This window comes from Aquarana catesbeiana, linkage group LG10 (genome assembly GCF_042186555.1).
Source record: "Aquarana catesbeiana isolate 2022-GZ linkage group LG10, ASM4218655v1, whole genome shotgun sequence".
Taxonomy (NCBI): Eukaryota; Metazoa; Chordata; class Amphibia; order Anura; family Ranidae; genus Aquarana; species Aquarana catesbeiana.
Window position 1 is genome coordinate 97,554,993 of NC_133333.1, and position 72,089 is coordinate 97,627,081.

Genomic DNA, 72,089 nt, shown 5'->3' on the forward strand with positions numbered 1-72,089 from the left:
CTGCGTTTTGCCCCTCCACCCGGCCCAGCCCAGCCCACCCAAGTGCAGTATCGATCGCTGACACTTACGAAACACTAAACGCATAACTGCAGCGTTCGCAGAGTCAGGCCTGATCCCTGCGATCGCTAACAGTTTTTTTTGTAGCGTTTTGGTGAACTGGCAAGCACCAGCGGCCTAGTACACCCCGGTCGTAGTCAAACCAGCACTGCAGTAACACTTGGTGACGTGGCGAGTCCCATAAGTGCAGTTCAAGCTGGTGAGGTGGCAAGCACAAGTAGTGTCCCGCTGCCACCAAAAAGACAAACACAGGCCCGTCGTGCCCATAGTGCCCTTCCTGCTGCATTCGCCAATCCTAATTGGGAACCCACCGCTTCTGCAGCGCCCGTACTTCCCCCATTCACATCCCCAACCAAATGCAGTCGGCTGCATGAGAGGCATTTTCTTTATGTCCTCCCGAGTACCCCTACCCAGCGAACCCCCCCAAAAAAGATGTCGTGTCTGCAGCAAGCGTGGATATAGGCGTGACACCCGCTATTATTGTCCCTCCTGTCCTGACAATCCTGGTCTTTGCATTGGTGAATGTTTTGAACGCTACCATTCACTAGTTGAGTATTAGCGTAGGGTACAGCATTGCACAGACTAGGCACACTTTCACAGGGTCTCCCAAGATGCCATCGCATTTTGAGAGACCCGAACCTGGAACCGGTTACAGTTATTAAAGTTAGTTACAAAAAAAAGTGTAAAAAAAAAAAAAAAAAAAAAAAAACAACACATACAGAAATATAAAATAAAAAAAAAATAGTTGTCGTTTTATTGTTCTCTCTCTCTCTATTCTCTCTCTATTGTTCTGCTCTTTTTTACTGTATTCTATTCTGCAATGTTTTATTGTTCTTATGTTTTATCACGTTTGCTTTTCAGATATGCAATTTTTTATACCTTACCGTTTACTGTGCTTTATTGTTAACCATTTTTTTGTCTTCAGGTACGCCATTCACGACTTTGAGTGGTTATACCAGAATGATGCCTGCAGGTTTAGGTATCATCTTGGTATCATTCTTTTCAGCCAGCGATCGGCTTTCATGTAAAAGCAATCCTAGCAGCTAATTAGCCTCTAGACTGCTTTTACAAGCAGTGGGAGGGAATGCCCCCCCCAACGTCTTCCGTGTTTTTCTCTGGCTCTCCTGTCTCAACAGGGAACCTGAGAATGCAGCCGGTGATTCAGCCAGCTGACCATAGAGCTGACAAGAGACCAGAGTGGCTCCAAACATCTCTATGGCCTAAGAAACCGGAAGCTACGAGCATTTTATGACTTAGATTTCGCCGGATGTAAACAGCGCCATTGGGAAATTGGGAAAGCATTTTATCACACCGATCTTGGTGTGGTCAGATGCTTTGAGGGCAGAGGAGAAATCTAGGGTCTAATAGACCCCAATTTTTGCAAAAAAAGAGTACCTGTCACTACCTATTGCTATGATAGGGGATATTTACATTCCCTGAGATAACAATAAAAATGATTTAAAAAAAAAAAAAAAAAATGAAAGGAACAGTTTAAAAATTATAATAATAAAGAAAAAAAAAAAAAAAAAGCACCCCTGTCGCTAAGGCGAACGCAAGCGTCGGTCTGGCGTCAAATGTAAACAGCAATTGCACCATGCATGTGAGGTATCACCGCGAACGTCAGATCGAGGGCAGTCATTTTAGCAGTAGACCTCCTCTGTAAATCTAAAGGCTTTTAAAGGCTTTTAAAAATGTATTTAGTTTGTCGCCACTGCACGTTTGTGCGCAATTTTTTAAGCATGTCATGTTTGGTATCCATGTACTCGGCCTAAGATCATCTTTTTTATTTCATCAAACATTTGGGCAATATAGTGTGTTTTAGTGCATTAAAATTTAAAAAAGTGTGTTTTTTCCCCAAAAAATGCGTTTGAAAAATCGCTGCGCAAATAGTGTGTGAAAAAAAAAAATGAAACACCCACCATTTTAATCTGTAGGGCATTTGCTTTAAAAAAATATATAATGTTTGGGGGTTCAAAGTAATTTTCTTGCAAAAAAAAATTATTTTTTTATGTAATCAAAAAGTGTCAGAAAGGGCTTTGTCTTCAAGTGGTTAGAAGAGTGGGTGATGTGTGACATAAGCTTCTAGATGTTGTGCATAAAATGCCAGGACAGTTCAAAACCCCCCCAAATGACCCCATTTTGGAAAGTAGACACCCCAAGCTATTTGCTGAGAGGCATGTCGAGTCCATGGAATATTTTATATTGTGACACAAGTTGCGGGAAAGAGACAATTTTTTATTTTTTTTATTTTTTTTTGCGCAAAGTTGTCACTAAATTATATATTGCTCAAACATGCCATGGGAATATGTGAAATTACACCCCAAAATACATTCTGTTGCTTCTCCTGAGTACGGGGATACCACATGTGTGAGACTTTTTGGGAGCCTAGCCGCGTACGGGACCCCGAAAACCAAGCACCGCCTTCAGGCTTTCTAAGGCCGTAAATTTTTGATTTCACTCTTCACTGCCTATCACAGTTTCGGAGGCCATGGAATACCCAGATGGCAAAAAAAAAACCCAAATTACTCCATTTTGGAAAGTAGACACCCCAAGCTATTTGATGAGAGGTATAGTGAGTATTTTGCAGACCTCACTTTTTGTCACAAAGTTTTGAAAATTGAAAAAAGAAAAAAAAAATTTTTTTTTCTCGTCTTTCTTTATTTTCAAAAACAAATGAGAGCTGCAAAATACTCACCATGCCTCTCAGCAAATAGCTTGGGGTGTCTACTTTCCAAAATGGGGTCATTTGGGGGGGGGTTTGTGCCACCTGGGCATTCCATGGCCTCCGAAACTGTGATAGGTAGTGAGGAGTAAAATAAAAAATGTACGCCCTTAGAAATCCTGAAGGCAGTGATTGGTTTTCGGGGCCCCGTACGCGGCTAGGCTCCCAAAAAGTCCCACACATGTGGTATCCCCGTACTCAGGAGAAGCAGCTAAATGTATTTTGGGGTGCAATTCCACATATGCCCATGGCCTGTGTGAGCAATATATCATTTAGTGACAACTTTGTGCAAAAAAAAAAAAAAAAATGTGTCACTTTCCCGCAACTTGTGTCAAAATATAAAACATTCCATGGACTCAACATGCCTCAAAGCAAATAGCTTGGGGTGTCTACTTTCCAAAATGGGGTCATTTGGGGGGGTTTTATGCCATCTGGGCATTTTATGGCCTTCAAAACTGTGATAGGTAGTGAGGAGTAAAATCAAAAATGTACGCCCTTAGAAATCCTGAAGGCAGTGATTGGTTTTCGGGGCCCCGTACGCAGCTAGGCTCCCAAAAAGTCCCACACATGTGGTATCCCCATACTCAGGAGAAGCAGCTAAATGTATTTTGGGGTGCAATTCCACATATGCCCATGGCCTGTGTGAGCAATATATCATTTAGTGACAACTTTTTGTAATTTTTTTTTTTTGTCATTATTCAATCACTTGGGACAAAAAAAATGAATATTCAATGGGCTCAACATGCCTCTCAGCAAATTCCTTGGGGTGTCTACTTTCCAAAATGGGGTCATTTGTGGGGGTTTTGTTCTGCCCTGCCATTTTAGCACCTCAAGAAACGACATAGGCAGTCATAAATTAAAGGCTGTGTAAATTCCAGAAAATGTACCCTAGTTTGTAGGCGCTATAACTTTTGCGCAAACCAATAAATATACACTTATTGACATTTTTTCTACCAAAGACATGTGGCCGAATACATTTTGGCCTAAATGTATGACTAAAATTGAGTTTATTGGATTTTTTTTTTTTACAAAAAGTAGAAAATATCATTTTTTTTCAAAATTTTCGGTCTTTTTCCGTGTATATCGCAAAAAATAAAAACGGCAGAGGTGATCAAATACCATCAAAAGAAAGCTCTATTTGTGGGAAGAAAAGGACGCAAATTTCGTTTGGGTACAGCATTGCATGACCGCGCAATTAGCAGTTAAAGCGACGCAGTGCCGAATTGTAAAAAGTGCTCTGGTCAGGAAGGGGGTAAAACCTTCCGGGGCTGAAGTGGTTAAAGAGTTGAAAAACCATGTAGTACGTCCCTATCTTCACGATTGTTGGCCAACAATTGTGTGCTGTGTGTATGCAAGACAAGTTTGGGCCAACGCCCTTTGGACAAAAGTCCACAATTTTTTTGGCCAACAATCCGATCATGTGTACGAGGCTTTAGACTAAAGCTGGTCATACACTGATCAAAATTCAGCCAGTTCAAATATCAAACAGTGTGTGACCATTCCTGCTGAACAGAAGTCAATCATTTGATCAACTATCATCAAAGGAACATGTTGGAAATGTTTCTCAATCAGCAGCTGCTGCCGCTGATCTGTGTATTCTGACAGCAGTGGGTGCAGCTGTTGGAATACAATGTTCGGGAGGGAGATTCCACTATCCACCCTGTTTGGCTAGCTGAATGAAAAAAACTGTGCATTGATAGCTTCAGAGTAGAATTATCAAGGCCAGACACAAAAGCAGGGCTTTTTTTTATTTTACATATATCTGAAAAACTTGTCTTTTGAAATTGACACTTTTGGGAGTGTCAATTTGTTACAAATTTTATCATACTATGTAACTATGTATCACCACAGAGTGGTACTGTGGCTATGGAGATTTAGCATATAATGCTACGTCCTGATAAATTAAATTTTTAAATTTCAATTTCATCCACCAATTTTCTCTTTAAAAATAGTTACATAGTAGGTAAGGTTAAAGAAATCAACAAGTCCATCAAGTCCAACCTATGTGTGTGATTATATGTCAGTATTACATTGTATATCTCTGTATGTTGTGGTCATTCAGGTGCTTATCTAATCGTTTTTTTTTAAACTATCGATGTCCCCCGCTGAGACCACTGCCTGTGGAAGGGAATTCTACATCCTGGCTGCTCTTACAGTAAAGAACCCTCTACGTAGTTTAAAGGTTAAACCTCTTTTCTTCTAATTTTAATGAGTGGCCATGTGTCTTGTTAAACCCCCTTCCGTGAAAAAGTTTTATCCCTATTGTGGGGTCACCAGTATGGTATTTGTGAATTGAAATCATATCCCCTCTCAAGCGTCTCTTCTCCAGAGAGAATAAGTTCAGAGCTTGCAACCTTTATTCATAACTAATATCCTCCAAGGCCCTTTTATTAGCTTTGTTGCCCTTCTTTGTACTCCCTCCATTTCCAGTACATCCTTCCTGAGGACTGGTGCCCAGAACTGGACAGCATACTCCAGGTGAGGCCGGACCAGAGTGTTGAAGAATGGGAGAATTATCGCTCTATCTCTGGAGTTAATCCTTTTTTTAATGCATGTCAATATTCTGTTTGCTTTGTTAGCAGCAGCTTGGCATTGCATGCCATTGCTGAGCCTATCATCTACTAGGACCCCCAGGTCCTTTTCCATCCTAGATTTCCCCAGAGGTTCTCCCCCTAGTGTATTGATTGCATTCATATTTCTGCCACCCAAATGCATTATTTTACATTTTTCTACATTAAACCTCATTTGCCATGTACAGTAGTTGCCCACCCCATTAATTTGTTCAGATCTTCCTGCAAGGTTTCCACATTCTGCTGAGAAGTTATTGCCCTGCTTAGCTTAGTATCGTCCACAAATACAGAGATTGAACTGTTTACCCCATCCTCCAGGTTGTTTATGAACAAATCAAGTACACAACACAGAACCCTGTGGGACCCCACTACCCACCCCTGACCATTCAGAGTTTTCCTCATTTTTCACCACCCTCTGAACTCACCCTTGTAGCCAGTTTTCAATCCATGTACTCACCCTATGGTCCATGCCAATGGACCTTATTTTGTACAGTAAACATTTATGGAGATCTGTGTCAAGTACTTTTGCAAAATCCAGACACACCACGTCTACGGGCCTTCCTTTATCTAGATGACAACTCATAGCAGGTTAATAGATTGGTTTGGCAAGAATGATTCTTCATGAATCCATGCTGATTACTGCTAATGATACAGTTTTCATTACTAAAATCTTGCATATAGTCCCTTATCATCCCCTCCAAGAGCTTGCATACTATTGATGTTAGGCTATCTGGTCTGTAATTCCCAGGGATGTATTTTGGGCCCTTTTTAAATATTGATGCTACATTGGCTTTTCTCCAATCCGCTGGTACCGCTCCAGTCAGTAGACTGTCAGTAAAAATTAGTAACAATGGTCTGGCAATTACTTGACTGAGTTCCCTAAGTATCCTTGTCTAATTCTAATTCTATCCTCTGTTAGCCATGAAAGTGCTTCCTTTGATGTGTCAGGAGGATAAACACTGCAGTTTTGGTTACTGAAGCCCCCCGATTCTCTTGTGAAGATTGAGGAGAAGAATACATTCAATACCTTTGCCATCTCCCCATCCTTTGTAACCAAATGTCCTTCCTCATTTTTTATGGGGCCAATATGGTCTGTCATCCCTTTTTTACTGTTTACATACTTAACTGCTTCAGCCCCGGAAAATGTTACCCCCTTTCTGACTAGAGCACTTTTTGCAATTCGGTACTGCATCTTAATTGAAAATTGCGCGGTCATTCGATGTTGCACCCAAACAATATTGCGGTCCTTTTTTTTCCCACAAATAGAGCTTTCTTTTGGTAGTATTTGATCACCTCTGCGGCTTTTTTTTTTTGCGCTATAAACAAAAAAAGAGCGACAATTTTGAAAAAAACCTCAATATTTTTTACTTTTTGCTATAATAAATATCCACCAAAAATATATATATAAAAAAAAAAAAAAAAAAAAATGTTTTCCTCAGTTTAGGCTGATATGTATTCTTCTACATATTTTTGGTAAAAAAAAACGCAATAAACGTAAATTGATTGGTTTGTGCAAAAGTTATAGCGTCTACAAAATAGGGGATAGTTTTATGGCATTTTAATTATTTTTTTTTTTTTTATTAGTAATGACGGAGATCTGTGATTTTTATCGTGACTGCGACTTTATGACGGACACATCGGACACTTTTGACACTATTTTGAGACCATTGTCATTTATACAGCGATCAGTGCTATAAAAATGCACTGATTACTGTGTAAATGACAATGGCAGTGAAGGGGTTAAACACTAGGGCGCGATGAAGGGGTTAAGTGTGTCCTAGGGAGTGATTCTAACTGTGGGTGGGATGGGCTTTCACTCACATGACAGTGATCACTGCTCCCGATCACAGGGAGCAGTGATCTCATTCATGTCACAAGGCAGAACAGGGAAATACCTTGTTTACATAGCCACTTCCCACATTCTGTGGCTCCGTGACATGATCGCCGGGAGACCGGCGGACATCGAGTCCGCAGCTCCCCTATTTAATACAGTCTTAAAGCGAACCCATCTCTCCTCCGTGTTCTTTGTTGTGTCCCTCGCTGCGCTCAGTGGTTCTTCTCACGGACCTCCATGTCAATACAGAATGAGTAGTGACTTTAACATCGGCAGAAAAAAACACTGAGCTCTGTGGGGGAACACTGTACTGTAGATCTTGAAGTGTTTGGTTTGGAAGATTTATGTTCAACAGAGAGGTATTCAACACTCCAAACAGTGTAGATGTAAATATTTGTTTGATTCTTTATTAGTATTATTAGATGCTTATAAGCTGATCTCTGACATAATTATCCAGTCCTCACCACCTACTTGCTTTAGCGGTCAAGCATCTGACTCAGATATCCTTATCACAGGACTAGCAGAACAGAATTGCAGTTAATATGGCATATAAGACAGTCAATATATTTTATTTATATATGTGTATTTAGCAGTTTGCCTAAGATACAGTTTTAATTTATCCTTAGTCTATATTTTTAATTTTGAAAATGTAATGTTCATTTTACCCAATTCTAAGTAAATTCAGAAGAGTATAATTATTACAATGTTACAGAATAACATTCATTATTTATAGCAAATTCTGAGACATTAATGCCCAATATATTTTTTACAGATTTACTCACAAATTGCCAGATATATCCAATTATATCAGTCCAAATATAAATTTGATAGAAGATTTATTTTAAGAATACCTACTCAATCCAGAACCCTGATTTGAAATCCACAGCTAAGTTCTTTCAGTGATGCATCATACATCAGCAGACATTATTTTGCATCATATCTAAGTAAAAATGATGTTTCTTTCTTTGAGATGCAAGAAGCTCTTTACTAAATGAGATTACCATGCAGTGATTGAGAATTTAATCACTAATCGACAAAGCAAGCAATCTTATGTCACCATCATGAGTGATGTTCCCAATGAGACAGGCTTCAGTATCAGCAGCTATGGCCGTCGCATATGGATGCAACTTAGGGGGCATGCGTCTTAACCTCAGTTTCAATTCTGGAACAGGGTTGTTTCTAGTGATGGTATTGATTGGTTATTATTCAGGACAGACAGGCAGATATATGGTGCTAATAATGACCTAATAAAAATGGTAAACACCTGATGGCTTACCTCAGAGAATTAAATTAAGAATTAAATGATAAATCACTCCATTGGAAATGTGTGAGACGCAATCAAATTTGTTTATAGCTATATGGAACTGTGAGTATGTAACTCTAGTGCTCCACTAATGTGGTCAAAACTAAGATCTACACTATATTACCAAAAGTATTGGGACACCCGCCTTTACACCCACGTGAACTTTAATGGCATCCCAGTCTTAGTCCAGAGGTGTTTCATCGGGTTGAGGTCAGAACTCTTTGCAGGCCAGTCAAGTTCCTCCACCCCAAACTTGCTCATTCATGTCTTTATGGACCTTGTTTGTGAACTGGTGCACAGTCATATTGGAACAGGAAGGGGCAGTCCCCAAACTGTTCCCACAAAGTTGGGAGCATGAAATTGACCAAAATGTCTTGGTATGCTGATGCCTTAAGAGTTCCCAACCTAATCTCCTGTGCTTGGGGGCCAGTCTATAGATAAGTAGTGCAGCCAACCCTCTGGATAACAGATGGAATGCCTGTGGTCTTGCTGCCCTCCTCAGAACAATGGGTGTCCTTAGAACTGAAACAAAGAAAGAGGAAAGGAGGGCGCACTGACTTTGTGCATTACCAAAGATAACATTTTATTAAAAAAACGTAACAGTAGTAGTCATACTCATAATCAAACAAAGCTTTGGCTCTAAGGAAGAGGGTCCTCCTTCAAAACGTGTTAGCCGCTTGCGATGTCATCGGGTCCTTTTCAACATCGGGTCTAGGTTGCAGATGTCTAGAGACACGGTTCCATTTGCTGATGTACTGATAAGCGCTTTTAAACACTTTTGTTTGTAAGTATGACTACTACTGTTACAGTTTTTCAATAAAATTTTATCTTTGGTAATGCACAAGGTCGGTACGCCCTCCTTTCCTCTTTCTTTACCTTAAGAGTTCTTTTCACTGGAACTAAGGGGCCAAGTCCAACCCCTGAAAAACAACCCCACACCATAATCCCCCTCCACCAAATGATTTGGACCAGTTCACAAAGCAAAGTCCATAAAGACATGGATGAGCGAGTTTGGGGTGGAGGAACTTGACTGGCCTGCACAGAGTACTGACCTCAACCCGGTAGAGCACCTTTGGGATGAATTAGAGTGGAGACTGCGAGCCAGGCCTTCCCGTCCAACATTAATGCCTGACCTCATAAATGCGCTTCTGGAAGAATAGTTAAACATTTTCATAGTCACACTCCTAAACCTTGTGGACAGCCTTTCCAGAAGAGTTGAAGCTGTTACAGCTGCAAAGGGTGTGGCTGCACTACTGCTGATCTCCTGAGCTCCAGAGAGGCCTACTGATCCAGGGAGCTTGATTACTCCCTATACCCAGAGTGGATGCAGGAATCTGGGGTGGACCCTGGGGAGGATCCCCCGGATGGCCAGAGTACCGGTCCTCCCATACCAGTGTTTGAGGACCTGGGAAATGGCCCAGCTAAAGGTGAAAGCCTGTCAGCCTACAGAAAGAAGTATTTGCCAAGAATTGCCAAGGAGGAGGAAGTACTGGCGAAGTTGAAGTTTGACTTCAAACATAAAAAAATTGCAAATGACCGGCTTCACAGTTCTAAGAGAAAACAGATGCGGCCTGAGTTAATGGCTTTGGAGGACAAAGTGGAAAAGCAGAGTCTGCTGGTGGCTGCATTGAAAGAAACCAGCGGAGCTTTCAAGGAGAAATATGGCAATGATGATCGCTTCCGTACAATGCGCAGAGGGACCATAGAGTCCAGTGGAGGAGAAGCATCACCGGAGTGTGAGAAAGAAAGGTCAGTGCAAAGCAAAAAAGTTTCTTCGGGCTTGGACTGTGTTTCTGGCCAGCACGCTGGAAAATCTTTACGTTCTGAGCCAAGTATCAGTATGCATGCAGAAAGTGGAGAAAGCTCTGGCACACAGGCTGCGGGTGATCAGCAGTCAGGTGTTTTGACTGCCAGTATGCCACTGGGCCAAGGAAGTTCTATGCCCTTGTCACCGCAGCAGGAGGCTATGGAGCAAGATGATCCATCTGAGCCTGTGAAGGGAGCAGGAATGCTTAAGTTAATAACAGAAATGGAATCCCCTTTGCATGGTCGCAAGTTTGCCGTGTCTAGATCATCTGAGGATGAAGAAGAGGATAGTGATGTCCCCCCAAAACCTTTGAAACATCGGTTGGCTGAAAAAGCCATTTTTGTTAAAGATTTGCCTATACAACATAATGGAGATGTAGTTCCTATAGATGGTGCTGTAGAGGGCAGTGGAGAGCAAGCTCATCTCCTGGCTGAGACTACCACCTGTGTACAGAGAGCCAGTGAGGGGTGTGCAGACTCTGCTGTGAAGAGTGCTGATAAAGACATCTCCGCTGTTAGTAACCCTTTAGTTACTGGTAATGAAGTAAGAATTACCAAGGGTAATGTAGATGATATTTCTATGTCAGAAGTCTCTGTTCCATCTGTTGATGATAATGTTGTTTCTAACTTATCTAAACAGGGGTCTGTAACTAAAAGTGATGTGCGGGATGCTGCAAGGAGTGCAGTTATTTCCTATGCTGCAGCGGTGGCTGCACCTGTCCCAAGGGTGAGTAGGGCCAGTTATTCTGCGGTCACTAGGACTGATGTGAGTGAAGGTCAGGCCAATCTGACACCATCTGGTAGCTCCTTTAAACGCCGCAATGTGGTCCAATTGAGGTGGACTGGAGAAGGCCCCCCCCAAATAGGAGAGATGTGGTGGACCGTATTCTGGGGATGGGTTTTAAAGCAGAGGAGATTTTTGCCCTTATCAGCCCAGTTGGGTCATGAGTATGACCTCTCCTTTGTCAAGGCGGAAGGATTAGATGTCTTTTGGGAGAGGTATGAGCAGAGGTGGAAGGAGTCCCCAAAATGGGCAGGTTTGTCACCCAAAGTAATCTCTCGCCAGCCATTATATAAGAACGTTACCATTCTAGTACGCAATGAGTCCATTCCTGCTGCGGATCTGGTGGTGTGGTTGGGGAGATATGCTGATGTCCAAGCTCCATTGAGGAAAGTTATAGATGATAGGGGGATTTGGACAGGAGGATGGACGGTGTTGGTAAAACTGCATGTCACGGGTAATGTTGTTAAGCACATCCCTTCGTCTGCCTTTATAGGTCGTGACAGGATTATTACTTTTTATGCAGGGCAACCAAAGTTGTGTCATCGCTGTGGTAAAAAGGGGCATTTTTCAAGCTCATGTTCTGTGCAGAAATGTTCCCTCTGTCAGGGCTCAGGGCATGTTGCAAAAGACTGCAATAGTATTCGTTGTAATCTTTGTAACAAGTTAGGTCACCCCTATAGTCTTTGCCCTGAAGCCCTCCATAATCAGCCAAAGGTGGTGGAAGAACTTCTGAGGATGGAGGAGGAGGAACGTGGGGGGCAGCAAGGGGTTGGTGGAGCTGTTTCAGCTAGTCCTGAGGACCCCCCCAGGTGTCAGTTTCCCAGCCTGAAGGTGTGATCCCTACTGTGTCTGCTCCCCAGTCTGTGCTCCCTACTGTGTCTGTGTCTACTTCTGTTGTGTGTTCTTCCCCAGTGTTTCAAGTGCCCAGTGTTCCAAAAGTAAATAAGGCATCCAGATTGGCTGAGTCTGCCAAAGGGGCAGATTCGTGCAGATCTGAGGTGGCAGCTTCATCAGGGCCTTCCCTAAGGCAGCGTAAAACCTCTAGTGGAGGTTCTAAGGTGAAGATGGGGGAAGTTGCCACTGCTAATAATGTAGATGAGGTCTTTCAGGGTAATGTTTCAGGGGAGGAGGGAGAGTGGACCAAGGTGGGGAGAAGGAGGAATAAGGTAGTCCTGACCTCTGCCTCCTCAGTTTCATCCTTAGAGGTAGATGATCTACCGCTGGGGAACAAGTTTGGGTCCTTATCTGAGGGGGAGGAGGAGTCTTCTAATTCCGTGTCTCAGATGGAGGAAGATGAGGTAGAGTGTTCTCTAAAGAGGTCAAGGTCTCCAGTAAGGGGGGAGGGAGCTCAGGCTAAGAAATGCCTACCTCAATCATCTTGATGGCAGTTCCCACTCCGATAAAGTTGGCAACGATTAATGTTGCCAGCATAAAATCTGTAAGGGCTCGTAATATGGCCTTATTTTTGCTCAGCGAGATGGATGCTGATATTTTATTTTTGCAAGAGACCCAGCTAAATAGACTTGCCGATGTCCACCTGGCAAAGAGGGAATGGAGGCGTGGGCCCTCCTTCTGGTCTCTTGCGGCTGAGCCTTACAGCGGAGTTGCAGTACTTTTTACTGGCATGGTAACGTGTCTGCAGGTTATCGAGGTAGAGATTGGAAGGTGTATGGTCCTGGACGTCTCTGTAAAGGGGCATGATCTGCGTTTAATAAATATTTATAGACCACAGACTAGATGGGAGAGGAAATGCCTCTTTACAAAGATTAAACCTTTCCTTTTTACATCTCGGCAAGTTGTCTTTGGAGGTGATTTTAACACCATTACTAGGCCCAAAGACAGGAAAGGCTCCACTGACTGCTCCAGCCTGAGATACGATAGCGTTTTTCTTAATACGATAGCCAGGGAAGCAGGTCTGGAAGATGCGCATATTAAGCGTTGCCCAGACAGCACAGGGTACACATTTAGGCTAGGCAGTTGTGAGAGCAGGATAGATAGGTTTTTTTTAAAAGGGGACTCTGCCTTTTCGGCTCCTGAGTGTCGTATGGTGGAGTTTTCTGATCACCTTTTGCTGTCTGTTATTCTCAATGCTTCAGATATACCACCTAAAGGAAAGGGTATTTGGAGGAATTCAGCTCTGCTGGATGACGAGGAGGTAAGACAATCTTTTGAGGATTTTTTTCAGGCTCAGGTAACCATCCTGGATTTCTGCAGCAGTAAGTCGGAGTGGTGGGAGCTTGCCAAAAGCCGGATTAGTGGGTTTTTCAAGGCCATAGGAAAAAGGAAACAGCTTGGTAAGTACATTGCCTACCAGCAGCTGCGGAGAAAACTTGATCGCCTTGTCTCGAGTGGTGGAGATTCTGGGGCAATCTCTGAGGTGAAACTTCTCCTTAGGAAGTATCAATATGACCGGCACGCTTTTTTGGTTCTGGAAAGGGACTACGGGAAATATCACTCGCCCGACCCTTAGCAGAACTGCAAACAAAGCGCAGCAGTTAAGACGGTTGTTGGGCTAAGGGATAGTACGGGCTCTTTGACGAAATCCAGGTCAGGGATCCTGGAGGTCTCAAGGTCTTTTTATGTGGATCTTCTGGGGGAGAAGTACCTCGATCGGGCAAAGATGTCGAGTTTTCTGGATTCTACACCAGGTCTGGGAAATAACATTCCGCTTGCATGTTTGACAGGGGGAATCACAGCAGAAGAGGTAGTCAAAGCTATAGATGGTCTGGCTATTAAGAAAACCCCTGGGCCAGACGGATTGACGGCTGAATTTTATAAGACTTTCAAATCCAGCTTGGTACCTTATCTTGTGGAGGTATTTAACGGCTGTCTGCAGGAGGGTTCGCTCCCTCCCTCCATGAGACAATCTGCTGTGATTCTGTTGTCAAAAGGCAAGGATCCCTCGATGATTGAGAATTGGCGCCCCATTAGCCTTCTCAATGTCGATAGAAAGATTCTGGCGAAGATCATTTTCTGGCGCTTGTCGTCAGTGGCAGACGGATTGCTTTCTCGTCAGCAGCACTGTTCGGTCCAGGGCAGAAGCACTTTTTCAGCGGTGTTAGCTGTCCGGGAGGCTCTGGAACGTTGCAGGGCTGAAGGCTGGGGAAAGTATTTGCTGGCACTGGATCAGGCGAAGGCTTTTGATCGTGTCAATCATGAGTACCTCTGGCTTCTCCTTGACAAGTATGGCCTGGAGAGTGGGTTTATTGGATGGCTTAAGACTTTATACAGAGAGGCAGAGAGCTTCATGCTTGTTAACGGTTGGGTTGGACGGCCCTTCGGGGTTGGATCGGGGGTGCACCAGGGGTGTCCGCTGAGCCCTTTGCTATACGTGTTCGCAATCGACCCCTTCATCAGAAGGCTAGAGAGAGGACCGTTGTGCGGTGTGCCGGTGGGCATTACTGGTGAGCCGCCCTTGAGGGTTGTAGCCTATGCTGATGACGTTTCTGTCTTTATCTCTGGGACAGAGGAGGCACAGGAGGTGGTTTCAGTTATAGAGCAGTATTCCGAGGCATCAGGCTCCAAGGTCAACCGTGATAAAAGTGAAGTTTTTTGGATGAGCGAGGGAGGTGAGAGCTTTGCAATTCCGGATACCTTCCCGAGGCCTCAGCAGAAAGTCAAAGTATTAGGCATCGAGTTTGGCCCTGATGATTACAGTAAGTCAAATTGGGAAGCCAGGCTGAATGATGCTGATGTCAAGGTGAAATGCTGGAAAGGGTGGCGGCTCTCCTTGAGGGAAAGGGTGGACTTGATTAAGACCTACCTGATTCCTACCTTTTTGTATGTCAGCTTTGTTTGCATCTTGCCAGAGTCTTGCTATACCAGGATTTATAGTTGTTTCTTCCAATTATTATGGGGGAACAGGCTGAATCTTGTGAAGCGGAATGTGACTATCTAGGTGGAAGGGTGGCCTAGGGATGGTCAACCCGGTTGTGTTATTCTCTCTGATGTTTTTGAAACACAATTTTGGTAACATGCTAGCAGAGAGACCGCCTGGATGGGTAGGTATTTTCCAGATCTGGTTTAGACCTTTTCTGGGCTGTTGGGAGAGTGGCGGGCCAGTGAAAAGCCTAAGGATCAAGCATGGTAAGCTCCCAGCTTATGTTGCCCTGTGCCTGAAAATTCTTAAACGGTGGCATGTGACAGCAGAGGATATCAGGTCCCTTCCTAGGAGACTCCTGGGGGAGAAGATCGTGGGTACTGTCTTTGATGCGCCACTGGCCTTAAGGGATTGCCCAGGTCATATTATGAGGGAGGGTTTACGTTTAATAAATTCTGAGCGGATTCCCTTGAAATTTAGGGACCAGGCCTGGCTCGCTTTCCACGGTAGGCTCTATGTGAGGGGGAAAGTGAAGTGCCGCTCTTTGGACAATCGTGGTTGTCCAAGAGTGGAGTGTCAGGGTGAAGTGGAAACCATGGACCACTTCTTGCTTCAGTGCCCTTTCAATATAGAAGTCTATAAAAAGGTGGGGAGGGCTCTGAATATTCCTTTCCTGCCTTACATGTCTTATGCTGAGTGGGTGTATGGAGCATTGCAGAATCGCAAGGGATTTGATTTGGACACTCTTTTTCTAGTCAGCTTAGTAGTCCGATATTACACCTGGAATGCACAGTGTCAGGTATCCTTTCGGCAGAAAGTCCTTCCTGTTCCGGTGGTGGTGTGTGAGATTCTTGGTGAGGTAGGGAAAATTTGGGGTCTCGAGAAAGACAGATGGCGGCAAAGGGTCTGGATAAAGGCGTGGAGGAATATCAGGCCTGTAGCTTCTGTTTGTTGATCTCTGGGTGTTGGGTTCTTTCCCTGTTTTCTCTCTGGACACTCCTTTAGATTTTCAAGGATAAACATAATTTTGAAGAAAGGCTACATACACATGATAATCTATGTTTCTTGGTCTGAATGTTAATCAAGTTGAGTAATGTGTAGAATTGTTGAAGATGTCTGTGCTTTTTAGTGATATATGTATATAGTATAATATAATACAGTGATATTCCTCTTGGTTGGAAAAAAAAAAAACCCTTTTGTTCATATATTATAGGTTGAAGTAAGCCTTTATTATTATGTTTAGTCGTATATACAATATGTTATGCATATTTTAAAAAAAAAAAAAAAAAAAAAAGGAAATATATGTATGTATATATATATATATATATATATATATATATATATATATATATATATATATATATATATATATATATATATTTATTTTTTTGTATAAAAAAAGTTGGAATGTGTTTCTTGTTTGCAAGATTCTCAAATAAAAAAAAAAATTGCCAACTCAATATTGAACCCTACGGACTAAGACTGGGATGCCATTAAAGTCCATGTGTGTGTAAAGGCAGGCGTCCCTTTTAGTAATATAGTGTATATGTGGTTGTTGACACCTATATTGCTTCTCTATTTTATGTGCAGCACAATAGACAGCAGCCATTCTTTCAGTTATATAAAGTGGAGCTTTACTCTCCCAATTAACTTTGACTAGCTTTAATCATTATGCTGCTAGCATTAGGGAAAAGATAGGAAACTATATCATATTTTCTTGGTTTAACCTTTTTTTTTACTTTGTTAGTTACTTCCTTGTTTAGATGCCTAGGCAAATTATGTCATACATCCCAGGACTCTTCAGGATGGGAGGAGGGGCTTTCTCAGCTAAGCACATCCTTCATGCCTGAGCTATGGGCAGATGGATTCCAGGAAGTAAATGCTACATTAATCATCTACCCTTCCTCAAGATGGCCACAGCCAAGAATGTTAGGGAGTGTTTTTCAAAGTGATTTCTCAGCAAAAAAAAGCATGGAGACATGGATGGAAGTGTGAGATTGGTTTGAATAATAGACATGTGCATTCGTTTTTGTCCGAATGCATTTTCGTCCGAATTTCAGGTATTTTCGTTATCGTTTTAACAAACGATAACGAAAGTGCAGAGTCAGAAAAACGAAAGATCCGACATAAACAAATGCTTTATTTTCATTTTCGTTGTTACAACAGTTCGATATAGATAGGAGATTTGACATGATGATGACAATAACAATCTGTGTCCATCGAACCTGTGGTCTAATGTGCCTAACCTTAACTCTATTAGTCCAAGATTATTCTACATAGAGAGAAAAGATTCGACATAGAGAGAAAAGATTTGACGTAGGGGAGAAAAGATTCGACATAGGGGGGAAAATATTCGACGTAGGGGAGAAAAGATTTGACGTAGGGGAGAAAAGATAAATAAAAATAATGATGATGATGAATGTTATTGGCTGATTGTAACCAAAGAGGAGGAGCAGTAAAATAGCTAGAACTAAGTACACACGTACTTTGGCTTATGGTGTCTGTTGAAAGTTCTAAGAAGATTCGACGGAGCAGGTAAACTATACGGCGTCGTACAGTTTAGCTGCTCTGTCGATTCTTCTTTGAACATTCGACAGACACCATAAGCCTTCAATGACAGATTCGACCTTAATTTGGATTTTCGGACGAATGCAATTTTTAAACGAAAAACAAAATAAATAAAAATGAATTTCGGGAGTAACTAAATACATTTATTTTTCGGACAAAACGAAATATTTCAGTGTGCACATGTCTATTGAATAATAACTGCTTTCATGCCGGGCCAATTCTGGCATTCCTTTCCTACATGTAAAAAACATAATTTTTTTGATAGAAATATACTCAGAACCCCAAACATTATATATATTTTTTAGCAGAGACCCTAGAGAATAAAATGGCAATTGGCGAAATATTTTATGTCACACTGTATTTGTGCAGCTGTCTTTCAAATGCAATTTTTTTTTGGGGATGGGGGGGGAAACACTTTCATGAATTTAAAAAAAAAACAAAACACTAAAGTTAGCCCAATTTTTTTGTATAATGTGAAAGATGATGTTATGCCGAGTAAATAGATACCTAACATGTCACACTCTAAAATTTCGCACACTCGTGGAATGGCGCCAAACTTTGGTACTTAAAAATCTCTATAGGCTACGCTTTCAAAATTTTACAGGTTACCAGTTTAGAGTTACAGAGGAGGTCTTGCACTAGAATTTTTGCACTAATGTCCGCGGCGATACCTTAAATGTGTGGTTTGAACGTCATTTACACATGTGGGCGTGCCCTACGTATGCGTTCGCTTCTGCATGCACATACGAGGGGACGGGGATGCTTTACATTTTTTTTATTGTTTATTTTATTTTAATTGTTTCATTTTTACACTTTCCCTATATTTTTTTGATCACTTTTATTCCTATTGCAAGAAATGTAAACATCCCTTGTAATAGGAATAGGGCATAGCAGGTCCTTTACACAGAGAGATCTGGGTTCTATAAGTCCCCAGATCTCTCCTCTAGGCTGGAAAGCCTGAGATAAAAAACAAAAAAACAATCTCAGTGTCCCAGCAAAACAAATAGCAGTGTTTACATCTGCCGACACCGGAAGTGAGGTCATGATGTTACTTCCGGTTTTCCGTCAAAATAGCCAATTCATGAAGATCTGATTACATCACTTCCGGTTACTGTAAACCATCAGTAATTGGAGATTTCGATGACTTGCTGTTTTGACACAACACAGGCAACTGTATACACTCTGGTACATGCTATTATGAGGGGGATATTGTTAGTCCGCTCTGATACTAACCAACAAAATGGCCGCCTCCACGGCGGCGACAACTTTTTCCTTGTTACCCGCTGTTGTCTCAAAAGAGCAAAGTATTTGTGTACCGGATTGTACACGCTTGCCGGTGTTGTGTCAAAATGGCAAGTCATCTAAATATCCAGATAAAGAATATATATATGAAAGTACCGCGCTGTCAAAAAAAACGTGTGTAAGCAGCTAACACATACAAGTGACCTGGTCTTGTAAATAAAGCAATATAAAGAAAAGTGTAGCGCTAACAACCATAGACATAGTCTGTAACCATATTCATGGTTAAGCCCAATAAATAAATCACATAAGTATATATAAAATTCCTGTGAAGAAAAAAATGTATAATAAAGTCCGTAGTGTAAAATGCTAATAATGTCCTTAAAGTCCTTAGTGGATAGATAACACCAAAAAATGTGAAGACAGCTAGTAAGTGTGTTGATAGGAGATCCACCACCCTATTGAATAGGGGCTTACCGGAAAGATTGGACACAGATGGGTGTATACCCACTGGGTCAATCTAGCTTGTAATTATGGGGATCCACAGTGATGTCTGTATAACATGAGGGTAGGTCCAGGTGACCCGGTGCTTCAGATGTGGCAAAGGGGGTAAATCCACTCAGATATCCAGCGTATACATATAAAAGATGTAAGGGTACATAGCGTGATACTGTATACGAGGTTTAAAAACTCATTTATTAAAAGTAGGAAAACTCACATTTCAGTAGTGAAAACAGCGCTTTTGAATACAAGTAACTGGCAATGTTGGTGATGTCAGCAGCTCATCCCGACGCGTTTCGTTCAAGGGGACATCATCTGGGGTGCTGCACCACCCCAAACATTGCCTTTTTATATAATGTAGAACCCCCGTGTTCAACCGTGGCTCCAATCTAATAGCTTGTTCAATTAGAGCAACTTCCGGGTAACAGGAAAATGGCGCCGAGCGCGTGCGTCTCAAGCCTCACTTTGGTGTAAGTTAGGTGGAGCGCACAACGTCACACACTCCACCGTTCAGTCAGGGAGCGCTGACGAATGACGACAAAATCCTATCTCATTTCATGGTCTATAGAGATGTAGAACTTAATGTGCTGCCCTCTCTATATATACCAGATTAACCTTATGATTTCACACAAGTTATACAGGGGGTCCCCGGGTTACAAACAAGATAGGGACTTTAGGTTTGTTCTTAAGTTGAATCTGTTTGTAAGTCGGAACAGGTAAATTCTTTAAGTGTAGCTCCAGCCAAAAAATCTATTTTTAAATTTTGTAGATAGCATAGGGAAGGGTTATCACCCCTGTAACATTTGTTTTGCTGTCTGTGCCCCTGTTCAGAAGATTTCACCTCACTTTCTGTCCCAATGACAATTGGATTTTGAAAATTTGGGGTTATTAGGGAAATAAGGATAGGTGATAAAGCATCAGTGGAGACACCTTTTTCCCATATTAACTCTTACAGGAGTGAATTTCCCTTCCTAGGGGTAGATTTCCTCTCACTTCCTGTTGTCTCCCTCCGTTTTGTAAGTACGAGTCGTTTGTAAGTCGGATGTTTGTAAGTAGGGGACCCCCTGTATTCTATTATAACATTCCCTAATTATACCTCTTATATCCCCCAATCTCTTAATAAAGATTTTTACATTTTTTTAATACTCTTCAATGTTCTCGTATTCGCTCTATAGATATCCCCTTTATGAATTTGATCTATTTCTTCCTTTGTTGTCACACTCGAGAGACAGCGCTGTGCGTGATGCTATGGCGCTGTTTCCTCCACCCACTCGAACGCTGCCTATTATATCAGCATACGATCTAAGTCAGCGCTTCTGTGGTGAAATGCGGAGTGTATGACGCTGTGCGTTCCACCCAGCCTACACGAAATTGAGGCTTGGGACGCATGCGACCGGCGCCATTTTGTCGTCATTCGTCAGCGCTCCCTGACTGAACGGTGGAGTGTGTGACGTTGTGCGCTCCACCTAACTTATACCAAAGTAAGGCTTGCGACGCACGCGCTCGGCGACATTTTCCTGTTACCCAGAAGTTGCTCTAATTGAACGAGCTATTAGATTGGAGCCACGGTTCAACACGGGGGTTCTACATTATATAAAAAGGCAATGTTTGGGGTGGTGCAGCACCCCAGATGATGTCCCCTTGGACGAAACGCGTCGGAATGAGCTGCTGACATCACCAACATTTCCAGTTACTTGTATTCAAAAGCGCTGTTTTCACTACTGAAATGTGAGTTTTCCTACTTTTAATAAATGAGTTTTTAAACCTCGTATACAGTATCACGCTATGTACCCTTACATCTTTTATATGTATACGCTGGATATCTGAGTGGATTTACTCCCTTTGCCACATCTGAAGCACCGGGTCACCTGGACCTACCCTCATGTTATACAGACATCACTGTGGATCCCCATAATTACAAGCTAGATTGACCCAGTGGGTATACACCCATCTGTGTCCAATCTTTCCGGTAAGCCCCTATTCAATAGGGTGGTGGATCTCCTATCAACACACTTACTAGCTGTCTTCACATTTTTTGGTGTTATCTATCCACTAAGGACTTTAAGGACATTATTAGCATTTTACACTACGGACTTTATTATACATTTTTTTCTTCACAGGAATTTTATATATACTTATGTGATTTATTTATTGGGCTTAACCATGAATATGGTTACAGACTATGTCTATGGTTGTTAGCGCTACACTTTTCTTTATATCTAAATATCCAATTACTGATGGTTTACAGTAACCGGACATGACGTAACTTACGCCGCAGGCCGATTCTTTCTCATTTACAATAAATAAAGAAAGAGAAACTAAGTGGGGGATGTCAATATGTTGCAAATTGTTAACCCGCAGTTATCAAACCACAATACATTAACAATCAAACCATATTACAGAAAAAATATTCAACTCAAGGATGACCTCTGAGTATGTAACAACATTATTTCATAAAAACACAATGTTTATCACAAAAATTCCAGGACGGCCTCTTTATTTTGGATATTATCCCCTTCCCGCCGAGCGTATGCAGATGTGCGTACTCTGCTTTCTGGGGTTATACTGGGATGATGCCCGCAGCTGCAGGCATCATCCCGGTACCATGTTGTAGAGTGGGCGATGGGCTATCCATGTATAACAACCGATGCGGCTAAAAGGCGTTCGGCTGTTATACCGGAAGAACGTCCCCCCCTCCCGCCACCTCCGGCCGCTCTTACCGGGCCTCCCGATCCACCGGGAGGCCCGATCGATGAACCACCGCCTCCGTGTACGGCTTCGTTCCAGCCTTCTAATTGTAAACGCGAAAGCGATGTCATGACGTCACTTCCCGTTTACGCAGCTGCCAATGGCGCCGGTTTTTAAAAAATATACAGTGTTCAGAATCGCTGTTTTCAGCGATCTGAATACTGTGAAGTGCAAAGGAGGGATCGGGGGTCTTTTAGACCCCCGATCCCTCCATAAAGAGTACCTGTCACCACATATTACTGTCACAAGGGATGTTTATATTCCTTGTGACAGCAATAAAAGCGATCAAAATTTTTTTTTTTTTAAAACACAATTTCTAAAAATAAAAATAAATAAGAAAAACATTTTTTTTTAAAGCGCCCCCATCCCCGCGAGCAGCAAAGAAAAGGCATATGGAAGTCGCGCCCGCATATGTAAACGGTCTTCAAATCACACATGTGAGGTATCACCGCGATCGTCAGAGAGCAATAATTCTAGCACTAGACCTCCTCAGTAACTCTAACCTGGTAACTGTAAAAAAAATTTAAAGAATCGCCTATGGAGATTTTTAGGTACCGTAGTTTGTTGCCATTGCACGAGTGCGTACAATTAAAAAGTGTGACATGTTTGGTATCTATTTACTCGGCGTAACATCATCTTTCACATTATACAAAAAAATTGGGCTAACTTTACTGTTTGTTTTTTTTTTAATTCATGAAAGTGTCCCGTTTCCCAAAAATTTGCGTTTAAGGGGGGGCGTGGCTAGCTGCTGGGCTGAATGGAAGCCTGATCTCACAGCTCCTGCACTGAATGGAGAACCGGACCTCAAATCACTGCCTCAGACCCCACAAAATGCAATCCTCAGACCCCCCACAACCTGGGGAACCAGACCGGAACCTCTAGAAAGAGGAAAGAATACAGGAATCCCACAGAAATCACAGATTTCCTCATCTTTCCTCAGGGAGGTAAAATCCAAGATGGCCGCCACGGCACTGCACAGCACACAGAGGATTCCTACACTGACCTGCCTGATGATGAAGAATCCTCCATTTCAGCCCAGCACAACTCCTCGGGCTCCCAGCTATCCTCAGGCCCCTCATCCACCTCCAACAGCCCTGCAAAAGCAAGGATGCGACTGGATACAGCGGATCAGTCACAGGAGGTAAGGCCTGCATTAGAAAATCTCCTCACACAGCCTTCTGCAGCTTCCCCCATAGCAGCCTTCCCTACTACAAATCAGCCTGTCATAGACACTATGCTGAAAGAAATGCTGATGTCACTTCACAGCTCCCTCCAGTCTGACATTTCGTCAATGGTTTACAGCATTTAAAACAGAAATGCTGCACACAGGGCAGAAAGTGGGGATTATTGAAAAGCAGATGAGCGTCATGACAGAAACAGTTAATGACATGGTAGACGCACATGACCATACCAGAGAAGAATACCGCTGGGTGTGAGCCAAAATGGCAGATCTTGAAGATCGCTCACGGCGCCAAAATATCAAGATAAGAGGAATCCCTGAAACTATCCTACCAGCAGATCTCAACTCCTACACTAGGAAGTTGATCTCAACACTTCTCCCAGATCTCCCACCGATCAAGACGATCATCGATCGCATCCATCGTCTCCCAAAACCTCCTCACCTTCCCGCAGAAGTACCTCGGGATACTCTGATGCGCATCTATTTCTACCACACCAAGGACATGCTCCTTACACAATCCAGATGCCTGGGACAGCTCTCACATCCATACGCAAAGCTGCAACTTTTTGCTGACATCTCTCAATACACTCGTCACCAGAGACGTCAACTGCAAACAATCACAAAACCCCTCAATAATCATAAGATCCCATATCAATGGGGGTTCCCAACCAAGCTGATGGTTACCAGAAATGGAACACGCCACAATATCCATACCGTCGAAGAGGGCATACAATTGCTCAAAACATGGGGTATCATTCCTGACGGTGACCCTCCAACCCCAGGGACCCACAAACCAAACGCGCAATCCTTCAACTCCGGTCATTCTCACCACTACAACAAATGACTTCCAAATCAGTGATGCTGTGAATCCAATCTCAGATAAGCACTCCGATTCAGTGCCTGCTCGTTGCAGTTAGTTTACGAACTTTACCCTCAGCCACATTCAGCAGTCCCTAACACACTGCTGACACCTGTTTTCCCTTACCCTCTTGTTTATCACTAACTACCTTGCTGTTTTTCTCCCTTCCTTCCTTATCCACGAGAGCTCAAGTCCATCGGATCCAGGACTTCTAACAACAACCAACCTCCTCGAGCAATTTACCCATCTGAGTAACTGTAAGTAGTACCTTACTTCACTACCTATACGCACCACTTTCAAAATGCCCAAATTTCTGTCACTGAACGTAAAAGGACTCAATCACCCTGCCAAAAGGACATCTCTGTGGCGAACTACACAGGATTATCACTGTGATGTCCTGTGCGTCCAAGAAACGCACTTTAAAACCAAAGCCGAACCTCAGTGCTCCAATAAGAATTTTTCAAAGATCTTTAAAGCCTCGGGTCCTGGCAAAAAAAACGGAGTCATGATAGCCATTAAATCTACATGCTCATTCACCCTACATGACAGCCTTCAGGATGTTGATGGTAGATATCTGGCATTGAATTGTACATTAAACAACGATATTTACACCATCATATCAGTATATGCCCCCAACAAGAAACAGATTCACTTTCTGTTCAAATTGATGAAAAAAATCAATCGCTTTAAACAAGGACACCTTGTCATGTGTGGGAACTTGAACATAGTACCTGACAACTCCATTGACTCTTCTTCCCACTCAACCAGAGTTACATCCCCTATGGGACCGTTCATTCGATCACATGACCTATTTGATGTGTGGAGATGCCATCACACCACCGAAAGGGACTACGCCTATTTCTCCCCTAGACACAACTCTTACACTCGGATTGACTACTTCCTAGTGGATAAATGGACTTTGCCCAAAATCTCCTCCACGGAGATATCCACCATTACGTGTTCTGACCACGCTCCGGTTACAATGACCATAGAAGACTCGCCGAAGATTTCCCATACACGGATATGGAGAGCGAATGCTGTGATTCTCCACTCACCGATCCATTCTTCTTATATTAGAGAGCGTTTAACAGAATACTTTAATATTAATGCAGGATCTGTTAGCAATGATTAGGGATGAGCCGAACACCCCCCTGTTCGGTTCGCACCAGAACATGCGAACAGGAAAAAAGTTCGTTCGAACATGCGAACACCGTTAAAGTCTATGGGACACGAACATGAATAATCAAAAGTGCTAATTTTAAAGGCTTATATGCAAGTTATTGTCATAAAAAGTGTTTGGGGACCTGGGTCCTGCCCCAGGGGACATGGATCAATGCAAAAAAAAGTTTTAAAAACGGCCGTTTTTTCAGGAGCAGTGATTTTAATAATGCTTAAAGTCAATCAATAAAAGTGTAATATCCCTTTAAATTTCGTACCTGGGGGGTGTCTATAGTGTGCCTGTAAAGGGGCGCATGTTTCCTGTGTTTAGAACAGTCTGACAGCAAAATGACATTTTGAAGGAAAAAACTCATTTAAAACTACCCGCGGCTATTGCATTGCCGACAATACAGATAGAAGTTCATTAATAAAAACGGCATGGGAATTCCCCAAAGGGGAACCCCGAACCAAAATTAAAAAAAAAAAGCGGCGTGGGGTCCCCCCAAAAATCCATACCAGACCCTTATCCGAGCACGCAACCTGGCAGGCCGCAGGAGAAGAGGGGGGGACATGAGTGCGGCCCCCCCTCCCTCCTGAACCGTACCAGGCCACATGCCCTCAACATTGGGAGGGTGCTTTGGGGTAGCCCCCCAAAACACCTTGTCCCCATGTTGATGAGGACAAGGGCCTCATCCCCACAACCCTGGCCGGTGGTTGTGGGGGTCTGCGGGCGGGGGGCTTATCGGAATCTGGAAGCCCCCTTTAACAAGGTGACCCCCAGATCCCGGCCCCCCCCCGTGTGAAATGGTAAGGGGGTACATAAGTACCCCTACCATTTCATGAAAAAAGTGTCAAAAATGTTAAAAATGACAAGAGACAGTTTTTGACAATTCCTTTATTTAAATGCTTCTTCTTTCTTCTATCTTCCTTCATCTTCTGGTTCTTCTGGTTCTTCTGGTTCTTCCTCCGGCGTTCTCGTCCAGCATCTCCTCCGCGGCGTCTTCTGTCTTCTTCTCCTCGGGCCGCTCCGCACCCATGGCATGGGGGGGAGGCTCCCGCTCTTCTCTTCTTCTCTTCTTCGTTTTCTTCTCCGGGCCGCTCCGCAATCCATGCTGGCATGGAGGGAGGCTCCCGCTGTGTGACGGCGCTCCTCGTCTGACAGTTCTTAAATAAACGGGGGGGCGGGGCCACCCGGTGACCCCGCCCCCCTCTGACGCACGGTGACTTGACGGGACTTCCCTGTGGCATTCCCCGTGACGTCACAGGGAAGTCCCATCAAGTCACCGTGCGTCAGAGGGGGCGGGGTCACCGGGTGGCCCCCCCCCCGTTATTTAAGAACTGTCAGACGAGGAGCGCCGTCACACAGCGGGAGCCTCCCTCCATGCCAGCATGGATTGCGGAGCGGCCCGGAGAAGAAAACGAAGAAGAGAAGAAGAGAAGAAGAGAAGAAGAGAAGAAGAGAAGAAGAGAAGAAGAGAAGAAGAGAAGAAGAGAAGAAGAGAAGAAGAGCGGGAGCCTCCCCCCCATGCCATGGGTGCGGAGCGGCCCGAGGAGAAGAAGATAGAAGACGCCGCGGAGGAGATGCTGGACGAGAACGCCAGAGGAAGAACCAGAAGAGCCAGAAGAGCCAGAAGAACCAGAAGATGAAGGAAGATAGAAGAAGCATTTAAATAAAGGAATTGTCAAAAACTGTCTCTTGTCATTTTTAACATTTTTGACACTTTTTTCGTGAAATGGTAGGGGTACTTATGTACCCCCTTACCATTTCACACAGGGGGGGGCCGGGATCTGGGGGTCACCTTGTTAAAGGGGGCTTCCAGATTCCGATAAGCCCCCGCCCGCAGACCCCCACAACCACCGGCCAGGGTTGTGGGGATGAGGCCCTTGTCCTCATCAACATGGGGACAAGGTGTTTTGGGGGGCTACCCCAAAGCACCCTCCCAATGTTGAGGGCATGTGGCCTGGTACGGTTCAGGAGGGAGGGGGGCCGCACTCTCGTCCCCCCCTCTTTTCCTGCGGCCTGCCAGGTTGCGTGCTCGGATAAGGGTCTGGTATGGATTTTTGGGGGGACCCCACGCCGTTTTTTTTTTTTTTTTTTTGGCGCGGGGTTCCCCTTAAAATCCATACCAGACCTGAAGGGTCTGGTATGGAATTTAGGGGGAACCCCACGTCATTTTTTTTTTTAAATTTTGGCCGGGGTTCCCCTTAATATCCATACCAGACCTGAAGGGCCTGGTATGGAATTTAGGGGGACCCCCACGTCATTTTTTTTTTTTAATTTTGGTTCGGGGTTCCCCTTTGGGGAATTCCCATGCCGTTTTTATCAATGAACTTCTATGTGTATTGTCGGCAATGCAATAGCCGCGGGTAGTTTTAAATGAGTTTTTTCCTTCAAAATGTCATTTTGCTGTCAGACTGTTCTAAACACAGGAAACATGCGCCCCTTTACAGGCACACTATAGACACCCCCCAGGTACGAAATTTAAAGGGATATTACACTTTTATTGATTGACTTTAAGCATTATTAAAATCACTGCTCCTGAAAAAACGGCCGTTTTTAAAACTTTTTTTAGCATTGATCCATGTCCCCTGGGGCAGGACCCAGGTCCCCAAACACTTTTTATGACAATAACTTGCATATTAGCCTTTAAAATTAGCACTTTTGATTTCTCCCATGGACTTTTAAAGGGTGTTCCGCGGCATTCGAATTTGCCGCGAACACCCCAAATTGTTCGCTGTTCGGTGAACTTGCGAACAGCCAATGTTCGAGTCGAACATGAGTTCGACTCGAACTCGAAGCTCATCCCTAGCAATGATACCGTTCTTTGGAATGCCCATAAGGCATTCATAAGGGGGATCCTTATTCAACTTACTGTTAGAGAGAGGAGGAGGAGATCACAGCGTCTAAACACACTTACTGCCGATATTAAAACGCTAGAACACCAAAACCAAACTAATCCAGATCCATTAACCAAGACTAAATTAGACTCCCTTAGACAGGAATTAAAATCTCTCCTTCTAGAATCCTTTGAAAGAGCACATAAGCATTTTAGAGCTCAACACTACTCTACTAGTAACAAAGCCGGAAAGGCAATGGCCAATAGAATCAAAGGTCACTATTCCAAAACCAAAATTACCCATCTATTCCACCCATCTACTAAACAGAAATTGATAGATCCACAAGCTATTGCAGACGCATTTAGTTACTACTACAATACACTTTATATTTTAAAAGATGACACATCTGTCACACAGCCGTCTCTACCTGACATAGAGGCATTTCTCAATGAGATCAACCTCCCTAAACTGACCACAGAACAACTAGACTCCCTGAACACCCCATTTACAGATCTAGAAATCAAAAATATAATTTCATCACTTCCCTCTAACAAATCTCCTGGCCCAGATGGTCTTACAGGAGAGTATTACAAACAATTTGGAACTGTGCTAACACCATATCTGACCAAAGTGTACAATGACGCTGCCTCCTCCTCCTCTCTCCCCCCAGAAATGCTAAGTGCCTTAATTGTTACACTACCAAAGCTGGAGAAAGAGCCTACCTCTGCACAAAACTTCCGACCCATATCTCTTCTCAATGTGGACACAAAAATCTATGCCAAACTAATAGCCCACAGATTACTCAACCTAATGCCCCTTCTAATACATAAGGGCCAATCAGGCTTCACAAAAGGGAGGCAGACAACTGATGCCACTCGCAGAATTATCAACATAATCCATCACGCTGAGATATCTAGAACGCCTTCTCTGCTCCTATCCTTGGATGCAGAGAAGGCGTTTGATAGGATCCATTGGAAATATCTTGAAGCAACAAATTTGGTTTTCAGGGCCTCATTCTGGCAGCCATAATGGCTCTGTATTCCTCCCCATCAGCACAGGTCTATACGTCAGAGATGCTGTCTAAGCCATTCTCCATCACTAATGGCACCCGACAAGGTTGTCCGCTCTCACCAATCATTTTTAACCTAATTATGGTACTTTTAGCAGAACATGTCAGATCCCACTCTACAATATCAGGCTTAACCATTGGTACTGTATTTGCAGACGACTTGATAATGATGATCACAAACCCTCACTCTTCCCTGGCTTCAGTCCAATTGCTACTGAAAAGGTTTAGTACTTTATCTTACTACAAAGTTAATGAACATAAATCCTACATTCTAGACCTGGGCATTGATGCAACCACTAGTAATCTACTCCAGACCCAATATCCTTACCCATGGGCGGAGGATAGTATTCCCTACCTTGGCATTAATCTCACCAAATCCACTAGAGGTCTTTTCGCACACAACTACACAGACGCCAAACAGATGATGCTTACTGAAACCACAAAACTCTCCAAACATGAATTCTCATGGTCAGGCCGCCTGGCAGCCTTAAAAATGATGGTATTGCCACGGTTGCTCTACATATTTCGCACGCTTCCTATACCACTTTCATCTACCTACCTGAAATCTCTCCAATCCATCCTAAGTCAATTTGTTTGGCAAGGGAAAAAATCTAGATGTAGTCACACAAAACTTATTAAACACAGATCCGCGGGGGGAATGGGATACATAGACATCCAAGACTACTACAATGCCACCATTCTATCACAAATGAAAGAATGGATGAATACCTCACCCAAAACTCTCTGGAGCGATATAGAAAATCACAAGACACGGGGCACAAACATCGCCAACTGGTTATTTAGTACCTCTACACATAATCCTCACATTTTCCACTACTCACCCAATATCCAAGCCTCAGTTAAAGTGTGGCGTACACTACACAATACCAAATGGTCACACGTACTGACGAAACCACTACACATTCCTTTAAACACCTTAAAGCTTCTTACTCCTGACTTAACACTCCCATCCTGGATTACTGACCTGGTAACATACACACAAGAACTTTGTGATCTAACAACCTGCAAATCCTTCTCACAATTAGGTAAAGACCTCAATGCACCCTCCAAAGACTTCCTCAGCTACTTCAGATTACAAAACTGCTTGAAGGCACACACATCTCTAGAAGGAAAACTACCCTTGAAACTATGGAACTACTTCTTTACAGAACACTCTAACACTAAAGGGACTTCCCTCATATACTCATTCCTACAGGAAAAAAACATGTTCAGCAAAACCAAACCTCTCCTTGACTGGGAAATTGACCTACAGACACAATTCACAGATGCACAATGGCAACAGGCAATCACATCTATTTACAAAGCAACAACTTGCACCTCCCTTTGGGAAATCACCCAAAAAACGCTAATGAGATGGAACCTAACTCCGTCCAGACTGGCCAAATTCCACAAACACGCCTCACACGACTGCTGGAGAAACTGTGGCCACACGGGCACCCTCCTGCACATTCTTCGGTCTTGCCCAAATGTAACCCAGCTTTGGAAAAATGTGGAATCCATACTCCAAGACATACTCCATAACTCGGTTACAATTACTCCACACTTAGCCATTCTTAATCTGACAATAGAAGATTTTCCCATACACCAAAGAACAGTGATTACACACGTCCTCCTAGCTACCAAACTCTTGATCACTAGAAACTGGAAATCTGACAACATTCCCTCCCTTACGGAAGTTACTAACTTAGTACAAACCCATTTCACTTATGAAACCCTTTTGTCACACAGCAAACAATCCCATACAAAGACACTAACTCGCTGGAACCCGTGGGTCCTTTGGTGCTCAAAAAATAATTAACGATTGAAGTAAGGTTTAACAATTGAATTCCCTGTCTCTCTACTCGCCTTCCACTTGAAGCTCTCCCTTCCCTTATTCCTCCCTACCCCTCCTTCCTCTTGCACCCCTCCCCTCCTTACCCCACCCCTCCTCCTATCATTCCAGGTCAACTGTTCTACCCTATGTTTATTATCACTTTGTTAACGATTTTTTCTTTCTCATAGAACGTTATTCATAAAATCGCTATTCAGACTATATTGTATATATATATATATATATATATATATATATATATATATATATATATATATATATATATATATATATATATATATATTTATGGTCGTGGCCCTAAGACCGAGACAAATGTGGATCACATAAACACGCGACAAGACTCACAACATAAATAGACCTGAGGTGTGGCTTTTGGTCGTCTGGTAGGTATGGCAAGAAAAGGGGCCAAAAATAACCAGGTAGGGAAGTATCTTTATTGCCTCTAACCTCATTGAGTGAGCTTGGAGAAAGGGCCATCTTGAGGGAACATATATATATCTGGTAAAGCAGGCAGACTTTCACCTGCCTAGCTTCTTGGTCACATGGTCTGGTACTCCATGCTGAGATGTGGCTGAGGCTGCGCCGATCCAAAGGAATATCCAGAATACCGCCCAGGGTCTAGGCCTAAGTTGACCAGTAGGACCCAAACATGTTTAATAAACTGATTTCCACTCAGGGGGTTGACCTGAAAAGGCAGTAACGGGCTGGAGACTGGCTGGCTGGGTGAAAGAGCAGACGGTCAAAAGATCGTTGTTGGGCACCAGGCGTTGCTGGTTCGAAAGAAGTTTATATCCACTCCGGGTCCGGTTTGTTGCATTTTCCGAAAGATAAAAGGACATAGTGGCTTGGATACCGGCCAGGTACAGCCTGATAGGGGTATGAGGGAGAGCCAGCTGTGTGTGGCAATAAGATATAAAGGCTAGGACATGAGTGACGTCATCTACTGTGGTTCCGGGACAAGTGGCAAGGAACCTACGGTAGGTGTTCCAGGTCGTAGGATAAGCCTTTAGTGTGTTGCTAGACAGTGAGTGGTAGATGAGCCGGGTTGCATTGGCAATGTGTGGCATCAATCCATTGTTAGTTGAGACCAAGGTGGGATAGGAGTGGATGATGGGTCGGCTCCGGGTTCCTCCTGGAAGAAAGACAAAATTGGAGCGGGACAGTGCATCGGCTGCGGTATTGCACTTGCCAGGGATATGCTTACAGTAACTGTTAAATTTGGTGATGTAGTGACAATTGCAGCAGACTGCGCAGGAAGGACATGACGGGGAGCGACTTGGATCTACCCTTATTAATGATGTCAGCTGTAACCTGGTTGTCTGTGGTGAAGAGCTCTGTCTGATCTGTCCACGTGTGGCCCCAGACTTGGGCTGCTGCCACGATGGGGTACAGCTCGAACAATGACGAAGATCGAGGGAAGCCAGGAATCAGGCAGATTACGGGGGCCAAGGTCTGGCAAACCAGTGATGGCCAAAAATTGCAGCAAAGCCAATGGAGGCTGCAGCATCTGTGACTACCTGGCGCGACTGAGCTGATACTGAGGGAAAAACATTGATATGTCGTTGAAGAGGAACTCGTCCCACATAGCCAAGTCTGCTATTGCTGCTGGGTCTAGTCTGAGGACTTGGTCGGGTCCTGCACTCGGGCAAGAAAGACTAAGAGCCTTGAGATGAACGACCGCCCCTGAGGAATTGTTCTCATAGCGAAATTGAGCATCCCTATCAAGGACTGCAGCTGTCTTTTAGTACATTCCTGTGACTGGGTAAACTCCTGAATGACCAACCTAACACAAGCTAATTTGTCAGAAGGCAGGCTAGGCTGCATGGCGTGCGTATCCAGGACGATGCCTGAGAAACTTATGAAATGTGTTGGGCCTTCCACTATGTGTTCATTGAGATTGTTGAAGACCTCTCTTAGCTTGTCTAGATCTACCGGGGGGGGGGTATGTCTAGATGTTCGATAAGCAGAAAATCGTCCGGATAATGGATAACCCTGTGACATTGGGCCTGGTGTGACAGGTTTAAGTGAGGGATTGGGCAAAACCGTCAGCTTTGTGGGCGAAGTGGCGACAAAAGAGTTCCATGTCTGTGAGGCTCCAGTCAGAGCTTATCTGGAACTGGGCAAGTCTCGCTGCTGCTTTGGCTGAAAAACGACCGATGGTCGTAGACAGCAAAACCTCCATATTTGTAAGCAAGATCTGTCATTGCATGAAGGTATAAGTCCCGCTCCTCCCTACTGCTGAGGGTGGCTGAACAAAGTACATCTCTGAACATCCCGAAGGCCAGGGTGAACTCAGTGGCTGACAGCTTACGACTGAGGCTGGGGTCTCTCGACTTGACAACCACTGAGACATCCCCCCCCCAGGCGTATGATTTGTTGTCAGCCAAGTCATGGACTGAGATGAGCAGGGATGCCAATTGACGTCTTTGCCCTCCAATATATCCTCCCTGATGCTGGTCGGGACAAGATGAATGGGGAGGACGATAGGTGCAGAGCCTGGTGTACCTGCAGAAGGAGAAGCTGTCATCGGGACCATGACCAGGTCCGGGAGGGCCATGGATGGGCGAACTTTCAAAGGTGTGACTCTGGTCTGGACGTCCGAACTGTTGCGGCTAAGGGGGAGACCAAAGAGTGCATGGATTGTAGGGATGCCTGTTGAGCCCAGCTGCAGCTGGAGGCGGGAAGAGGAGCCTGAAAAGCTTTGCCTTCCTGGCCGTTAGCAGGAAAGGGAATATCCCTGCGACTCAGCTATGAGTTTGGGGATGTTCCGTCCCCTGAGGGACTGCAGGCAGCCGCGCTCTGAGCCGTTTGGGGGGGGGGGGTGTAACAGAGGGGCGGGTGTGAAGTCCTCGCTGCCAGAAGACAAAAAGGGGGATGGGTGTTCATATTTAAGAGGAGTCATAGCCATAGGATAGAGAGCGGAGTGGTAAAGAGAAAACTCAGAGAGGAGGAAAAAGGAAGAAGTACAGAAAAAGGAATGATAGGCATAGACAGGAGCTGACAGAGTTCTGTTGTGCAGAACTTATGTTGAGTGGAAATTTAGAAAACTCAGAAGAGTGCGTGGCGACCGAGGTGGGCCAGGAGGTGACTGGCCAGATAACCGATAGCTCGGGTGCCTGTCTGTGGCAAGCACAAACCTGAAAACCAGAACCCCAGGGTGTACTGGGGCGAGAAGTAGAAGTCTGGTACAGCCTACGTAGGAATGTTGCGGTCTGTAGGGGGTGACGTGTGCTCGGCCTGCTAACACTTGCACTGCCAGCAAGTCTACTGTTAAGCGACCTTGTCTGCGAGGTGAAGGGTCGCCCTTCGAAAACAGAGTGTCATGTATAGACATATGTGACAGAACTAACGCCTGGAGATCACGTCCAATGATGTATGTGAAGTAACGGTATAGTGAAAGGGTGCTGCAGAATGATGCGATAGAAAAGCCCATGAACTAGGCCCTGACTGACGCTCTAGTAGCGAGGTCCTGGTTATGATCGAAACTCGGTCGACCGGGAACACCTGCAGTAGGGGTGACATGAGTGCAACAAGATTTCTTTACTTTTTTTTTTTTTTTCTTTTTTATGTGTCCCCTTGTATGCGACTGGCCCTGGTGAAGATGCAAACATAGCGGTTTTTTTTTTTGTTTGTTTTTTTTTTGTTTTTTGTTTTTTTTTTTTTACCTGGGAAATAACGTCCAACATGGTACAGGATGGAACCTGAACTCGACTGACCTGAGAGAGAAAAGATAGACGAAAACAATGAGTGGCTCGTATGAATGCCACTGGAGACGAGTGACCGATTAAGTGCCACTAAAAAATGAAGTGGGCTGTATGAGCACCACTGAGTGTGCTTGCAGGGATTGCAAGGAGTATATGTTGAGATGCATGTTTGCAGCGATTGCAAATGGGTATATGCTGAGATGCGTGTTTTTGCAGCGATTGCAAGGAGTATATACTGAGATGCGTGTTTTGCAGTGATTACAAAAATGGGTAAATGCTGAGATGCGCGTTTTTGCAGCGATTGCAAGGAGTATATACTGAGATGCGTGTTTTGCAGTGATTGCAAAAATGGGTAAATGCTGAGATGCATGTTTTGCAGCGATTGCAAGTGGGTAAACACTAAGATGCGTGTATTTGCAGCAATTGCAACGAGTTTATACTGAGATGCATGTTTTGCAGTGATTGTATACGGGTAAATGGTAAGATGCGTGTATTTGTAGCAATTGCAAGGAGTTTGTACTGAGATGCATAATTTTACAGAGATTGCAAAATGGGTATATGCCGAGATGCGTGTCTTGCAGCGATTGCAAGGAGTTTATACTGAGATGCATGTTGCAGCAATTGCAAAAAATGGGTAAATGTTGAGATGCGTGATCTTGCAATGATTGCAAGGAGATTATACTGAGATGCATGTTTTTGCAGCGATAGCAAATGGGTAAATGTTGAGATGCGTGTTCTTGCAGCGATTGCAAGGAGATTATACTGAGATGCATGTTTTTGCAGCGATAGCAAATGGGTAAATGTTGAGATGCGTGTTCTTGCAGCGATTGCAAGGAGTTTATACTGAGATGCATGTTGCAGCGATTGCAAATGGGTAAATGTTGAGATGCTTGTTCTTGCAGCGATTGCAAGGCGTTTATACTGAGATGCATGTTGCAGCGATTGCAAATGGGTAAATGTTGAGATGCGTGTTCTTGCAGCGATTGCAAGGCGTTTATACTGAGATGCATGTTGCAGCGATTGCAAATGGGTAAATGTTGAGATGCGTGTTCTTGCAGCGATTGCAAGGAGTTTATACTGAGATGCATGTTGCAGCGATTGCAAATGGGTAAATGTTGAGATGCGTGTTCTTGCAGCGATTGCAAGGAGTTTATACTGAGATGCATGTTGTAGCGATTGCAAATGGGTAAATGTTGAGATGCGTGTTCTTGCAGCGATTGCAAGGAGTTTATACTGAGATGCATGTTGCAGCGATTGCAAATGGGTAAATGTTGAGATGCGTGTTCTTGCAGTGATTGCAAGGAGTTTATACTGAGATGCATGTTGCAGCGATTGCAAATGGGTAAATGTTGAGATGTGTGTTCTTGCAGCGATTGCAAGGAGTTTATACTGAGATGCATGTTGCAGCGATTGCAAATGGGTAAATGTTGAGATGCGTGTTCTTGCAGCGATTGCAAGGAGTTTATACTGAGATGCATGTTGCAGCGATTGCAAATGGGTATATGCTGAGATGCGTGTTCTTGCAGCGATTGCAAGAAGTTATGATGAGATGCATAGCTTGCAGGGATTGCAAGAAAGGTCACCTACTGATAGGCGAAAAAGAAAAGGATAGCAGAAATTGTATATGTAGGAAGGAACTGCGAAGTGGCATACGTAACGAATCGTCGATTTGTTATAGGGACTGTTACGTATTGGTGTTTGGGATACTCGTGACGCGAACTGTTGTGCCGCTTGTGCGACTAGATTCGGAGTGGACTGTGATGCATGTAGCTGCTGAGGTGATGTGAATCGGACAAAAAATAAATAATGAATCGTAGGGTATGGTAAGAACCACTACAAATTGGTGTGCAGGATAAGACCGATGCAAACCATTGTGCCGCCGAGGCGACTAGGCTTGAATCCGACTGTGATTCGTATGACATGAAAGCAATACGAAACAGTCAGTAGAAAATTACATAAACAACGAACCATTTGTGGGGTACAACAGGGACTAATAAGAATCAGTGAGCGGGATGCATCTGATGCGAACCGTTGTGCTGCCGATGCGACTAGGTTGGAATCGGATTGTAGCAGGTATGCAATATGAATCGGCTGTAAAGAGATGGCACTGATACAAATCGGTTGTAAGATGTATGAAGTGAATCCAATACAAATCGGTTGCAGCGTGTATACCACACCTTACTTCTAAAACCGAACACATTCCAACCGCCCAGCCCCCCAGGCTAATCAAAGTGCAGACAAGGCCCCATGTGGGTCTAATTACCACCTCAATCAGACACAGAACCCATGCAAATAATACATGCTGATCTCCAAATGGATGAGACGGCAACCCCATAGACAGTGAATCCTATGAGAAAATGAAGCCTGTATCGAGTGATATCAGAGAACAACCAACAATGGCTCAGAGGCTTGGATCTACGAACAAATCGTATGTTTGTGGATAGGATGACAAGCAAGGCAGAGCAAGCCTGCAAATCTAAGTTTGCAGGTATAGGAAACATATCATTGCATATGAAAAAAAAAAAAGGTTTGAACCCTACCTGCAACAGCAAGCGAGAACCGCCGACGAAGACGCCGCAATCCACTTGTAATCGAACGCACAGACTTATGAACACAAAGTAAGCTGGGAAGAGTCAGCACAGTGACATGTAGTATCGTTCACTGAAACTGACAAAGAGGAAGGGGAAGTGGTCAGCTTAAATACCCTCCGGGCTCCTCCCATAAATTCAGGCCAGCACACTGGCCTTCTAACATATATATATATATATAAATATATATATATATATATATATATACAATATCTAGTCTGTAAACTTACATTTACATGTTCATGTTCCTGTTCCTTACTATGACTTCATAACCTGTAGTATGTAAAACTCAATAAAAATTTATTGGAAAAAAATAAATAAATTTGCGTTTAAAACAACGCTGCACAAATACCGTGTGATAAAAAATATTGCAACAATCGCCATTTTATTCTCTAGATTCTCTGCTAATATATATATATATATATATATATATATATATATATATATATATAATGTTTGGGGGCTCTAAGTAATTTTCTAGCAAAAAATACGGATTTTAACTTGTAAACACCAAATGTCAAAAATAGGCTTAGTCATGAAAGGGTTAAATACAGTATGTTTTCAATATGTGATTTTGCATGATATGGGATTATATATATGTTTGTTAATTTGGTTGTTTTTCTTTATCTTGGATGTATATTGCTTTTTAAATCTTTGTTGTCCATCGTAATACATGGTTATAATCCTGAAGAAGCAGATTATCCACAAAACATGTAGACAAATATACATGGACACTATGGGCAATATGCAACTTATGTGATTTTATGGCCATAATGATGCTGTAGTTTTTCAATGAATTTTTGCAAAAAACATTATGCTTTTGTAAAAAAATGTTTTTACATACCCAGTGGTCACCCTTGAGTTTCCTATTTTTTCTGTTATATAGTTTGATTGTTAATGTATTGTAGGATGATGACAAACCATTTACCACTGACAGGGGTGCTTACACTGATCAGCTTTATCCTTTATCCCAAAAGGAAATAAAATTGTTTGCTGTAACTGCATAGCAAGTGTTAGCTGGAGTTCCTCTTTAATTTGTTACAACATTGAAATCTGCTAGTACATGTCACCTCCCCTCCCATCCAGAGTGGAGGCTCTCTCATACAGGAGGTGTGTTACTGGGCAGATCACCAGGTGTAAACAGAGGGAAAAAGTCTATAAAAAGAAAACAAATGCAGCCATCACATCTATGGGTTGGTAAGCTGCAATATATTCGATTTTTGGTTTGGGGTTTAACAGCTTACTAAGTAGGCCATGTATTCTTTTGTGATATTCAGAAAACATTATACATTTGCCAAATCTTATGCATGTTCTTGCTACTTCTCACCTACATGTGAGTTAATATATGTACTTTACATTGAGCACTGACGTTAAACGCCAGTTGGTATTAACACTTTAATAGCAGCCACACGTGATCAGGTCTTAGCACAAGGCTGGAAGGCATTTTGTCATATATAGCCATTCATATCTTTTCACACTGTCATTCTTGTGTGGACAGATATTTGGATTGACCTTACATCTTTCTGTGTAAACAGGGAAAAAAAAACAAAACCTGCCTCCGTATACTCAGCAAAGGACATGCCAGTTTTAAACAACAACACGATGGCAGTGTTGGCTGTGCTATGTTTATGTAGGGAATAAGTTCCTTGTTAGTGAAAATCATTATTCACTGACCAATTTATTGAAGATTAAGGGTCAATTCACTAAGCTTAACTCCAATTAACAAAAAAATAATAACGATTATGCAGTATTTAACGATTAAAAAAAGTGCCGGTAAATAGCTGGATGCAGGGAAGCCAGCCGCCGCGTCCTTAACAACCGATGACTCATTAGCTGTCAGCGGGTTCACCGCTGACAAGCTGAGCGTGAAAAAAAAAGCAGACAATTAAAAATGTTGAAAAAAAACTGCGTGGGGTCCCCCCAATGCATACCAGGCCCTTCGGGTCTGATATGAGTTTTAAGGGAAACCCCACTCCAAATTTTTTTTTAAAAAATGGCCTAGGTTCCCCCAAAATCCATACCAGATCCTTATCCAAGAATGCAGCCTGGCCGGTCAGGAAAGGGGGGACTAGTGAGCGCCCCCTCCTCCTGAACCATACCAGGCCACATGCCCTCAACATAGGGGGGTGGGTGCTTTGGGGTGGGAATGGGGACAAGGGCCTCATTCCAACAACAGTGGCCAGTGGTTGTGGGGGTCTGCAGACAGGGGGCTAATTGGAATTTGGAAGCCCCCTTTAAAAAGGGGCCCCCCAGATCCTGCCCCTCCCTATGTGAATGAGTATCAGGTACAGAGTACCCCTACCCAGTCACCAAAAAAGTGTCACAAAGTAATAAAAACACACACATTTTTGACAATTCCTTTATTAAATAATAAAAAATAAAAAAATAGTATTCCCTGATGTAAATTCTTTGTCAATCATGCCGCCCGCCAGACCCGAAAAAGAAAAAAAAAAAGATGCTCCCACAGTCGATGAAGGCTGGATACCTACTGCAGGCTCTGTCACCTGACATTTTTTATCCCCTTAGCGCAACCGTATGCACATATGCTGCCTCAGCTTGAAGGGGTTAAACCAGGGTGATGCTGTAGCTGCAGGTATCACCACGGTACCGTTTTTTAGAGCGGGCGGTCGGCTCTGTAGGGATAACAACTGATGCGGCTGCTCTGCTGCTATTCTAAAAGAGCGGGAGGGGACGTCCTCCCCTCCCAGCGCCTTCCGCCGCTCTTCCTGGGCCTCCCGTCCCACCAGGAGACCCTATCCACAATCTGGCACTTCCGCCGGCTAGGCTGAGACTGGAACAAAGCCAGAAACGGCTTTGTTCCAGTCTCCTATGTAAAAACACAGAAGCAACGTCACATTGTCACTTCCGGTTTACTCGGCTGCCAATGGCGCCGATTTAAAAACATTTTTAAAAAATGTGCTTTTTTCTATTACAAGGGATGTTTACATTCCTTGTAATAGGAATAAAAGTGACACAATTAAAAAAAAAAAAAAAAAAAAAAACAGTGTAAAAATGTAAAAAAAAAAGGTGAAATAAATAAGAAAAACATTTTTTTAAACGCGCCCCGTCCCGGCAACCTCGCGTGCAGAAGCGAACGCATACATGACTAGTGCCCGCATATGAAAACGACAAATGTGAAGTATCGCCACGATCGGTAGAGCGAGAGCAATAATTCTAGCCCTAGATCTCCTCTGTAAGTCAAAATGTGCAACCTGTCGAATTTATTAAACGTCGCCTATGGAGATTTTTAAGGGTAAAAGTTTGTCGCCATTCCACGAGCAATTTTGAAGCATGGCATGTTGGGTATCAATTTACTCGGCGTAACATTATCTTTCACAATATAAAAAAAAATTGGGCTAACTTTAGTGTTGTCTTATTTTTACTAAGACAAATACGGTGTGACAGAAAGTATTGCAACGACTGCCATTTTATTCTCTAGGGTGTTAGAAAAAAAATGTATAATGTTTGGGGGTTCTAAGTAATATTCTAGCAAAAAAAACAGTTTTTAACTTATAAGCAACAAATCTCAGATAGAGGCTCGGTCTTTAAGTGGTTAAAGCACCCCCATCCCCGCGTGCTCGTGCAACAAATGCATAAGTCGCACCCGCATATGTAAACGGTATTCAAATCACACATTTGATTGTATCGCCATGACCATTAGAGCCTCTGTAACTCTAACCTGGTAACCGTAAAAAATTTTTTAAGGTACTGTAGTTTGTCTCCACTCCACGAGTGTGAGCAATTTCAAAGCATGACATGTATCTATTTACTTGATATAACATCATCTTTCACATTATACAAACAAATTGGGCTACCTTTACTGTTTAGTTTTTTTTTAATTCATGAAAGTGTATTTTTTCCCAAAAAAGTGAGTTTGAATGACCGCTGTACAAATACCATGTGAAATAATATATATATATATATATATATATATATATATATATATATATATATATATATATATATATATATATATATATATATATATATATACAACAAATGTCAGAAATAGGCTTAGGCATGAAAGGGTTAAATAAGTAAGGGTTGGGGCCACCTGGCTATGTCACCTGGTGGTTCCTGCCCCCTTGTGACGTCACGGACCAGTGCATGCTGGGTCGGTGATGTCACAAGGGGTGGGGCCACCAGGTGACGTAGCCAGGTGCCCCCCCCTTATCCATATAAGAAATGTCAGACTGCGGAGCCTGCAGTAGGCAGCCAGCCTTCATCGACAGTGAGAGCGCCTTTGTACTTCTTTCTTTTTTGGGTACCGTGGGCAGCGGGCAGCATGCACTGTGATTGACCAGGGATTTACATCGGGGGGACACAATTTTTTTATTTTTTATCATTTAATAAAGGGATTGTCAAAAACTGTGTGTGATTTTATTACTTTTTAATGTTTTTTTGGTGAATGGGTAGGGGTGCTATGTACTCAATACTCATTCACATGGGGAGGTGCCGGAATCTGGGGGCCCACTTCTTAAAGGGGGCTTCTGGATTCCGATTAGCCCCCTATCCGCAGACCCCCACAACCACTGGCCATGGTTGTTGGGATGAGGCCCTTGTCCCCATCCCCACCATGTTGAGGGCATGTGGCCTGGTATGGTTCAGGAGGGGGGACGCTCGCTAGTTCCCCCCCTTTCCTGACCTGACAGGCTGCATGCTCGGATAAGGGTCTGGTATGGATATTGGGGGGGACAACATGCCGTTTTTTGTTTTGTTTTTACATGGGGTTCCCCTTAAAATCCATAGGGTCTGCTATGCATTGGGGGGGACCCCACGCTGTTTTTTTTTTTAACAATTTACTTGTCTGTTTTTGTTTTTTTTTTCATTTAGTTGATGAGTCATCAGTTGTTAAGGATGTGGAGGCTGGCTTCCTGAGCTGCTCCTTGTTAAAGATTTAAAGTTTAATGTTATTTTTAGTGATCAAAGTTTCTGAAACATATATAAATGTTAGAATGTAATTATGTCAGTTTTGAAGGTTACTTCAATATGTCTTTGACATAGAGAAAAGTGATTTTGCTGTGTATGTATTTCTTTTCTGAGTTTCTATGTTAGTATGTTAGGAGGAGTTATGTATCTTACTATAGATCAAACCATATATGCAGAATGGGTGTCACTCTAATGAAGTGCTGACATAACTTTACAAAACTGTATAAGAATACAATGTTTAGAAGGTTAGTTAGAAAGAGATAAGGAAGAAAGGAACCTACACTCTGGAAGAATGTAACATCTGATTAGGGATGAGCCGAACACCCCCCGGTTCGGTTTGCACCAGAACCTGCGAACGGACCAAAAATTCGCACAAACGTTAGAACCCCATTGACGTCTATGGGACTCGAACGTTTGAAATCAAAAGTGCTCATTTTAAAGGCTAATTTGCATGGTATTGTCCTAAAAAGGATTTGGGGACCTGGGTCCTACCCCAGGGGACATGTATCAATGCAAAAAAAACTTTTAAAAACGGCCGTTTTTTCGGGAGCAGTGATTTTAATGATGGTTAAAGTAAAAAAAAAAAGTAAACTATTCCTTTAAATATCGTACCTGGGGGGTGTCTATAGTATGCCTGTAAAGTGGCGCGTGTTTCCCGTGTTTAGAACAGTCCCTGCACCAAATGTCATTTTTAAAGGAAAAAATCTCATTTAAAACTGCTTGCGGGTTTAATGTAATGTCGGGTCCTGGCAATATGGATGAAAATCAGTGAGACAAACGGCATGGGTACCCCCAGTCCATTACCAGGCCCTTTGGGTCTTGTATGGATATTAAGGGGAACCCCGCACCCAAATTAAAATAAGGAAAGGTGTGGGGCCACAAGGCTCTATATACTCTGAACAGCAGTATACAGGCGGTGCAAACAAGACAGGGACTGTAGGTTTGTTGTTAAGTAGAATCTGTTTGTCATTTTGAACGGGTACATTTTTAACGTGTTTAGCTCCAGCCAAAAAATCTTTTTTAAGCTTTTTGGAAAACATAGGGAAGGGTTATCACCCCTGTGACATTTGTTTTGCTCTCTTTCCTCCTCTTTAGAAGATTTCACCTCACTTTTTGTCCCAATGACAAATGTTTTTTGAAAATTTGGGTTTTTTTGTGGAACAAGGATTGGAAAGCATCAGTGGAAAGGAGAAATGTTTTTCCCATATTAACTCTTACAGGAGAGAATTTCCCTTCCTAGGGGTAGATTTCATCTCACTTCCTGTTGTCTCCTTCCGTTTGCAAGTAGGAGTCGTTTGTAAGTTAGATGTTTGAAAGTAGGGGCCTGCCCTATATACTCAGCATAAATTTGGCCCTTAGGTGTTGTTGTGGCCACAACAACGTAAGCCCTCACAGGGCCCTGCTGTGAAATATTAGATCAAGAATTGTAATTACATGCCCCTGTTGAACAGGGGCAGAAAAACTGGGCCTTTGGTGGTGGTGGTGGTGGTGCTGGTGCCACAACACTGTAAGTCCTCACTCGCTCTTGGTGGGTGCAGAAATGGGCCCTGCTGTGAAATATTAGATCAAGAATTGTAATTACATGCCCCTGTTGAACAGGGGCAGAAAAATTGGGCCTTTGGTGGTGGTGGTGGTGGTGCTGGTGCCACAACACTGCAACCCCTCACAGACACTCTAGTTGGAACGCAGGAACGAGCCCTGCTGCAAAGTATTGCATCAAAAATTGTAATTACACGCCCCTGTTAAACAGGGGCAGAACAATTGGGCCTTAGGCACTGGTGCTGGTGCTACAACACTGCAACCCCTCACAGACACTCTAGTTGGAACGCAGGAACGAGCCCTGCTGCAAAGTATTGCATCAAAAATTGTAATTACACGCCCCTGTTAAACACGGGCAGAAAAATTGGGCCTTAGGCACTGGTGCTGGTGCCACAACACTGCAACCCCTCACAGACACTCTAGTTGGAACGCAGGAACGAGCCCTGTTGCAAAGTATTGCATCAAAAATTGTAATCACACGGCCCTGTTAAACAGGGGCTGAAAAATTGTGCCTTAGGCATTGGTGGTGGTGCCCAGAACCAAAAATGTTCTTTCAAGCTATCAGAGTGATGATTGAGGAGGAAGAGGATAATTACTCAGGGATAGTCACTCAGCATCAGCATAGGCAGTCTTTGAAGGGATCTGAGATTTTTAAAAAAATTATTCGGTTACATCAGCATCAGGTGCTTGGTAGCTAGTGGTGATCCAAGACGCATTCATTTTTATGAAGGTCAGTCGATCGACCGAGTCGGTGGACAGACGCACCCTGTGATCGGTTACAAAGCCTCCAGCAGCACTGAATGTGCGTTCCGAAAGAACGCTGGATGCAGGACAGGCCAGTAGCTCAATTGCATACTGTGCAAGCTCTGGCCAGTGATCCATCCTCAAGACCCAGTAACCCAGAGGATTTTCGGTGGGAAAGGTGTCCAAGTCTGATCTTGCCCCTAGGTATTCCTGCACCATGTAAAACAGACGCTGGCGATGGTTGCTGGAACCGATCATACCTTGGGGCTGCGGACCAAAAAATTGTCTGAACGCATCGGTCAGACGGCCACCTTCTCCTCCGCTCCTTCTTTGACTGACCGAAGCCTCAGCAACACGTTGTCCAGAAACAGGAGTTTGTAACCTCCCAGTCTCTGGGAACGCATTGCACAGACCTTTCTGCAAGGCCTCCCGAAGATGTTTCATCCTCTGCTCCCTCTGCGATGGCAAGATAAGGTCCGCAACCTTACCCTTGTAACGTGGATCAAGGAGGGTTGCCAGCCAGTATTGGTCCTTCTCCTTGATACCACGAATACGAGGATCCTTACGCAGGCTTTGCAGGATCAGGGAGGCCATGCAGCGTAGGTTTGCTGAGGCATTCGGTCCGGAGTCCTCTTTGTCACTAAGGACGACATGGTCCGCAGCCACCTCCTCCCAGCCACGTACAAGTCCATGTGTTTCTTGGGACTGATCCCTAAAAGACTGCTGCTGATGCTGAGTGCCAGACTCCACCTCCATACTGACACAATCTTCCTCCTCCTCCTCCTCCTCCTCGTCCTCTTCCTGTGTGATTGGCGGGCATGCAGAAACACTGTCTGGATAAAGGGGGCCTTGAGAGCTAAGGAAGTCCTCCTCTTCCTGCCTCTGTTCTGCCTCAAGTGCCCTGTCCATTATTCCACGCAGCGTGTGCTCCAACAGGTGGACAAGGAGGACAGTGTCACTGATGCATGCACTGTCACTGCTCACCATCCTCGTGGCCTCCTCAAATGGTGACAGGACAGTGCATGCATCCCTGATCATGGCCGACTGGCGTGGGGAAAAAAAACCAAGCTCCCCTGACCCTGTCCTGGTGCCATAGTCGCACAGGTACTCATTGATGGCCCTCTGCTGCGTGTGCAGCCGCTGCAGCATGGCCAACGTTGAGTTCCACCTGGTGGGCATGTCACAGATTAGGCGGTTCTTGGGCAGGTTAAACTCCTTTTGGAGGTCCGTCAGCCGAGCACTGGCATTATATGACCGGCGGAAATGCACACAGACTTTCCTGGCCTGCCTCAGGACATCCTGTAAGCCCGGGTACCTGCCCAAGAACCGCTGCACCACCAAGTTAAGGACATGAGCCAAACAGGGCACATGGGTCATTTGTCCCTGTCGTAGGGCAGAGAGGAGGTTGGTGCCATTGTCGCAAACCACCATTCCTGCCTTAAGTTGGCGTGGCGTCAACCACCTCTGAACCTGCCCCTGCAGAGCTGACAGAACCTCTGCCCCAGTGTGGCTCCTGTCCCCCAAGCACACCAGCTCAAGCACCGCATGGCATCTTTTGGCCTGCGTACTTGCATAGCCCCTTGAATGGCTACGGAGCACCGCTGGTTCCGAGGACAAAGCACAGGAAGAGGCCATGGAGGAAGAAGAAGAGGAGGGGTGGAGGAGAGAGGTGTGTCACAATGATTAGCATTTTGGAGGCGTGGTGGCGGAACAACTTCCAACACTACTGCACCTTGTCCTTCCCAGCTGCCAGCAGAGTCACCCAATGCGCCGTGAAACTTAAGTAACGTCCCTGTCCATGCCTGCTGGACCATGAGTCAGCGGTAATATGCACCTTACCTCTGACCGCCCTGTCCAGCGAGGCATGGACATTGCCTTCCACATGCCGGTAGAGAGAAGGAATCGCCTTCCGTGAGAAAAAGTGGCGTTTAGGTACCTACCACTGAGGAACCGCACATTCCACAAACTCACGGAAGGGGGCAGAGTCTACCAACTGAAAAGGCAGCAGTTGAAGTGCTAGCAATTTTGCCAAGCTAGCATTCAACCGCTGCGCAGGTGGATGGCTGAGAGCAAACTTCTTTCGGCAGTGCAGCAGCTGGGGCAGGGAAATTTGCCTGGTACAATCTGACGTCGGTGTACCAAAAGCAGATTGCCCACAAGTACTTGGCTGTGACACACCTAATTCTACACCTTCATTCCTCTCAGTGCAGGTCTCAGAGAGGACTGAAGGTATAGTGGGGTTGGAGATCTCAACTGATGAGGAGCAAGGAGAGGTCCTCTTTGTTCTTTGGTGTGGGTCTTTTAGATACGCTTGCCAACGAACTGCATGGCAGGTCAACATATGTCTGGTCAAGCATGTGGTACCCAAGCGGGAGATGTTTTGGCCACGCGAGATACGCTTGAGACATATGTTGCAAATAGCAGCGGTGCGATCTGATGCACTCCTCTCAAAAAAGGCCCACACCAAAGAACTTTTTGAATAACGCGCAGAGACTGCAGCCTGTGGAGCTTTGGGGTGTTCTGCAGTCAATGTGCTGCCCTTAGGCTGGCCCCTGGAGGGCATCCTGCCTCGTTGGTGATGTGCCGCCTCCTCCTCCTCCTCCTCCTCTGTCCTATCAGGCACCCACGTTGAGTCAGTAACCTCATCATCCCCTCCCTCCTCATCACTGGAGCAAACCTGGCAGTATGCTGCAGCAGGGGGAGCATGACTGCCAGATTGCTGTCCTTCTTGGGCACCCCCTCTGTCTGCGCTCATGTTACTGCCTTCATCGAGCTCAGTATCATCATCAGAGCCTTCCAAACGCTGGGCATCCTCCTGGAGCATGTGCCCAACACTGTGGTCAAACAGTTCGAGGGACTCCTCAGGAGGACATGGTGGGGCTAGGGAAGGAGTCACTGATGACATTGAGCCGAGGGAAGAGGCTGCTGCTTTGCCAGACAAAGTACCCTGGGCATGGGTGAGAGAGGATGAGGAGGATGAGGACGGCTTGGTCATCCACTCGACCAAGTCTTCCGCATGTTGTGGCTCAACATGGCCAGCTGCCGAAAAAAAGCCCAAGCGTGTCCCACGGCCACATGCTGATGAGGATGCACCGTCTCCATGACCAGCACTAGACACAGAGCCTGCTTGCCCTCACTTATTGGCTTGTGACTGTCTGCCTCTCCTTCTTGGCCTTCCAGACATACTAATGGCCTGTAGCTGCACTAAGCTGGGAAATATATATATATATATATATATATATATATATATATATGTACTGATACTGCAGCTAGCAAAATCAACTGCCTGCCTGTAGTATGAGAACACCACCAACCTTCTACAGGTAGCTTTAGCTGAACACTGTGAGGTGGACGCACCCCACTAACTTGTAGGTTTAGCTGAACAATGTGAGCAGGATGCACTGCACTAACTGTAAATAGTCTAGCTGCCTGACTGTGGTACTAATAGGATCAAAAGAACACCAGTAATTTTCTTCAGGTAGCTGTATATACTGTAACAAGACAAGCCTGCCTGTCAGTAAGAAGATAACAGGAACGGATCTAGCTGAACACTGTGAGCAGGACGCACTGCACTAACTGTAAATAGTCTAGCTGCCTGACTGTGGTACTAATAGGATCAAAGGAACACCAGTAATTTTCTTCAGGTAGCTGTAAATACTGTAACAAGACAAGCCTGCCTGTCAGTAGGAAGATAACAAGAACGGATCTAGCTAAACTGAATACAGTGTATATATATATATATATATATATATATATATGCAACACCTGGGATGCATATATATACACAATACACTGTAAGTGCAGCTAACTGACTGACTGTTCTGCCTAATCTATCTAACTCAAATCAAATGTCACTGTCTGTCTCTCTCTCTCTCTCAATGAACGCCGGAACACATACTACACAGGGCCGCCGTGAAGGCGGCCTTATATAGTGTGGGGCGTGTACTAAATCCCCTGAGCCATAATTGGCCAAAGCCTCCTTGGCTTTGGCCAATTATGGCTCTCTGTTCAGGCGGCGCTGTGATTGGCCAAGCATGCGGGTCATAGTGCATGCTTGGCCAATCATCAGCCAGCAATGCACTGCGATGCCGCAGTGAATTATGGGCCGTGACGCGCCACACGAATTTGGCGCGAACAGCCCATATCGTTCGCAATTCGACGAACGATCGAACAGCCAATGTTCGAGTCGAACATGGGTTTGACTCGAACACGAAGCTCATCCCTACATCTCATATATATATATATCATTCTCCTTTTGATGTCTGAAGCCATACCATATGTTATCATATGTCACTACATAAGTCTTGCTTTGTGAAGAATAAACATTTTTTTTTAAGTATCCTACAAGCTAAGGATTCTTCAATTCTGCTATGAAACGAATATCTAACATTCCTTGGCAACCAGCTATTTGTCAAAAAAAAAAACCCCAGGCTGTTTTTTGACAAGTCTTGGCCCGCCCCTTAGCAACCAGCTCAATGCGGTAGATTACCGCAGTAAATAATGCAGTGATTACCGCTAAATCAAACAAATACCACTTTTGGTATTTAACGCTAAATTCTTAGTGAATTGACATTTCACAACTGATTTACCACATGCAGTATTTTACCGCATTTTAGTTGACGTTATTTAATTCTTAGTGAATTGACCTCCAAGTTATCTGTCCCCAGTTACTTCTTAGGAAGAATTTTTAAATCCAGATGTTAAGTCCTTTTTCGCCATTCATTTTTTGGGTCCTGTATCTGCCATACTTATACTTACAATTTGAAGGATAACTAACCCCAATATCAAACATGAAATATATTGCAGCTTACCAGTTTTTAAATGTGGTGGCTTTATTTTTCATAAGAGGAACATTTTCAGTAAGTACAAAGGTAATCAAAATGATGATCTTGCCAGAAACGTGCCTTTGTTACATCCCCTGAGCTAAACAAAACAGTCTTTTATCTTACTCTTGAAAACTACTAAGCTCTCTATCTCCCATATTATAGAGATGAACTAAGGCAGGCATGTTTGCAGCTCAAAAAAAACAGACATGGAAGGCGCGCACACCTAGTGCATTACCAGTGATAATTTAATAATAAGAAACTTTTGTATAAAAGTGAGTACACACAAACTGCAACTGATAAAAGGCCATAAACACAGTGCATGGACAAGCACAGAACACGGGGTACAGCTAACGTGTTTGGGGTGCACCCCCTTCCTCAGAGCTAGGAAGTTCAACCTGGATGGCATCCCTTTCTCTCTTCATAGATACACTGGAGGCTTGAGCGTAGCCACCAAAGAACAGGAAGTATTGTATTTACAGGATTACCAGGTGGAAATCAAGGAAATAGGCCTGAAAATCCACTACATCTAAGGGATGGTAAGCTGCAATATATTACTGTTTTGGTTTTCGATTTAGATATGCATTAAGCAAATCCTCCCACATAGTTCTGACCCATCAATGTTGTGGCTGATTGACCTCCTATTTGGTGGTGCCTGCATATTTCCAGGTCAATGCCACCTGGCAAAGTCAACCTCATTACAACAATGATCTTTTTGCTGTCTGTGAGGGGGGCATTCTTCCTACAGACCATAAACTTAAGGGATATTTTTACAACTGACCCCTGAGGAAATGGTTTTAACAGGGGTTCCCCAAGACAATTAACATTTTTTCAAGGGTTCCTTTAGGGTAAAAATGTTGAGAAAGGTTGCCCTAATGTAATGTATACTTCTTTAATTGCCCACTGGGTTCACTTTTTGGGTCTAGATACCCTGGAGCTGATGTGTGTAAATAGAAAAAAAAATGTTCTTAAATTATCAGGCCACCAACAATATTCAGCTGCTGTGTAATGTCTCAGGCCAGCTGTGTTCAAAAATAAAACCCAGATGACAAGGTACAAAATAGGATGTTCCATATCTCCCAGAAAAATACAGTTTGCAAAAACGAAAAAAAAAAAAAAAAAAAATGATGTATCTCATGGATACACACAACAAGTCTCTGAGCGTTACACATTCAGACATATGATGTCGGAAGGTGAGCATTATCATTGGCCCAATGAAAAAAAGGTGATGTGTAGCCAAAAGAAAAATTCCTTTTTGTCTTTGGAAATCAGCACAGGAACAATAATACCATCTCTAATAAAAGTGGTGGGAGGGGCAAGAAATGTCCCCACCACATATGGGATGCTGGTAGATAGTAAAATATTACTGTTTAAACCAGTTTGTGTCAGTTATGTGTACTTACCTTTGATTGGCTTACTGTAAGATGTCTGTAACGGTCCTGGCACGAGTAAAGACCTATAAAAGAAAGAAAAATGTGTCATAACAGTGCAGTCAGCAGGATCAAGAGAAACAAAAGAAACAAGCACATCCGCCCCCCCCCCCATTCCATGTTGCAGCTCATATTATGAGGTTTTTGTCCTTTTCTTTGAGAAGGGACTTTGGGGTTGATTTACTAAAGGCAAATCCACTTTGCACTACAAGTGCACTTGGAAGTCCACTTGGAAGTGCAGTCGCTTTAGATCTGAACGGAACATCTGAAATGAGGGGAAGCTCTGCTGATTTTATCATCTAATCATGTACAAGCAAAAATGCTGATTTTTATTTTCCTTGCATGTCTCCCTCATATCTACAGCGACTGCACTTCCAAGTGCACTTGTAGTGCAAAGTGGATTTGCCTTTAGTAAATGACCCCATTTGTGTTATGGTTTGATTAGCTTGATCTTTAATAGCTAAGCTACAAAATGTGTTGTTGTTGTTGTTGATATTTTAATATCAGTATTTGATAATAAACGGTTAATTATATATATATATATATATATATATATATATATATATATATATATATATATATATATATATATATATATATATATATATATATATGATATATACCTATAATAAAAGGCCGCGGCCATTTAAATCCACACATATATGAGTCCAGTGTTATAATTTTATTTATATGTTAAAGTTTAATTACAAAGTTCTACCTAGCATACCATAACTTTTCATGTCTGTAAGCAAATACAATGAAGTTTACTCGTAGCACATACAGAACACATTTATATTATGAACAACTGTTGATGAAAGCCTTTCCATACAGTTGTCTTCCACATTCACAGCTGCATTGTTATCCATAAACATTGTGTACATTTTATGCTGTCTTTCTTTCTCTACGCATTTATATGTGTTAATAAGTGAGAAGGTATGTGAATAGCTCTGTGTGGGCACATTGTACCAGCAGTTCACCTTTATGCCCAGAAGGATTTTCCCTGAAAACCAACTTCACAATTGCTTGCTAAGCATCTTGCTGCATAGAAAAGGTTTATCACAAGGAGGTCAATCAAAGTTCACAATTCATTCATCAGAATGTAAAATTACTTTTTTTTTCAAAATGATATACAATTTCTTTCTGCAAACTTCTTTTCAAATATGTGTTTTACGAGATTGGGGAATTAAGGAGAAAATGTGAAAATATAAGACCTGTAAAATATTGTTCAGGAACGTACAGAAACAAAAGCTATTGAGTGTTTAGCATAACGGTGACTGCATATTTGATGGATGTCAGTTCTTTCTGTTAGACTGTACTATTTGAGACCATTATAAGGCACTAAAATTGTGGGCAGACAATAATATACATTTTTATGCATCATCATACCTATTCATGAGAGACGGTGCCTGTCCTGGAGTACAAGCACCCAAATGGGGAGAGTTCTAATATTTCCTTACTCAAGCCTCCTATTATAACTAATAGGATATATCTGAGATACAATAACAGGTGAGTATACTTTTTTTTGCTGTGATGCTGACAAATGAAGGTTCATCCTGTACTTGTAAGTAGCAAGAATTTTGTGCTGGTTTATTGGATGGTAGATATAAAGAAAGCAGGAAAATTATTTATGTGTGAAAAGGTGTGGTTGACGTTTGATAGAAAGGGTGTTAAATGGTTAGTTCATCTTTACCAAAAATTGCCTATGCAAATAAGAGGCATCTGTAGACAAAAATAAACTACTTTGGCCAAAGTTGAATAATGCCCATGCATACAGGACATTTAGTTGAATTTTTTATTTTTTATTTAGTTATCAAAGATATAACATTTACTTATGCATGTACAGATGCAGCCGCTTTGGCAACCTTATACATATACACATATATAAAGAAATGTAACTGTGTAACAAGGGTTGTATATACAGTATCTCACAACAGTGAGTACACCCCTCACATTTTTGTAAATATTTTATTATAGCTTTTCATGTGACAACACTGAAGAAATGACACTTTGCTACAATGTAAAGTAGTGAGTGTACAGCTTGTATAACTGTGTAAATTTGCTGTCCCCTCAAAATAACACACAGCCGTTAATGTCTAAACCCATTCTTGGTCTGAGAGATCAATGGAGAGTTCTTGTTCCCATGGTTGTCGAATAGTAAGGCGCATGTGTAGGAGATGAGGCGAGCTTGGGGTTCTGATTTCAGGCATAATGACTCCAACGGGGTGGTCTGTCGGGACCAATCAGGTCGGAGGTTAGGTTTTTTGAAGAAGTGTCAAATCTGCATGTATAACCAGAATGGAAATGTGTGGTTAAGCATCTGGGCAGCCAGCTGGGATTGAGTGAGAAGGTGGCCTCTTTCATAGAATTGTTCCGCTCGGATGGAGGTATGTGGCCAAGAGTCTGAGAGGAAGGATGTGGAGGTCCCTGGAGGGAAGTCTGGGTTGTGGCGAAGTGGGGTCATTGGGCCTATGATCGAAGAGATGGGGTGAAGAAGGTTAGAGTTGGAAGTATTAGTGGGTGATTTTTGCATGTCGGAGGGGTGTGTTTTGGGGCAATCCAGAGAATTTGGATTAGTGGGGAGGGGGACATGGCATGTTCTAACTGAACCCATTCTTTAACTCTCAAGTGGATATTCCAATCTATGATCCTGGCTAAGTGGCAGGCTTTATGATGTTTCTGGGGATCTGGCAAGCCTATGCCTCCTTTAAGTTTAGGGATTGTCAGTCTGGAATAGCTAAGTCGTGGACGTTTGGTGCCCCATATGAAGCCTGTGCAAACTTTTTGGTATATGGAAAAGAAGGGGAGGGAGTTTTATCAGGATGGTTTGTAGTAGGTACAATATTCTGGGTAGGATGTTCATTTTAATAATTGCAGCCCTGCCAAACCATGAAAAGAGACCAGAGGACAATGACTTCAAATCATCTGTTACGTTCTTCAGTATCGGTAAGGTAATTCTTGGAATACAGGTCTGCAAGGGACGAGGGTATTTGGATACCTAGGTATGTAATCATGTGTTTATTCCATTTAAATGGTAAATTAGATTGGCATTGCCAGCATGTGTCTATGGGTAGTGAGACATTCAGTGCGTTAGATTTATTTGTAGATTGGTTAGAGATTTGAAAGTGTTGAAGTCTTTTATAGGTTCGGGATTGTTATGTGTGGGTCTGAGAGAAAAAGAAGGATGTCATCCACAAATGTGGCTAATTTATAGGTGTGGTCAGCTATTGTAATTCCTCTGATATCGGGGTTCATTCTGAGGTGTCCGAGTAATGGCTCAAGGGTGAGGATGAAGATCCAGGGAGAGAGAGGGCATCCTTGACGTGTTCCATCCGAGATCGAGAAGGCATTCGATAGGTGGCTGTTTACGTGAATGCTCGCTGTTGGGTTTGAGTATAGCGTCAGTATAAGGTTTAGCATTCTATGGGGAAGACCAATGGCCTATAGTGTTTCTGTCATATAGTCCCATGCCACCCTATCGAATGCCTTCTCTGCATCGAGTGATAGGAGAAACCCCAGGTGTCAGTTGGCTGTTAGCCAATGGTGGATATTGACTGCCTTCAGCGTGTTGTCCCTTGCTTCTCTACCTGGAACAAAGCCAACTTGATCGAGAGAGATGAGCTGAGGAAGTAAGGGAAGTAGGTGGTTGGCTAACATTTTGGCATACCACTTTAAGTCTACGTTTAACAATGAGTTTGGTCTGTAATTGGTGACAAGGTAAGTGTCTTACCCTGGTTTAGGGATTACTGTAATGTGAGCCGTCAGTAAATCATAAGGGGGTGTTGAGGGGGAAGCGAAAGAGTTACAGGCGGAGAGAAAAAAACGGGAGAAGAAGCTCTGTATAGGTTTTATAATATCCTACTGGTAGCCCGTCTGGTCCCGGACTCTTGCCTGGTTTCATTTGTTTGAGTGCGAGTTTGGCTTCTATTTCTGATAATGGGCTGTCCAGGTCTTGGGGCCATGGTGTCTGAGATTGGGGATGGGCTATATTGTTTCTGAAATTGTGTTATTAGTTGTTTTCTTGATCAGTTTGACGTGGTTGGGTCTGCTGGGGGGAAGGTTGTATAGTTTCGAGTAGTAGTTGACAAATTTTTTGGCAATGTCAGGATTGGAGGTAAGTCTACCACCTGATTGGTCTGTTAGGGAGTGTATTGTTAAGGCTGCTTTCCTGGATTGTAAAGCACTCGTTAGCATTTTCCCAGCTTTGTTGCTGTATTCGTAGAAGTGTTTTTGGGATAGAATGTATTTGCGTTTTATTTTTTTGCCTAGTGTCTTCAAAAGTTCAGTTCTCGCTTGTATAAGGGACTGGAACGTGTCTAGGGCTTGTGTCTGTGCGTGCGCTCTAGCACCTGAATTTGGGTGTTCAGTTCTGTCAGTTGCCTCTGTCTTTCCCTTTTACGTTTGGCAGTGGCTGCAATTAGAATGCCCCTAATTACACATTTGTGTGCTTCCCATGTGATTGCCTGGGAAGTGTCTGCGGGTTTGTTGTCTGTGAAGTATTGTTGTATGTGTGTCTTGACATCCGTTGCAATGGAAGGGTCTGTAAGCAGGGAGGGGTCTAATCTCCAAGTCGGGGGATGATTATGTATCTCTGGGATTAATAGAGACATGGATATAGGGTGGTGGTCCGAGAGGAACATGGGGTCTATGGACGTGTGGTGGAGGAGGGGTAGGGCTTTCTGGGATATAAAGAGGTAGTCGATCAGTGAGTATCATTGATGAGGGTTTGAGAAAAAGGTGAAGTCTCTGTCGTTAGGGTTCACTGTGCGCCACGAATCATGTAGTTAAAGATCCTGTAATTGTGACTTAATGGAGCGTAGGGCTTTGTAGGGTAGCGAAGAGGCACCATTCAAGGTGTTCCGGAGGGGGTTCAGGGAGACATTAAAGTTGCCATCTAGAATCAGGGAGCCTTCCTGGAATGAGGTGAGCGTTTTGGTTAGGTCGCGAAAGAAGGTGACCTGGTGGTTGTTCGGGGCATATATGTTCGCTAGGGTTATCAATTTGCCATGGCATGTCCCTTTCAGAAAGAGTAACATACCTTCCTCATCCATAAGTGTGTCAGTAGTTTTGAAGGGGCATCGTTTCGCTATGAGTGTGGAGACCCCTTTAGCCTTGGATGTGTAGTTTGTTGCACGTTAAACTGTAGGGTAGTATTTATTCATCCATTTTGGTATAGCGACAGCGTGAAAGTGCATTTCCTGTAGAAGTATTATATCTGCTTTATTCTGTTGCTTTGTAAGGAGGAGTTGGGAGCACTGCTCTGGAATATTGAGTCCTCTGACATTAAGTGAGATGATCTTGATAAGGGTTTTGTTTTTATTGGGAGGTGTCGAGTCTATGGTTTGGGTGTTGAATGTTTGTACCCCTAGGGTTATTGTAATCGAGGCCTCATTGATTTGGGTATGTGCCTTGTGAGGGTTGCGGTACGTGAGGAGGTAAGGTTTGAGCTGGGAGTTGGGTCTGGGTTGGTTTTGGGGTGGTGGCGGGGGGAAAAGGGGAAGATAGGGTGGGGGTGAGGAGAGGGAGCAGAAGTTGGAAAGGAAGGGAGGAGGGGGGCCTACAGAGGGGGGAGGTCCGGCAACAGGTGAGGTATCTCTCACATGTCTGGGTGTGGATTATACCATAGATCCGGTGTGGCCAGAGTGGGTCAGTGGTATTAGAGGCTGACTGGGTCTGAGAGTGCTTGCTAAGTGAGCTACCACTGTGTGGGAGTTAGTTTGTTTGGGGGAGAAGGGGTATTTCCAAATACCCTGTCAGACCGAACGCCAAATTGGGCTTGATTGCAGATGTGTAAGGAGGGTGGCTTAAGGGGTTCCTAAGTGTAATATAGCTGGCGTGGGAGTGGGTAGCAGAAGGAATTTTGTGAGTATTGATGGTGGGAAGCTTCTAGAGAGGAGAGTGAGTTGGACTGAAGAGAGTGGTTGTAGTGGGACCATCTGCAGTTGCTGAAATAATCGTGTGTAATCCTATAGTGTTTTTCTATGAACTGAACATAGCCCTTTACACCTTTTATCAGGAGGTTGCATTCATGTGTTTACAACCAATTGCTTGTGAACCATGTGGAGAAGATGGAAGATGGTAGGACACAAAACTGAACCAAACTACAGAGACAAGATCTGTTCTTAACAGTATCGAAAGTTTTAAATATAAAAGTTATCAGATCTAAAAAAAAAACACAGGGCATACCCTGATGAGGACCTTAGCCTTCAAGTGTTACATTATCAGAATCCTGTCGGCAAAAGATGTCAGTGTTGTATCTCCGGTTTCTAGAAACCTGGAATGTAGTGTAATCAGGGGATGGGTGGGCCGTTTTTTCCACTGGGCATGCTGGGCAGTTGCCCGGGGGCCCCACTTTCCTGGAGGGCCCCATCCAGGGCCCATCCTCAGCGCTGCAATCTGCTGCTTAAGTTGACTGACTGCACTGGTTGCTCACTTGCTAGAATCGCCAGCCGCCCAGCGTCTAGCTAGCAACCAGTGACGTCAGTCAGAGGCCGCGGCCGCCCCAGCATTCATAGCGTGCTGCAGCTGCCCCAGCATTCATAGCAGCTGCCCCAGCATTCAGACAGCGTGGAGAGGGAGCGGAGCAGAAAGACGGCCCTTGTTAGCTGGCGCTGCCTTGCTCTGCTGTGAGTGACACACTGTACCGCACCAGGCCGGCGGCCTCAAGTAAGTCTAACACTTAAGTAAGTTCAAGTTGTGCACCAAACACAGCCACTGTCTCTGCCCCTCAAAAGCTGCCACTGTGTCCATCAAACACAGCCACTGTGCCCATCAAGGCTGCCACTGTGCCCATCAAACACCGACACTGTGCCCCTCAAAAGCTGCCACTGTGCCCATCAAAGCTGCCACTGTGCCAATCAAACAGCCACTCTGCCCATCAAAGCTGCCACTGTGCCCATCAAACACAGCCACTGTGCCCCTCAAAAGCTGCCACTGTGCCCATCAAAGCTGCCACTGTGCCCACCAAACAGCCACTGTGCCCATCAAAGCTGCCACTGTGCCTATCAAACACAGCCACTGTGCCCCTCAAAAGCTGCCACTGTGCCCATCAAAGCTGCCACTGTGCCCATCAAACAGCCACTGTGCCCATCAAAGCTACTACTGTGACCATCAAACACAGCCACTGTGCCCCTCAAAAGCTGCCACTGTGCCCATCAAAGCTGTCACTGTGCCCATCAAACAGCCACTGCGCCCATCAAAGCTGCCACTATGCCCATCAAACACAGCCACTGTGCCCATCAAACAGCCACTGTGCCCATCAAAGCTGCCACTGTGCCCATCAAAAGCTGCCACTGTGCCCATTAAACGCAGCCATTGTGCCCATTAAACACAGCCTCTGTACCCATCAAATGCAGAAACTGTGCCCATCAAAAGCTGCCACTGTGCCCATCAAAAGCTGCCACTGTGCCCATCAAAGCTGCCACTGTGCCCATCAAAAGCTGCCACTGTGCCCATCAAACACAGCCACTGTGCCCATTAAACACAGCCACTGTGCCCATCAAATGCAGCCACTGTGCCCATCCAACTCTGCCACTGTGCCCAGCAAACACAGCCACTGTGACCATCAAAATCTGCCACTGTGCCCATTAAATGCAGCCGCTTTGCCCATCTAATGCTGCCACTGTGCCCATAAAACGCTGCCACTGTGCCCATCAAACTCGTGTTATATTGTCCACACGTTGTGTTAATGTTTAAACACTGATTTTGTTCAAAGTACCAATAAATATAGCCTTATGGATCATTTGCATTTTTATTCTCGTGCGTGATTGTGTAGACAGGGCCCTAGTGCACTGTATTGCCCGGGGGCCTATAATGCTCTTAAGATGGCCCTGGGTGAAGCAGTTGCGTGGAGGAATCTAATGGAGAAGGGGGCTCCCCGAGTGGGTAGTCGGGGTAGAAGTGGCAGTGTAAATGTACCCGATTGCCCATTTAGGGGCGGGTAGTCATCAGTTGTTTATGGTGAATGTGGTAGCCTCTTACCTCGGGCTTTCCGCTTGTGGTGTATCCTCCATAACACAGTTTTTTTGTCTGCCCATGTTCTGATAATGCGGTTCAAGGAGGTGAAGTGCACTCGAGGTTTCCGGAGGCCTGCTCCTTCCGCTCGTCTAGGGAGCTTGTTGTGCATGTGCATGTTAGCTATCCAAAAAATAGTACAGACATAAATGGTTAAGTAGGGGTTATCCTTTTCAGGGTTAGGTTGCTCTGATAGGTAAGTTCCAAGCCAGAGATCTAGTACAAATTTGCACCTCTGGGATGAATGGTATATTGCACATTTAGTAGATCAGATGTAAATTGCTCTTATTTGACTAGCATTCACCCTGCCAATACAAGGTAATGTGGTTATTAAAATTATTTTTAAAGAAATTTAGCTGGGGTACAGAACTTAGTGTGTCAATGGGTGGCATCGCCAGATGACATCACCTGGTCAATGTGTATGTGTAACTGAGTTGGAGTATGCTAATGTGCGACCCGCTATACTAACCTGATGAGGCAGGTATTGTTGAGGCTGTTGTAACACAAATAGAGAGCAAAACATCTGAGTACTATTAACTGCCATCACAGCATAGAAAGAGTATTGGGCAATTGAAAACCTGAGCGGTATATATTCTCCTGTATTGCGGATGGTGTGCAGGTACAAGAGTAGACTGTAGGTAGAGTTTGTGTTATCATGCTTTATTCAGGCTCTCGGCTGTCAGGCTGATCTGCTAGGCTTCAAGGCTCGGCAAAGGCCTATATTGTAACTGGGTATGGTTGCCTTAGTCATATCTAGAGGTATTATGAGAATAATAATACCTGCGTGAGCTAAGAGGCATGGGTAGTAGAGTGAAGGAGCGGTGGGCTAGTCCTCCTATGGGGAGGAATTGCTCTTTTTACCTTATGCCATTTTGAATAATGGGACAAACTGACCAGTGGATCAGCCCGGCATCCCTCAACACATACTAGTCTATCTCTGGTAGCGCCGGGGTTGGCTGTGATGCTAGAGTTAGTGGGGGTATAATTGGTGCCACAATGTATCGACATCTTGTCCAAATAGGATTGCGTGCTCTTGTAGTATGATGTATGCCCCGATCCGGCAGGGTGTCTGGTTCTGTAAGCGGCATAGCTCAGGGTAGGTGCCTGTCCAAAGTTTGCATGCAGTGGAGTGCAGCATCAGTTCCAGGGGAAGGGGGACTGGGTCAGGGAGATTAGTCATATGCCTTCCTCTGGTGCAAGGTGGAAGGAATGTGGCTGGGATATGGAGGGGCTAATTGGCCGGAGTTCAATCATTCGGGTGCAGTGCAGCATGTAGACAAGGCTGGTCCTGAGATGAGTAACATCAGGTGGCCGATAGGGCTCTGCTTGGTATGCATGTCTTTGTGTGGGGGTAGGTACGAATCGGCCATAATGGAGTTGGTAACAGTTCCGCAACAAGCATTGCAACTTCTGGGTGCATCAGGGTAGCAACAAAACAAAGTAAAAAAATAACAAAAAGAACAAAAAAAAATAAAGGGTTCAGTATTTAACTGACAAGAAGGTTGATTACATTATCTGTTTTACTTGTCACGACGTGCCCTGAGAGGCAGGGGAGCTTTCATAGGGCTCGAGTATTGGTGAGCCATCGGTGCAGGGCTGGGTCTTGCGTCTGATGGTGAGCTGTGTCTCCGGTCCCTTACATCTTGCACTTCCATTGGTTCTGCTCTTTCTGGAGAGTGCCGCAATCCGGAGGTCTGGAAGTTAGTGTACCAGTTTGGGACCTCGACTCTCGGTATGTCAAGCGTTGTGCAGAAAGCTTCTAGTTCCTCTGGAACTCCCAGTAGTGCCGCGGGACCCTGGTGGGTGGCAGAGAGGCCAAATGGAAACCTACATTGGTAGTGGATTCCTCTGGTTCTCAGGATGTCCAGGAGAGGTCAGGGATCCTTATGCTGCTTCAGGGTGATCACTGAGAGGTCTTGAAAAATGTGGATGTCATTCCCCTCATTTGATAATTGTATGCTGTTGCACACCTTCTTGAGGATTTCCTTTTTTAGTTTAAAGTCGGTCAGGCAGCAGACTATGTCACGCGGTGGGTCTGTATCCCTGCCTCGTGGCCTGAGGGCTCTATGGATGCGTTCCATGTTAATGGGGGTAGTCGGAGGCCTATCCAGGAGGTGGATGAACAAGCCAGCTACAGTAGGGAGAATTTGCTCGGGCTCAACCGTTTCGAGTAGGCCTCTTACCCTCAAGTTGTGACGTCTCCCTCGGTTGTCTAAGTCCTCAATGTGTCTTTGGAGGTCTCTTAATTGCAGGGTGTGTGTGTGTCTATGCCGTGGCGGATCTTCCGCACCTCCTTATGCTGGTGAGCAGCCGTTCGCTCCACTTCGTGTACCTTGCCCGCCAGCGTCTGGATATCATGATGGGGTCAGTGATGGCCGCGGACATCGTATCTTTGACGTCCGCCGATATGGTGCGGAGGTCGCTCAGGCTCGGCTGTTGTAGTGACGGCATGTTTCCTTCAGTGAAGGAGGGAGGCGGACTAGCAAGAGTCGGGTTGATAGTAGAGTGGCTTGGCACGGACACGTGTGCCAGTGAAGGCGCCGCCATGTTGCTTTCCTTTGTCCGGAAGATCTCCGGGATATTGTGGCTGATATGGCTGCTTGTGTCTCGAGGTGAGTGGGACCTAGTGGCTGAGTTCCCATGGGATGAAGTACCCATTCTAGGAGCCTGGATCGCTGCTTGGGTCCTCATTCGTAGCTTAGATGTGGCTGATGTCTGACGGAGCTCGAGGTCTAGGCAGCCATCTTCCTCCAAGGCAAACCATGCCTCCTTCCAGAGAAAAAAAACCCCTCTTAATGCTAGAACTGCTGGCTGGAAAATGCAGCAGAAAAAAACATGCTTTTAGTTTGCACATGTGTTAATGTGCAATTATGCACGTTGGCGTTTACAAGTATTATTTTCCAAAACGCTCCCCTGTTAATCTTTCACTCCCAAATGCACACAATGCATTGGAAAACTGTTAATCATCAATTTTTGGGAACCATTTTACTTATATTGTATATATATATATATATATATATATATATATATATATATATATATATACATATATATATGTATATATAGATAGATGCATATATATAAAATATGAATATCTATCTATCTGTCTGTCTGTCTGTCTGTCTGTCTGTCTGTCTGTCTGTCTGTCTGTCTGTCTGTCTGTCTGTCTGTCTGTCTATCTGTCTATCTGTCTATCTGTCTGTCTATCTATCTGTCTGTCTATCTATCTATCTATCTATCTATCTATCTATCTATCTATCTATCTATCTATCTATCTATTTATATATTATACAGTTTTTCTCCATTGTTTTGGCTCATTTCTTGAAACAGAAATGACATTCTCAAAACTCTAAGTTCATTTGGCAAAACAGTCTTACAGTTCAGCACAACTCTATAACTCACGTGCAAAAGCTCATATCTCTCCCAAAACTGTTCACTCATGGTTCAAAACCATATTCCTTTCCCATATAAAGAGTCAGTGCTACCAAAATGGCAAAGATTCTTCTCAATTGCTTTGGCTCATTTCTTGAAACAGACCAGACATTCTCAACTCTCTTGGTGCTTTTGCCAAAATAACCTGGATGGTTCAGCACAACACCATGGTTCACCTTCAAAAGCTCATCTCTTTCCCAAAACAGTTCACTCATGTGTCAAAAATAAATTTCTTTCTCATTCAAATAGTCAGTGCCCCCAAAATGCTTCATCCCTTTGGCATTGTGTAAGCACTGCAAGTCAAAATGTTTAGATGTTTTGTCTCTAAGGCAGAGGACCATAGAAATATCCCTCATGTCCACCTTTCAGTCTTAGCCCAGTCCTTCATTGACAATGGTTACTGTACAGTTTTTGTCTAGCTAACTGAATACAATTGTGTATAAAACTGAAAAAAAAGAAAAGATTTTAGGGTAAGAGTAGCCTCCAAGGTTTTACATCACACATTGCACTCATACTGCCAAGGAAAAATTACTTTACAGTATTGTAACCATTATCATTCACACACAAAGTAACTTCCATACATCAGAGTAAAAAGAAAATGTATACAGCATAATATACGGAAATATAAACACACAAACAAAAAACAAGGAAAATTACATTTAGCCTACAATGCTGTAAATAAAGCTGGAGTTTCACAACTACTGTAACATCTCTTCACTGGCCACCGTCCTCACCCTCCTGCCCATCCACACGCTGCTGTCTGTCTGGCCACAGATTCTCATCAACATTGCAGTGTATATCCTCCCTTGCGTTGCAACGAGGGAAGAAGCTGCGTGCATGTCGCAACCATCCCCTACAAAAAACAAAGGAAAAGGTAATTCATCAAGGAGGAACATGCAATGGTCAAAACGTATATGAAATGCTTTTTATTGAAAGTACACTATAAACACCAATCCAATAATATACTGTAAAAACAGGTACCATCACCAATATAAAAATGACAATGTTGTCATTGACAGACACAGATGGCCACCACTCACATATACCACACACACAGGGGCGGACTGATAACTCATGGGGCCCCCGGGCAATAGGAGATTATGGGGCCCCCAGGCAATCAGAGATTATGGGGCCACACAGTATACACAGACAGATGTAAAAAAAACACAGATTTATACATACTGTCCCTGGTTTTACTGAGGCTGGCAACCCTGATGGGGCCCCCTAGTGGCCCAGGGCCTTTGGGCAGTGCCCGAGTGGCTCAATGGTCAGTCCGCCCCTGCACACACACCTCATGTGAATTAATTCAAGATAGATATACAAGAATGAATTCAGATTAGATACTAAATTTTCATCTGCTGGATAACTGAAAGTCCTGGTAAATCAAATGATAACAGCAGATGGTAAGTGAAAGGAGAGATATGTGGGGTTGTGGATGGTATTGCAGTAGCCCTAGATATCAGGTCCTCATAGATGTAGGAATAAGAAGAACCAGGGGGATAGGAGGGGAAGATGGGGGGAACGGAAATGGGAAGACCCTGTACTGACTCAACAGTAGCGTGGTCACTGGATACTGCAGTCCTGGTCAGTTACTGTAAGATCACCCTGGGCCATCAATATTTCGCAGCGCTGATGACAGGGAATGGGAGTTCCTGTTTGCAGGATATGGTGAGCCGTAGCGGATTGAATCAGGCTGAGCAGTGTAACTCATTTAGTGAATCATACATACTGGGTGGATGCACTGATTGAGACAACTGTCCCCTGTCCAGGACACAAACAGATTAGATCTCACCCAGTGTTGACTCTGTGGTGCATCAGGACACATCACCGGACCGAGTTCAGGCTCATGCCGTCTCCAGCTGGCTAGTTGAGTTGTCTCTCATCCTCCGCCGGGTCCTCAGCTGTGCATATCCTTTGATGGCATACTGAGGGTAAGTAGAAGGTGTACGCCCAGGGAGATGCGGTGAATAAAGCAGGGTTTTCTAAAGCGTTCAGTCCTCTGCTCGTTCCGTTTCCCGGGAAGTTTCAAATGGCCATGTTACTGTAATTACAGGCCAGTGATGCCTGGGCTGGTGGGTGGATCTGGAGGTCTGTGGGAATGCTATGGGTAGCGTGATGGCATCATGCTGACGCGTTTCATCCGCCAATCGGATTTCATCAGAGCATCCCCTACACTGATCTCCTGTAATATCCTCACAGGCAGCATCCACTGAATGGAGCAGGGACCTCTGATCTTGAGCTCGATGCTCATACACTCTCCACCTCCAAGCGGAGAAAAACTCCTCAATAGGGTTGAGGAAAGGAGAGTAAGGTGGTAGGAACACCATATCCATCCTTGGATGAGCAGTGAACCAGGCCCTCATAAGCAGGCCACGGTGGAAATTCACATAGTCCCATACAATTATATATTGTGGTAGGTGAGGCCCTATGAGACCTCTCTTATTTTCAGGGATCAAATCCAAATGAAGGCGGTCCAAGAAGATAAGGAGCTTCTGTGTATTCTATGGGCCAAGACTGGGGATGTGAGTGGCCACACCATTCTCAGAAATGGCAGCACACATAGTTATATTGCCCCCTCGCTGGCCTGGGACATCCACCGTGGCCCGGTGGCCAATAAAATTTCGGCCACGTCTTCGGCCCTTGGCCAGGTTGAAGCCAGCCTCATCCACATACACGAGTATGTGAGAGGTCTCATTTCCTTCCAATGCCATTATTCTCTACAATAGAGTAAAAAAAGAAAACATCAAATCAGTCATACAGAAGAGTCATACACTACAGTTACAGACAGTTACATAGGAATGTTCTAAACAAGTTCAATATATTATTATTGCAGCTCTTTGGCCCTTTTTCTTACTGTATTGTATGTTATATTCTTCATAATAAGGATTATAATGATAATTGCATCATACAGTAAGCTGCAGTTTTTAGACAAAATGTTTATAAATCAGATACGTAAATCAAATACTTTCATACCTGGATTACCTAGATTCAGAAATCAGGTAAAGTGGGTACTGAAACCAATACATTTTGGGAACCACTGCTTATGGTACTCGTAAAAAGGTTATCTTGATGGACAACCAGTGACTGACTTACATGTACATACTGGTACCGCAGCTCTTTCACTCTGTCAGATTTCCTCTCAAATGGTACCCTGTAAATTTGCTTCATTGTCATCTGATGCTTCTTCAATATGCGGGCTATTGTGGAGATGCTTATAGAGTGACATTTTGGAATATGGCTTTGTCTTGTAGGATTGCAGTGCGGATCTGTCTCAATGTGATGGCATTATTTGCCAACACCATGTTACAGATCTCTTGTTTTTGTTGTTCATTGAGAAGTTTTCCTCAGCCACCCGTGCCAGGTTGTCGTCCAATCCTAAACATAGAATTCAAAGGACAACACTCCATTCGTAATTTATACCTTATGTATTCCGTACAGAATGAGTTACCAATGTAATCGTATTGTTGTTTTACTTACAGTAACTTTACCACAATTCCAATGCATCACTGCACAGTGACTGGAATACTACTGTAAACTGTATCATCAATATTGTAGAAAATAAACTATTCCATACTATTCCATAGTTTATTTTCTACAATATTTTTCTTGTCATTGTTAGTATCATACGTAACATCCCACTGAGGTAAGATACTGTAATACTGTAGGCCTATCACACACACATACACACTAAATGAATACGTAAATGAGTAAATAAACATATTTGTTGCTCTATGCACAGTGTCCTGTCCTATACATTATATAATTCCATCATTGATTGACTACATACCTGTTTTCCCTGCGAAAGGTTTGGATGATAGAGAAGACTGTAGAGCGAGGCACATTAGGTTGCACTCGGCGACCTTCCTCCGCCATTGTGAGGCCATGGTTGATGACATGATCTATAATTGTGGCCCAAATTTCATCAGGGACAGCATGGTGTCTTCGTGCTCCTCTGCCTCTTCCCCCTATTCCACTGCCACTCACCCTTACTCCTCTTCCTCTTCTTCTTCCTCTTCCTCGAGCAGGCAGTTTCCCTTGTTCATTTACTTGGCCAGGTGCCTCCATGTTCAGAAATTGTACTGGTCCTGCATGGTCAAGCTCTATATATACATGTTTGGCAGCATTTACAATCATGGACAGCACCTGTCAGGTAACTAAACATACTGTTTGATTGGTCATCTGAGACCAACTCCAACTCCTCCTTTGTTAGGCTCCTTTCACACTGGGGCGGGAGCGTTGTCGGCGGTAAAGCGCCGCTATTGTAAGCGGCAATTTACCGTCGGTATGCGGCCGCTAGCGGGGCGGTTTTACCCCCTGCTAGCGGCCGAGAAAGGGTTACTGTAAAACCACCGCAGAGGCGCTTTACCGGCGGTATAGCCACGCCGTCCCATTGATTTCAATGGGTAGGAGCGGTAAAGGAGCGGTATACACACCGCTCCTTCACCGCTCCAAAGATGCTGCTGGCAGGACTTTTTTTACCGTCCTGCCAGCACATGGAGGGCTTTCACACTGGAATGAAAGCAGCGGCACTTTCGGGTCGGTTTGCAGGCGCTATTATTAGCGCAATAGGGCCTGCAAACCGCCCCAGTGTGAAAGGACCCTTAGTCAAGTTCTAGTTGCACCTGACTGTCAATTGCTGTAATCATTTTATCAAATGTTCCAAGAGATTCATATATGGTATTCATGGTATTATGTTCCTGAATAATTTTGACAATTGAACAGACTATTGTGCATGTGATGACTTAAACAATGAAATGACGCTGACACGTTTTGGAGAGAACAACCATTAGACTGAGAATTGACAATCAGTTTAGATCAACAAGATCTATTCACTTGGAAATTGTGCTAAATGTAGGCTACTTGTACTTAATCATTTGAAAGATGTACTGAGACATTGAGACATGTACTGAGACATTTGCAATTTTGATGAAATGAGTGAGAAATTCAATTCAGTTGTGAACAATTGCCAAGTGGTTTGGAGATTTGTCCATGTTGTTTTGAGAATGTCATTTCTGTTTCAAGAAATGAGCCAAAACAATGGAGAAAAACTGTAATATATATATATATTGTAGCAGTGGGACCCCATGCTACTCAGAACATTGCTGGTTTATGCCAGATTTTTGGAGAAGCTTGCATGCTGATTGCACACCTGTGGGCTGGGTTCATATTTTTCACAGGGTTAGAGCTCAGGTCTCCCACTTGGAGACAGCTCTACCCGGGCAGTCTGGCCCAGGAGTCAGGAGGACTCCACCCTACAGACACAAGGTCTGTGTATGGGAGTCAGGAGGGCTCCCACCTTCTCTAAGAGAGAGAGGATGTAGGTGGCAGTCTGAACGTACATGTCTGCAGGAGGCCGATAGAGTCCGCGACAGTGCAGCACGAAGCTAAACCTGAGCAAACTAGGAGAGAACTTGACTGAAGGGTACTTTTGTTGGTCTGAGGAGCAGACCTAAAGGCTAGGCGTGAGGCTTGAAGCAGCTGTGTGGCAAGTGAGTAAGCCGGGAGGCTGAACTAACAAGTTACAGTAATGGTGGAACCCCCTGCGAGGGAAATTGCTTTTGTTTTGTGAACTTTTCCTTTCTTTTAAATAAAAGTGGGCTACCATGGCCTTAAAAATACAGTTTTGGACTGGCACACTCATTGAAAACGCACCTACTGCTTGAGTCTGATCACCCCAATCTTACTATATATATATATATATATATATATATATATATATATATATATATATTGGATCTTGTCATGAACAAGATAATGAAGCAATTCTTCTTATTCTGTTGCAGAGGAAGTGACAGAGAGAATTGGATGAGAAGAGCAGTTCTCCTTGTTACTGGGCTCATCCCTTCATCCCCCAAAGTTCACCTACATAATATTTTGCCAACATCTATGTGGAGCTGCGGAATTATCCAGAAAAATACTTTAACTTCATGAAGATGTCTCTTGACACCTTCGATGAGCTTCTGGAGAGACTCAGACCAGACTAACTCACACGGACATCCAGATGAGGATAAGTGTGTCACCTGAGGAATGAGCAAAATTACAAATACCGTAATTACACAAAATGTATATGAGTAGATAGATAGATAGATAGATAGATAGATAGATAGATAGATAGATAGATAGATAGATAGATAGATAGATAGATAGATAGATAGATAGATAGATAGATACCTGAGGTAGTAAATTTCACCTTGTATGACTGGCAGTGAGGTGACATGTGTGTTTGGCGTCAACACTGTGGATGGCTCAACTGAAGACTCCACTGGATATCCCTCCAGTTCTTCTGACAGCAGGTTGTATGTGGCTCTGAAAGAGAAAATAAATGTAAATTTAAAAAAAAAAAATTGGGAATTTTTTTTTTTAAAGGGGGGAAAATAAAAAAGAAACAATACAATTATTATACTAAAAATGTTTGAATTTTATTTTTATGTATTTAACCTAATCACCCAAGACAAAAATCTAGTATGTGGCCTTGTTAATCCTGTCATTGTATTTTGGATGAAAGTTGTCTCACACTTCAGAATGTACCCCCACTGCCGCAATCAAGTCTGTCTGAGCAACATCTCAATCCATGCTGCTTGCAGAAAGAGGGCATCCACACAGTAGAAAAAGCATAGGACACTAGGAACCTCCTGTACAGACAGGAATTTCTGAGTTTTTCATTAATATTCAATATGTTGATTTTTGCAGTGTCCTGTAAAATCCCTTAACACTTGTAAACGCCAGCTGCACCTAAAGGCGTCTAGCATTTACATACCTTTACAAGTTTTTACACACGTTTAGGTGAGTCAAGCATTTTTTTCCTTTGGACACTGCTCTTTTGAACATGTTGACTCTGTTTTTATTTTTCTGGCACTAAATGCCCCATCTCTAAACACCAGTAAATGCTTGTATGTGCATGGGCACATTTAGAGGCAGAAAAAAAAAAAACACTTTTAAAAGCGTAATTTTTAACGTGTTAATGACGCCTAATTCTGAGCTCAGTTACTGCATCTGGGAGAGGAGAAAGCACATGTGAGGGAGTTTGAATCAGAGTAAGAGCTCACTCCCCTGATGGTGAAGGTAAACAGTAACAGCTAGGGATCTTTTAACAACATCCTTAGCCTGGGAGTTTTTCACGCAGGCTTCATGAGGTATATAAATGGCCTACATCTATAGTAAGGGCATTATTCAACTTTGGTCAAAGCTGCACAGTTTGTTGTCATCTACATACGTCCCTTAGCTACATAGGCAAAGGGGAACTATACTTTTAATCCAATTTACTGAAGGTTTAATATCTTCACTCAGAAAATTGGGTGAAATTGGGTGAATATTCAAGTCCATTATCCAATACATAAAAAACAAACTTTGGTTCACTTTGAATACCCAATCATGCGCACATGCTTCTTAAATTATTGGATAATTGAAGTGAATAAATAATTGAAGTGAATATTTATGCAGTTTTTTGAGCCAAAATTCCTAACTTCTTTAGCCTATACGTATATTATTATTTAACCGCTTCAGCCCCGGAAGATTTTACCCCCTTCCTGACCAGAGCACTTTTTGCGATTCAGCACTGCGTCGCTTTAACTGACAATTGCGCAGTCGTGCGACGTTGCACCCAAACAAAACTGACGTCCTTTTTTTCCCACAAATATAGCTTTCTTTTGGTGGCATTTGATCACCTCTGCAGTTTTTATTTTTTGCGTTATAAACAAAAAAAGAACGTCAATTTTGAAAAAAAATTCAATATTTTTTACTTTTTGCTATAATAAATATCCCCCAAAAATATATAAAAAAATATTTTTTCCCTCAGTTTAGGCCGATATGTATTCTTCTACATATTTTTGGTAAAAGAAATCACAATAAGTGTATATTGATTGGTTTGCCCAAAAGTTATAGCGTCTACAAAATAGGGGATAGTGTATGGCATTTTTATTATTAATTTTTTTTTTTAACTAGTAAGGGCGGCGATCTTCGATTTTTATCGGGACTGCAACATTATGGCGGACACATCGGACAATTTTGACACATTTTTGGGACCAATGGCATTTTTACAGCGATCAGTGCTATAAAAATACATTGATTATTATTATTATTATTTCAGGTACTTATATAGCGCCATTAATTTACGCAGCGCTTTACATATACATTGTACAGTCACATCAGTCCCTACCCTCAAGGAGCTTACAATCTAAGGTCCCTAACTCACATTCATACATACTAGGGACAATTTTTGACAGTATCCAATTAACCTAACAGCATGGCTTTGGAGTGTGGGAGGAAACCGGAGTACCTGGAGGAAACCCACGCAGGCACAGGGAGAACATGCAAACTCCAGGCAGGTAGTGTGGTTGGGATACGAACCAGCGACCCTTCTTAGTGCTAGGTGAAAGTGCTATCCACTACACCACTGTGCCGCCCCGGCAAGGAAGGGGTTAACACTAAGGGGCGATTAAGGGGTTAATTGTGTTCTCTAGTGTGTGTTCTAAATGAAGGGGGGAGGGGACTGTGTAGGGGAAGAGATAGATCACTGTTCATACTGTATGAACAGCCGATCTGTCACTTCTCCCCTCAGAGAACCAGAAACCTGGTGTTTACACACACAGATCCCGGTTCTCCGTGTGCCCCAAGCGACCGCCAGGCACTTGCATCGGCTCTGTGGACGAGCAGGGGGCGCGAGCGCCCCGACTAGCCACAGGGCCACTATACATAACGTTGTTTCGCCCAGCATGCCATTCTGCCACAGTACAACTGTGGCGGCTGGTCAGCAAGTGGGTAAAGCTAAATATGCTTCCACTCCCCCCCTCTAATGACAGTTTTAACTGAAACCTTTCTGTTTTCATTCCGTTTGCTTCTCTATGAAGCTAATCATGGCAGGTGGGAGATGGGGGGCAGCAGGATGCTTATATATAGCTTCCTGATAAATGTTACAGCACCATGCCTCAGTACTCCTTAGCCCTGATGTAAGCATTGTGCTATGTCTTGGGATAAGTAATGAAAATATTAGATACAATGATAGATGGATGTGAATTTGGAGAAGTGGACATTCCAAAGCAGGCTGCATTTGCATGCAGACCATGGTAGTAGATTCCCACTTGTGATTTATCCTCCAGGGCTCGATGATGCTGGATGACCCCCAGCCAAGAAATTATTAGGGGTCTATCTGACTTGTCCCAGCTTCTAATGCACACTGTGAGAAGCATACAGTATGGAGTGAAACTAGAGTAAACCATTGCAGATGAAAAAGTACTGTGGGGAAGCATCTGTCTTGAAGATGAATATTGCAGCAAAAGCTGGGTTTGTTTTCTAATGTTTAATGGGATATTAATTTTTGGCTTGCGCTCAGCTTTAAAGTGAACCTTTTAATGCTTTTTTGATAGCATTATGGCCAAATTCCTGGCCTTTCGGATAGGCAAGGCTTTGACAGGTAGGTAGTGTCATAGTTTTCCACTAGCTCCATCCTTCTGTTAGTCCATCATTATGATGAAATGCATTACTAACCAATAGGAATATCGGGTGTCAGGAAAAGGTTGACAAGCTTTGGCACTATGAGGAAGTGCTAAAGCTTTGCCTGTTAGAATGACCCAAATTTAGGCGTATTAGTGGCGTTTGGGAACCTGGTGCAAGCAGGGCTTTTTTTCTCAGAAAATAGGTGCAGGAACTCACCCTCCTGCCCAAATCTCTGCCCACAACCACCCCCAAACCCCACCCCCAACCATGCACAAACTCCACCCACAGACATACCTTCCTTAGAGGAGAAAAGTACAGTGAGGCCTTAGAACTGCGTGTCACACATGGTTCAGGAATGTGTAACACACAAAGTACAGGACTCAGGACTTTATAACACACAGGGCTCAGTAGTGTGCATTGTGCAATTGTGAGCAGTGCATATCACACAAGGTGCAGAAAAAAAAATCAGCAAACAGGATAGCACTTATATTCAATGCGAAGTTTCCTTGTTCTCAGAAATATGGAGCATATAGCCCTGTGTATAGAGTGC